Here is a 72089-nt window from a genome sequence, read left to right on the forward strand (position 1 = left end):
CCCTCCAACTCATCACTAATTAGAGTGTGGGCCCCATCACACCAGCCGACCCCCTCTTCTCTCTCTCTCTGTGGTTCCGCCCAACCCTTGGCCCGCCTTTGATACACCTAAACCGGTCTTGCATGGACCGGTTCAGCCAGCCGTCCTTGGGCCGGCCTAATAGAAGGCAAGATCAAAAAGAGAAAAAAAAATGGAGTTTCATTCAAAAATAATGGAAGAAATGAAATTCTTGTTGCCTGTTTCTTATACGATAGCCAAAAAACACTTGTATGCTAAACTCCATGATTATCACAGAGATATAAATGCTTATAATTCAGGCAAAGCAAATATCCCAAGGACGATGTGTGGTACAAAGATTAACTAATTGACCTATACATTCCTGATAAGGAAAAATGGAAGGCTCTTCCCTTGCAATAAGTATAATTATTAATCTTATTGTGAACCTCTTCAAAAGGACATAAAGTTAACAATTTTTATCCCAGTTGATTGCCAAAGTAGTCACATCTTTCAGTTCTAACCCTATAGTTGTCTGAGATTACAGATCAGTCATTGGCTATTAATGCCAGAAATTTAGCTCATAGTTTGTCCATTGACTGTAGAAATGCATTTTTGGCTATTAATGCCAAGAAATTCCAGCACTAATTTTGATGCTTTACTAGTTATAAAATTAAGTATTTCCATTTCAGGATACGTTGGTGATGAGGCGGCAAATGCGGAGACATTTGATGCCCAAGGCTGGTTGAAGACTGGAGACCTCTGCTACATTGATGAGAATGGCTACATTTACATTGTTGATAGGTTAAAGGAGCTCATAAAGTACAAAGCTTATCAGGTATTTCGTGTTTGGAAACGCACCCAAGGACTCTGTTTGGTTGGTGCTTCATCTAATATATATAACTAAACAATTATTTAAAATTTAAAATCAAAAGATTACTTATTGTTGTGTGCTAGAAATTGAAAAAACTGTACGTTCGATAAAAGCGAGAAATGAATAATAAGAAACAGAAAACCACAAGAACTTGGGCTTCGTTTGGGACGACTTTGTTATTGCTTCTTAAAGCAATTTTTTGATATAAAAATTAAAACTTTTGTATTAGAAACCTACTTTAAAAAGAAGCAGTAAGAAAGTCGTCCCTAACGAAATCTTAATTTCATGGAGTGATATTGATGGCCTTCCAGGTTCCACCTGCTGAACTGGAACAAATTCTTCAGACTTCACCGGAAATTGTTGATGCTGCTGTTATCCCGTAAGTCTTTTATTTCTTTATTGATATCAGTCATATTAATTTCTGAAATGCTTTCATTTTTGTTTTTCAATCTCTTTTGCGCAAGTATAGATATCCACAAGAAGAAGTAGGACAGATACCCATGGCATTTGTGGTGAGGCAACCAGGAAGCAAAATTAGTGAAGTGGAGGTGATGGATTATGTGGCAAAGAAGGTATATAAATTATAACAAAAACTGCAGATATCTACAAATCTTTGTTCCTATATTAGTGAGTGATGAAGGCTTCGTTTGGGACGGTTTTCTTATTGTTTTACGAAGCAGTAAGAAGCGGTCTCAAACGAAGCCTAAGATGCAAAATAGATAACATGCTATGTTTCTGTATGCTCTAAGCAGGTTGCACCATATAAGAAAATACGCAAAGTCTCTTTTGTCAATTCCATTCCAAAGTCTGCATCTGGAAAGATCTTGAGAAAGGAATTGGCTACCTATGCAATGTCTGCTCCAGTGTCCAGGCTATAATCCCACTAGGACAGTATTATTTTCCTAATGAGTGCAAAATAAGGCATTGTGATTTGTCGTTGGGTTATTATCCCACCAGGCTTGTATGGCAAAAATCAGAGGAAACCTGCTCATTTATATTGAGAAATGTTAATAACAGAAATAATGCATTTTCTGAGTAAGAAATGTAAGTCATGTTCATTTAAGAAGAATGCATTGGTTGTCCTACAAGGTCCTCTCAAAAAAATCCTAAATTCATATGGGATGGGGAAAGAGTACTTCACCAAACAAGAGCAAGTACTAATTTCAGCACAAGAACAATTACTCTAAACGGCGCTATAAATTAATTTTCCAAAAGAAATAAAAAAGATTTGATAGCCTGCATTCTTAGAAATCCATAAAATTTCTACAACATTCAATTCAGGCATCAGACATTTGTTTATGACGGTTTTTTTACTGCTTCTTAAAACAACTTTTTAGTATATAAATTTTAGTTTTTGTACTAAAAATTTGATTTTAGAAGCAGTAACAAAGCCATCATGAAGTCTAAGTTTAGAGCTTCCACCAAAATAAATACCTCAAATCTTAGGACTCAGAAGCATGCTTGTATAACCTTTTACTTAGTCAGGCCCTTTCCTTTTTCTGAAATATTAAAAGAAACAAAATGACCACAATCAACTTAGTAGACTTTGTTCCTAACCCATCACAAATATTAATGTTTAATTTAAAAGATAAAAGTTAATATAATAAAAATGCATTAAAGAATCATTAAAGCATTAGTACAACAGTAAAATAGTGAAACACAACTTTCAGGGTTCTAGAGCATACTTAACATTTTCACTTACTTGTAAATCCACTTGCATCGAGATTTCATATACTTCACATAATACTTGCTATCAAATATTTACTTGTACTTGGCTTTCATAGTTCATCAAAATTCAAATAGAGTTTTAGTAACTCCATTTATTTGAGATTATTACATGTACTTCCTAATATAAATTTAATGTCCCAATGTTCCATCTGCACTTTTGTCTTCCCCTTACCTCCCACACCCGCTTATAGCGACCGAGGTTAGAATTAGAATGAAACAATATTATATAACCTTCCACGCCTGCTTTTAGCAAGTGGGGCCAAAATACCTCTCATATATGTAGTAGGTAGATGGGGCTAGAACAGAACATATAAGTCCTTTATCATATATTAGAGAGTGTACTTTTCCCACATATTAGAAGATCTCCAATGTTATGCTATGAACAATATAAATTCAAATGCAACACTAACTGAACTATACTTTTCAATGCAATGCTTGTATAATGTATAACTTGTAAATAAAAGCATGTTATTTGTAAAACGTAAAACCCACTAAACTTATCCTAATCAATTTCAAACTTAAGAGGAATATTCACACGAGCATTTTAAAACCTTTATATAACTATTGCAATTACCGAAAAAATCTCAATCGGACTATATACTAAAAAATTTGCATAAGAAAAACCAACCAATAAAAAAATTGATTTCTTATAGTTAAAACATTCAGAGTAATGCATGTAACAACATATAAAAGTTATGTAGTGAAAACTTAATAAGTATGAGAAAAACATGTTTTAATCCATAACTTCTCATAAAACTGTTGAAATTAAAACCAAAGACAGGGGGTTCATAAGTAAATTAATCTCGTGCTTTACAATTTTTCTAATTGGCCCAATAAACGAAACTCGAGTTTTGGCAACCAAAATATATCCCTCTCTTTCTCTTTCCTCTTCTCTTCTCCCCTTCTCCTCCGTTTCTTCGGCTAGGTGAAAATGGATTTGCAAATGATTTTAGATATTTTATTATTTAAAATCCACTAGCTTAATCTAACACCACAGTGCTCACCTCTTCAGCACTGTAACGCCCCTAGAGAATCTTCCATATTCTCCCAAACTTTTCTAGTTGAGGAATGGCACCATAGCGCACCCCTAAAATCTTTTTTTTTTCTTCTCTTTTTCTTAAGAGCTCAATGCAACGACTTTGCTAATACCAACACTGCAGTGCCCGCAGAGTAAATTTCTAAACTTGCATTTTTCACTTCTTGAATGCTACCTTTGGCCACTTCAATGCCCCATTAAACGAGCTAAGACTAATAATTGCAAATTAAAGCAAATTCAAACAGACATTTAAGTGAATTAATCTTAATTACCTAATTTTTGGGACAACGGATATTACAAATGGCATGTGCAACTCATTAAAAATAAATAATAGGAGAGGATGTCCCATGAGATCTTATTAGAGAGAGGCCATGGATGGGATTGATGACATATGCAGAGTAGGAGAGGAAGTTGCAATGAGATATCATTGGGGGAAGTCATTAATGAGACTTTCATCATGTGCAACAATAATAAAACCCTCGATGAGGAAGAAGAGTTTAGAAAATCGTTGACTAAAGGAGGGCATTGGGGAAGTTAACGAGGTGGTATTTTTAATATTACTAAAAAAAATTGAGTGTGATGTGAGTACAAAGTAAGATTTAGGCTTCGTTTGGGATGGCTTTCTTACTGCTTTATAAAGCAGCTTTTTAATACAAAATTAAAATTTTTATACTATAAAGTTGTTTTAAGAAGTAGAAAGAAAGTCGTCCCAAACGAAGCCTTAGTGTTAAATGTGTAAATTAGATTATTGTAAATGTTATGTATGTAAAATCCTTAAAATTATTTTGGGAGATTTGCATACAAAACACTCAAAACTATTTTAACTACATGTTCACGTAAAACTTATTATATTTATTCATATAACACTCAAATTTTAAATAACATAAAATTTTATACCCTCCTCATCATCTCCATTACAATCTCATTGTTGAACTCCTTGCCCTTCACACACCACCGACCCCATGGCCCTTTATCAATGAGATCCCGTTGCCACTTCTTTAGCGCCTTCTTGCTCATTCACATGCTATCGGTTTAGTGGATTCCTTTCTAAGTGAAGTCTCATCTTGACTTCCTCGTCTCTTTTTTGTCCTTCACATGTCATATGCCTTGTTGATGCTCATCTGAACATAATCCCATCACAACTTCCTCGTCTCTTTTTTGGCGATGCTCATCCCAACAAGATTTTATCACAACTTCCTCATATCTTTTTTATCGTGCGGAACCACCACAACTTCCTCTTCATTGTCAAGGGTTTTGTCAAGGAAGTTAACACTTAACAAAGTATTATATTACATAACTAGTAACATTTATACATTAAATATATAAAATAAGATTATTTTGAATGTTATATATGTAAATTCCTCTAATTTAGTCATACCAAATAGGTCTAAATGCTCCAAACACATTGGGGTAGATTGTGATAATTTATATTTTTATTTTTAGTCTATTTTTATACTTTATTGTATTTATAATTTAATATAAAAAATATGTTTAGTACCCGGGTTATCTTTTGCTTCCGCGTCTTGGTCTCATCCGCAACTCTCAGTTTTATCGGCCTCGGCCATGGCATTTCTTGCGAGTCTTCGGTTCGAGATCAATATACTGGAGACCAAAGAGAAGAATCCGCTATTCTCCGCTATTGATGAAACTGACTATGGGAGGAGAACGCAGCTTGCTAAAAGTTCACACAGCAGAGTTAACTGTCGATCAAATGTCCTCGCGATAACCCAGCCTGGGAGAGTCTCAGCCGTCTCAGTTTCAAGGTATCCATTCCTTTTTCTCTTCGTAACTGTATGTAAATTCTTCTCGTTCTGTAAAAATCGAAGCTCAATGAAATGCGTAGAAGTTTAACTGGAATTTCCAAATATCGTTAGGTTTCTCCATTTTAGATTCTTCGGTTCCGCTGCTTTTGAATGCTAATTTTAGTTCCATGTCTGCTTTCCTGTTTTACGTGAATAATTTTATGAATATTTGGAGAAGATTTCTTTCCATTTTGTTTGGTAATCACTAGAGCGTGACCAGGAGGTCTAGAGAAGTGAAGGGTTAAATGTGTAGAGAAAAGTATTGGGAGATTTTTGTATATTCATATTGAAGTGTTAGTGCACTATTTACAGATACAGATTTATGTAGAAAAGGAAGATGTATCTACACCGATACTACTAAAATGTATAGAGACAAATTAAGTAAATACATAATGGGAATGCTAAGTGTCATAATCCTCTAATAAGTGGGAAAATATGGACAAGGGAGTTTTGATATCTAAATAGCTTCTATCCCTTCTAATATGTTTACAAACATCAATCTTTACCCAAAAAGAGATGAAATTTCCCATTGTTTAATATATGCAATGCGAAAGGAAGGAAAAATATGATGACTCAATTCGAATCCAATATACTTATGATGGACAACTAGTGGCAAAGCCATAAATTTTTTATGGGAGGGCCAACTTTAGCCTTGCTTGAGCTGATTTTTATATTCAGAAATTATTCCTGTTTGATTTCTAAAAAACAAAAATAATAAAAATAAAACCCAATTAAAAACTTAGGGTTGTTGCAACTGTTGACAGAGTAGGTCTGGACGTGACTTTCGTCCAAGAACAGGGAACAAGATGAGAACCAGGATAAAGAAGAAAGATAGCTTTTCATTTACATTAACTGATGGTTACAAAGGAGTATATATAGACAAATAAAGTAAAGAAAGTACAGGCTACACTTGTGTTACAAAAATGGAATTAAGCTTAAGACAGCCGTGTAACTGTGTAGCTAACAGCAACAATGGCACCAAATAAATTCGATTTGCTTATAATTTTTCACTAACAGAACCATTTCCCTGGCCCATATTATAAAGCCAAGTATTGTTACCTCCTGACCATCAAATTAGAGGAAGGCTTTTCTAAATTTCGGACAACTATAAAATTAAAAGCTTAAGATAATTGGTAGAACCACTAATGTATTATGAATTCAATGTTGTTGCAGTTTTTATGCGGGACTAATTCCCACTCTAATGTGAATCTTAATACCAAGTGCCTGATATTGCTTTTTCTATACACATGGACATATGTAAAACTATCTCTTTCCCTAGTATGTGAGTTTATCACTTGTTGAAGTAATATTTTTACTGTGAATCTTTCAGTATATAGTCAATGCATAAAAAATATAAATGATGTTCCATGGATAATTTAGCAGCCTGATTAATGTAAAATGAAAGCTTGTGATTCTAATCCATCTTCTATTATAATTGTAGGCTTGGTATGCCTGTTCTTTATGATCTTTGCACTTGTTTGTATAAGTTCCCAATTAGAAGTTCTCAAGCTTGTCTTGCCTGCAAAACAAAGACATGTAAGTACCTAAATTATTCTTAATCCATTTCTAGTAACATTTTTAACTTATCTGTATCCCAAATAGTTATAGCTTTACTGGTACGTTCTTACCTACAAGGCTCTCAACTATTTTTCGTTATGATCAGATGAATCAGGAGCTGATGATCACAGTTTTGAGGCTGTTCCCTTGAGCCTGTTGACTGCAGAGAGGGAGGAAGCAAAGGCTGTTCTATCACTATTCCTTAGAAAACAAGGTTTGAGCAATGCTGTGGCTTTAAGGATTGCCAAAAAGTCAGAACTTTTTATCAATCACCTTACGTCAAAACTCCGAAGTTTCTATAAATCTTGGTTTCTTGTAGGTTTGAACTCTAATAATTGTTTGAACATCTTCATTTTTAAATTTATTTAGAATATAACAACTAATTTTACTTGTTTTAAACTAAAGGAAGAGAGCTCACCACAATTGAAATCAGAAATGCCCTCATTCCTTACCTAGAATCCCTTCATGAAGAGAAAGGTGATCTACTAGTTGATGTTGTGGTGAGCTACCCAAATCCTCCTGGTAGGGAAAAGGCTAATCCAGTTGCTCTAACAGCAAGCTCTTGCATTGACAAGAAAGAAAGGGCTGTTGCAAGAATTTGTCAGAAGAATTCTGATGGACTCCTACCTGCTAATGTCAGATACCTCATGGACCTTGGTATGGAACTTGAAAAAATTAAGAGCATTGTAAGTAGATTCCCTGCCTTTGCTTTCTATACTTTGGACCGAAAGATCAAGCCCCTTGTAGAGTTCCTCCTTGAGCTTGGTGTGGATAAATCAGATATACCGTCCATCCTTCATAAAAGGCCTCAGTTATGTGGGATTAGCCTCTCAGAGAACTTGAAGCCCATGATGATCTTCCTCGAGAGCTATGGGGTTGACAAAAGCAGGTGGGCTAAAGTGATATGCCGCTTCCCTGCACTTCTCACCTACAGTAGGCAGAAGGTAAAGGCTTCAGTGGATTTTCTCAGCGAGCTCGGTGTTTCAGAGAAGAACATAGGGAAAATTTTGACAAGATGTCCCCAGATAACAAGCTACAGTGTGGAAGGAAAACTACGTCCTACTGCAGAATACTTCATGACACTGGGCATTGATCCTGCCTCTCTTATCTACCGATGTCCGCAGACCTTTGGTCTAAGTATTGATGGGAACCTCAGACCTGTCAATGAATTCTTCCTTGAGAGAGGTTACAGTGTGCAAGAAATAGCCACCATGGTATCAAGATACGGAGCTTTGTATACCTTTAGCTTGACTGGCAACATGATACCAAAGTGGAACTACTTCCTCACCATGGATTATCCACGATCAGAACTTGTCAAATTTCCTCATTACTTTGGCTATAGCTTAGTTGAAAGGATAAAACCTAGGCACTTCCGGATGAAAGAATGCAATGTAAGGTTAATTTTGAATCAAATGCTATCCAGCTCTGATAGTGATTTTGAGAAGGTCATGGAGAAAAAAATGTGGAAATTATCAGGTACTCTTGGCTCAACAAAAGTATGAAGATATGCATTAAATAGTTTGTTTTCCTAGGGTTAGGGCGTCTTGAATTTTGGCTGAATTTGAGATCTCTTAGACTTAGGTTTTTTTGGGCTCTAGCGGCGTCTAGAGATTTGAGAGAGATAGATCCTCCTCTCGAATAGAGGATCAATTTGTATCTTGCTATTTTCTTCCGTTTGTGTTCTTGCAATAAAATTCTTGGTTTTATCTGAAAATTTCTCTTTGTTTTTACTTGAAATCTTCAAGTGTTTCCTATCAGAGAGATCTGAAGGAAAAATAACAAGTGGGCGGCATACTTCTATTCTTGCTAGCTACTGATAGATTTCCTGGTCAACATTCCAGAAGTAAGCATCTTATTGCTAAGTGTGAACAAACGAAATCAAATCTAGAGCTTTTTTATAATTTTTCAGATTATTGTGCCTTTTGGAGCTCTGTGAACTGGGTGGGGTCGTCCTCCTGTATTGCTTTCTTATGAGTTATGAACATTTCTTTTCCAGGTCCAAAGGCCCTGTACTATCTCTCTCTTATTCTTCATAACCCAGTTTACTGAACTGATGAAGTCCTGCAAGTAGAAAATGCATTCTGTAGTTCAGATGAGGTATCTTTCTCTTATTGGAAGCTTGATTGGAAGTTTAAGCGTGGTTCCTTTCATTTGCTTCCTTTTTAGGTTTTGTTTGGGACAGCTTTCTTCATACTTCTTAAAACAGTTTTCTAAAATTTTTGTATTGAAAAACTACCTTAAGAAGTAGTAAGAAAGCTGTCCCAAGGAAAACTTCGGATTCGTTTGGGACAGTTTTCTTACCGTTTCTTAAAACAATTTTTTAGTACAAAATTTTTAATGCTTGTAATAAAAAAATATTTTAAGAAGCGGTTAAAAAACCGTCCCAAACAAAGCCTTAATTACATGCACATTCAAGTTTCATCACACGAGCTAATTTCCCATCCTAATTCATTTGCATTCCAAAATCTTTGCACTTCAGAACATCAGAGTAAGATGTATATCATTACTTCCTTTTCCTTTCAACATAATATGATTACAAAAATGTTGTAAAGATTGAAAATTTCATATTCTGAGGGTACCAAATTGCCTAACATTTTAACACGCAATCTTTAATTACCAAATAAAGCGCATGTAACAAGAAATTATAATTTTATTTAAGAAAAAATAAAGTTGGTCGCTATCATGTCAGTTTACTTAGATGGCTTCTTCAGTTAAAAAATATAATTTTATATTATCATAAATATATTTAAAACATAATTTAAATGTGAACATCCACTATTTTAAGTGATAATAAATAATCAAGCCCCACACATAAATTTTGAGCATTGTTGATATATTTAGTAAATGGGTTGGGATTGGGCCCGAAACTCTAAATTATTTAATTTGCGAATTGGATTTGGGTTGACTCATAAATCCAATTTTGACTTGATAGTGATCTACTTTATTTTTTTCTTAAATTTTTTGGCTTGTTGGTATGCTCCTCTTACTTTTGATTAATTATTCTAAAATTTATAGATTAACTTATAATTTTTTTAATTAAAATGGGTTATCGAATTGAATTGAGTCATTCGGGTTGTTAACGGGTTCCATTCGAATCCACTCTTTTATCTATTGTTAAACTGGTTGGATTTGGGTTGACACTATTCAGATCCGACATAATTCATCTTGATCTGTTGATTGGGAGCTTTGGCAAAAAATCAAGAATTTGATTTTAAGCTTGAGTATGTACTGTGTGTTTACCTTTGACTTAATTGGCTCAAATATCCCCGAACATTTTCAAGTCAACCTAAATCTCATCCGTTATCCTAATTTTGATCATTATTATGAATAAGTTGGGCAAATTATTTCTTAACTTTTAATAATTATGATTTAAGAAATTCTATCGTCGCAAAAGCGAGTCTCTCGTTCTACTATTCCTATGATCAAACGCTGCTCCAAGATTCGTGGCGTATGTCGTGGCGTATGATGAATATCAGAATATGTATTATTATGATGAAATTATTTTGTGCGGATGATGAACGCCGTCCAAAAACAACCAGAATATGCAACACTGCAGCCAACTCAATACTACGGCTCGATACTGCTGGGTATCGAACTCGGAGCCACTTATGTAATGCATCTAATTGTAATTCAGACAGTAAACTGAGTTCTATGTCCGCACGGAATTATATCTCATTATTATGCGACTGCCCGCGGAATACAACGTTTGGTGCAGCGTTGAAGCGGCGAATGACGTACTGTGCAAAGTGTCGTAGGTTTGACGCGTATCACCCGATGATAAAACATCGACGGAAAGAAACGGCGTGTGAATTCAAATTTAGCTGTCGAATGCCTTAAAAATAGTGATGTTTTAACTGAGCTTTGACGGGTCCCACCTGCTCTGGCTAATAAAGGGTATGCGTTATTAAATAGGAAATTATTGCTGCTGTATTTATCCGAAGAAGGGGAATGACAATTTTATCCTTTTGAACCATAATTGACAAAACGTTTAAGAATTCTCATTATTAAATAAAAGCGATTCATACATACCATATAATACTTAAATTTTGATATTTATTCATATAAAAATATAAAATATAATTTTTAAAATCAAATAAAAAAATATATAATTGTTGCATCCTGCACGGTGATAAAGAAAAATAAAGTTTAACGTCTTAATTTTTTATGAAGATTTGAAATATTCAACAATCTTCTTTTTACTATTTATTTATAAGATTTAGAGGGCTACAAAAAAATTACATTTAAAAATAATAAGTATTGAAAATACAATATATGATGTGACTTATTACAGACTACATCAAACATGTAACCTAACTAATTGATCTTGGCATGGATCTATGTCCTAGGACCCTTGTGTGAGTCTTTATAGGTCTTGAGGAAATCCTCGAGCTAGAGCGTATAGGGCTAGTGTATGAATGCAAATCTTCTGGACATGATGTCATTTTTATGGCATATCATGTTACTTATATTATATGTATCAATCTCATGTATCACATATATCACATATGTATTTGTATTTGATATATCATCAAAAAATTATCTTGATCGGGCATGAATCTTGACGCAAAATCAAGTTGGAAACTTCAAAAATTAAATCAGATGTCATCTGAACTCGGATTTCAACAAACTTACAATCAAATCGAACGTCTAAAAAATATGAGCCCAACGACACCAAAGTCAATTCAATTCGAGCCCAAATGGGTCCAAATCAAAGACCTGAAGCATATTTGGATGATTCAATCCATAATTTGGATTATCAAACAGTTTCCAAACATGACATGCTTATTATCGAATTAAGCGGCTCGTTAAATTAAATATACTCAATGTTAATAGGTGTAACGGTTAGATCCGTACAATGTATCTTAGGCTTCTTTGTAATTACTTGTTGCTTATTTTGTCTTTAGTCTATATATACTTCATTTTGTAACTTTAACAGATTAAGTAATACAATTCATATTTTTCCTATCTGCTCTGTCCACCTTCTTCTCCTTCTTCGTTTTCATTCTATTATGGTATCAGAGCAATTCCTACTCGATGGCTGATGAAGAATCTACCATTTCTCCAACCTCCGCCCCTCGCTCCACCTTCGACGACACTTTCGTCTACACAGCGACCGCTCCTCTCAAAATTTTAATCTCAAATCTAAAAACTCTTGTTCCCAACTCCTTGTCGTCAGACAACTATCATGTTTGGCGTATCCAAATTCTTCAGCACTTCTCTGCTAATGGTTTTGCCGGTTTTCTCACCGGAGAGACTTCTTGCCTCTCCGACACTTCGAGCGATGCTTTCTTCAAATGGAATTTGATTGACAAGAATCTTATTTCGGCTCTATTCTCCACTATATCCCCTGCCATTCTTCCTTATGTCCTGACCGCCTCCAACGCTCACGACATATGGCAGATCCTGGAACGGCGTATGCAACCAAATATTCGCTCTCGTGTCATCCAGCTCAAGAACGAGCTTCACAATATCAAGATGAACAACTCTTCAATGCAGTAATATCTAATGCAGATCAAGAATCTGGTGGATAACATCGCCGTCTCGGGTTCTCAGATCGACACTGAGGATATCTTAATTTACATTCTGAACGGACTTCCCTCCAGCTACAATTCTTTCAAGACTTCTATCCGAACGTCTCTGCATCCCATAGATCTCGACACTTTGTATTCCTTGCTATGTAGCGAGGAAATCGCTCAACAGAGGGAACATCAGAAAGACGTTGCGGCAAATCAAGATAATCCGGCTTTCTATGCTAATCGATCCGTTTCCAACAAAGGAAATGGCTCAAACCAAAACTTCAAGAACAGGAAATCCGACAACTCTAATCCACCGGATCTGTCTTACTCCCGTTCGAACCAATCTTCCAACAGATCCGACCGCCCAACGTGTCAAATTTGTGGCAAACAAGGCCACATTGCCCTGAACTGTTGGCACAGGAATAATCCCAAATACGCGCCTACATCAACTAATTCGCGTGCTCTTCTTTCGCATCAAACTCCGACTTCCACCATGGATTGGATTCTTGATTCCGGTGCAACAAGCCATCTGACTTCAGACCTCAACAATCTTCAAAACAACTCAATCTATCACGGTCCAGATACCATCTCCACAGCAAATGGAGCTTCTCTTCCCATTCAGCATGCCGGACAAGGAATTCTTCCTCTACCGGATTCGGCTCGTAAGCTTTATTTATGAAAATTACTACATGTTCCGTTACTTACTCACAATCTCCTTTCAATTTCTGCTTTAACCAGAGAGAATAATGTCTCGATCTCTTTTGACGCTAACGGCTTTGTCATTAAGGATGGACAGGATCACCGTCCTCTTCTTCATGGTCAAATGCGTAATGGACTCTATTGCGTACAGAACATCATCCCGGTGTCTCCAACTGCTCTGCTTGCCCGACAGCAATCCACCCGTCTCTGGCATGCCCGGCTTGGTCACCCGCATATTGGCGCTCTCTCCAGCCTTAGACACTTATTACCTTCATCAGATTTTGATTTTAATCTCTTTCATTGTAATTCTTGTAGTATGGAAAAATGCCATAAGCTTCCATTTAATAAAAGCTCGACTGAATTTACGCATGTTTTTCAAATAATTCACTCTGATGTTTGGGGCCCGGCTCCTACACAATCTTTAAACGATTTTTACTACTATGTTATCTTTGTTGATGATTTTTCCAAATTTACTTGGCTTTACCTTATGCGTTCTAAGAATGAAACTTTTTCAAAGTTTAGTCATTTTTTTCTATTCTTAGCCATGTTTTCAACGCCACACCAAAAATTTTCCGCTCTAACGGCGGCGGTGAGTTCAATAGCAATCAGTTTAAATCATTTCTAGCAGAACGTGGTATTCTTCATCAAACTAGCTGTCCTCATACACCCGAGCAAAACGGGCTCGCTGAACGAAAACATCGTCATTTATTAGATCTTACCTGTGCTCTTTTACATGAAGCTTATCTGCCTAAACAACTCTGGACTGAAGCTGTCACAACGACAACTTACCTAATAAATAGACTACCATCCAAAGACATTTCCAATCAAATTCCCTACAAACTCGTTTATGGTACCAATCCGACGTATGATCACCTACGAACTTTTGGTTGCCTTTGTTACCCGTGGCTTCGTCCGTATGTCTCCGACAAGCTCTCACCTCGCTCTCAACCTTGTGTTTTCCTCGGCTACTCATCTCATCAAAAAGGGTACAAATGTTTCAATACTAGCACCAATAAAATGCTAATTTCTCGTCATGTTACTTTTCAGGAACATATTTTTCCATATCAACAATCGGCGGACAACTCTTCCACTTCGCATGATACTTACGCTCAATTTGTCTCACCACTTCTGCTCACGCCCACACTACTTCCGCAAACTATGTCTCACTCCAACTCTCGGTTAACTCAACACATTCCTGACAATACTATGTCATCTTCAGCCGAGCCTACTCCAACTTCTCCAACATTGCCTGGACCATCTCTGCCCTCTCCAACTCCCCGTCCAACGCATCATATGCAGACAAGGGCAAAATCCGGCATACATAAGCCTAAACAGATTTATGACCTCTCGGCTATTCACTCAAATCTGATCACTCCCACCACATTTGCTCAAGCCTCCAAAATCCCGCATTGGATGTCAGCTATGGAAGAGGAATTCGCAGCTCTCATGCATCAAGGCACGTGGTCATTAGTTCCACCACATGACAACACTCCTATTCTTGGTTGTCGGCGGACGTTTAAAACTAAGACTCTACCCAATGGATCTATCGAACGTTATAAAGCTCGCCTGGTTGCGCAAGGCTTCAATCAAACGCTCGGTCTCAACTACACTGAAACTTTCAGCCCCGTTGCGAAAATGCCGACCATCCGGGTTCTTCTTACTCTGGCTATTCATCGGCATTGGTCTATTCTTCAACTCGACATCTCAAACGCCTTTCTCCACGGCGATCTCACAAACACGGTATACATGCAACAGCCAGCCGGCTTCATCGATACCAAACATCCGCAATATGTATGTAAGCTACACAAATCTTTATACGGTCTTAAGCAAGCGCCGAGACAGTGGTTTCATAAACTCACATCTCTTCTTCTTCAATTCGGGTTCAGGTTTAGTCGTTCCGACCCCTCTCTACTTATATTTCAGCAACATAACGTTCAATTATACTTTCTAATTTACGTTGATGACATTCTTTTAACAGGTAATGATCATGCCATGATTCAGCCACTTATCTCCTATCTCCGATCGCATTTCGCTCTTCAGCAACTTGGCAGCGTATCACTATTCCTTGGAATTCAAATTCTTAAAACTTCCTCTGGATATCTCCTCAATCAACGGCACTATGCTATCAAGAGTCTTCAAGATGCCGGTCTTCACGACTGCAGTCCTGTTCCAACCCCAATGACGCCGACTCAATCTACTCCGATCCCTGACGACGAACTCTTTGCTGATCCTCATCTCTACCGCAAAATTGCAGGAGCTCTACAGTATTTATCAATCACGCGCCCTGATATTGCATTCGCAGCAAATCGAATCTATCAATACATGCATGCTCTGACAAACTACCATTTCCAGCTGCTCAAGCGCCTGCTCCGGTACATCAAAGGCTCACTCAACTATGGTCTACCGATCTCCCCAGACAATCTCTCACTCCGTACGTATGCGGATGCCGATTGGGCTTCCGATAGCTCTGATCGCAAGTCTGTATCTGGCTTCTGTATCTATCTCAGCAATACTCTTATCTCTTGGTCTATTAAGAAGCAAACAACAGTCTCCAAATCATCTACTGAGGCAGAGTATCGCTCTCTTTCTGCTGCTGCCTCCGACGTTCTGTGGCTGCGACGTCTTGTTGAGGAACTTCAGCTACCACAGTCGTCTCCTACCACAATTTACTGTGATAATACCTCGGCGATTGCTCTGGCAAGAAATCTTGTTTTTCACGCTCGCACCAAACATATTGAACTGGATTATCACTTTCTTCGCCAACACATCGACAGCGGAGCTATTATCATCACTCACATATGTTCTGCTGATCAGCTCGCCGACATCTTCACTAAGCCTCTTGCCATCACCAGATTTCAACTCCTCCGTGACAAACTCATCCTTTCTTTACATACGGATCAGTTTGAGGGGGGATAATAGGTGTAACGGTTAGATCCGTACAATGTATCTTAGGCTTCTTTGTAATTACCTGTTGCTTATTTTGTCTTTAGTCTATATATACTTTATTTTGTAACTTTAACAGATTAAGTAATACAATTCATATTTTTCCTATCTGCTATGTCCACCTTCTTCTCCTTCTTCGTTTTCATTCTATTAAATGTATGTCATGTTGATATATTTATCAAATCTCTTCCAAACAAATCTTTTCATTCTTCAATCTAAATTGAAGATTCTAAGCGACTCTTTAATTTAAGGGAAGATGATAACATATTTCATTATTGCAACTAATGATATTTCAAAAAGCTGCTATTCTTTGTCATCTTGCAATCACTAATTATACTATGCTTATCTCTGTCGTTCATTTACAACAACACATGCATCTCAACCCTTCATCTCTTATTTATGTTATGAACAGTTGTTGCCTTTCTCATATAAGGCCATTTCATTTCACTATTGAAGGTTAGTGAAATGAATAGGGTTGATTCCTCTAATTCTTCTCCTTCTTCTTTTCTCTACTAAGTTTCGTATTGCAGGTTGAAGTGAAGTAAGTTATCAAGGATAGATGGTCTGCTGAATTATTTTTCTTAAAAAGGAGAGAATGACGACTAAGAAGATAGGTATTAGCCTCAGTAGAAAGCGAACGTCTGACAATGGTGGTGATCTTGAGCGTCGACCTAGTTTGTAAGGCCAAGCATTGACATTGGTGATGACGTCAAACACTATCTATGGTAGCAATAATGGGCTTCAGCCATCAAGCGACGATCAAGCGACGATGGTGTTATTGTTGGCGTTGGTGTTGATAATGGACATTGATATTATGGTGACGAGAAGTGTTAACCTTAACGAAGTGGCTATAGCATTGTTGTCAATGATATTGATACATCCTCTAAAATTTATTCTGATCGGGCACGAATCTCGAGGTAAAATCAAGTTGGAAACTTCCAAAATTAAAATTGGGACCGTCCGAACTCCGATTTTAGCAAACTTAAGTCAAACTAAACGTCTCATAAATACGAACCCAATGACACCAAATTCGACTCAATTCGAGCCCAAATGGGTCTGAATCGAGGGTCCGAAGAGTTATTTGAAGGTTCAAACCAATATTTAGATTACCAAACACTTTCCAAACGTGACATGCTTATAGTCTAATCAAGCAGCTCGACAAGATGAATCCAACGAGCCTAAGATTGCAGAATTCCGACATCATTAAGACCTTCAAATATCTAACGAATGGTCCACAATCAAGGGATTCAACATCGGCCATCCATCCAAATCACTCCATATTTGCCCTTGATTTTCCTCTTATTTACGGGCCATGCCACTCTAGGAAATTTATAAATAGACCCTCATCCCTCTTGAAAAGGGACCCTAAGCTAAAGGATTCAAGAGAGATATCAGAGATCACTCTTGCCTCCTTGCCTCCTCAACCACTGCCAGATCACCACTTGAGGCCCTCACTTCCGCATGACCACTACCTGAGGCACTGAGCTCCGCCGGACTACCACTTTGAGGCTCTAAGCTCCATCGGACGACCATTTGAGACCCTCACTTTCGCCAGACCACCACCCGAGGCATTCACTTTCTCCAGAACACCACCTGAGATCCTAAGCTTTGTCGGACCACCACTTGAGGCCTTGAGCTCCACCAGACCACCACCTAAAGCCCTAAGCTCCATCGGACCACTGCCTAAGGCCTGAGCTCTATCGGACCATCGTTTGATGCCCTGAGCTCCGCTTGACCACCACCCGAGGTGCTCACTTCTGCCGGACCACTACTTGACACTATGAGCTCCACTGGACCACCGCCTGAGGCCCTGAGCTCCGCAGGACCACCGCCTGAAGCCCTGACTCCGCCAGACCACCACCTGAAGCCCGGAGTTCCGTCAGACCATCAAGTGACGCCGGACTATCATCTATGTTTGTCTATATATTTCAACTTTTTAGTTGACATTTGTAATCTGATAGCCCTCAAGGATGAGTCAATCTGCTGTAATATACTTAAATTCTAGTGGAATCATTTTCAACTGGGCCAGGCCCCGTAGTTTTTCCCCTTTCTAAGATTTTTCATGTAAAAAATTTGTGTTCTCTATGTGTGAGATGGATATCCGTGCGCTAAGACGTATGATCATAACTCTATCGCCGAGTATATTCTAGCACGTAGCAGATAACATTGTTAATTATGATGGGCATTGACGTTGTTAGAGAAGATGAGGATTAACATCATTGGTGATGGTGGACGACCTTGCCATTGGTAATAATGAGATTGTTGGCAATGATATCGACAATGTCGTTATCTTTAACATCGTTAACTACTATGAGTGATAACATTGTGGGATATGATGGGCATCGACATTGCTAGAGAAGCTAGATGAGGATTAACATCATTGGTGATGGTGGATGACCATGTCATTGGTAATAATGAGGTTGTTGGCAATGACAGAAGTTGGCGTTATGACGAATATGAGCAAGGGTGGGCGCCCACGTGCATTTGATATGTTTGGATTATTTGATTTACAAATTAGCTAAAGTAATTAATTTCATATATAAAAAAATAGAAAATCAAACCAACCAAACTAAATCTAACTAAACTTTAATTTGATCAGTAAAATTTAATTTTGGATGAACCAAAATGTAATTAATTTTAACGGTTCATCTAATTATCTTTAGAATAATATCAAATAATCTTTGTTAAAATTTATAGCTTTGAGATGTGGAATAAATAATATCCAAGTTGATATTTATATCACTTATTTATTTACATGATTTTATTAATTTAATCTTAAAAAAATTAATATAATTCAATTTTTTTATTTAGTTGATCTTCGGAAGCAAAATCTAAGCTAATAACTAAAAATAAAATAAAATTAATGCTTCGTTTGGGACGGCTTTTTTATTGCTTTCTAAAACGGAATTTTAGTACAAAATTTTTTATTTTTGTATTAAAACTCCGTTTTAGAAAGCAATAAAAAAAACCGTCCCAAACGAAGTCTAAAATTGCAATCAATAACTGAACCAATTCCTTAATAATCGAACATATACTTCACTAATCGAATCAAATAAATCAAATAAGATCGATTCTATTCGATCTATTTTTTAGATAATATCTAATCAAGTAGGACCCATAAAATATAGTTGTCTTTGCTTCCAATCAAGATACATAACGTTTGCACTTTGCCGGCAGCGGCACCCAGGAATTCAAATTATTTTTAATTTAATATTTTTTTTTCATATTAAGTGCCGAAGCATATTATTTACCTACATTATTATTCGAATGCGGAAAATGGGTGTAAGGTTTTATTTGGGATAATTTTTTTATTATTTTTTCAAATAATTTTTTTTAAAAAAAATATTATTTTAAGTAATATTAAATAAGTCATGACAAACGAAGCTAAGTGAGTTCATGAGCTGGTCGGATTAGACTTCATAGATAACTCCTGAGTCAAATTTAATAAGCTATCAAGTCAAATTTAAGTCAGCCCCGACTGAATTGATTGCTGATTAGCTCGCTAGTCCGCGAGCCGAAAGTTTCCGGCCGCTCAGCCACCGTGTCCGTCTTTGCGGCTGAAGTGTAATCAACGCAGAGAAGAGTGAAGCGATTAAGCGTCGTTTAGGAGAGGGGCTATTCTGTAATTTAAAAATCCAACGCTTTGTATTTCGCGTTGCTGTAATTTTAAATGTTTTACCTCTTCTCTGTCTTCTCCCGTACGCCGCTGTTTCTTCCACCGGAAGAAGCTCTGACTCCAGACTCCAGTAGTTTGCTCACCGCAATTCCAATTATAACACCATGGCTTCTCTCCCCCGCTTCGTCATTAGAGAAGTAGAAGAAGAATAACAGGAAGAATAAAGAAAAGGTTGAACAAGCAGCCATGTTTTACTCACTATCTCTTCTGTCGAGGAAAGGACCTTTGGGCACCATTTGGATTGCCGCATACTGCTTCAAGAAGCTCAAAAGGGGGCAGATTGATTCTACTGACATTTCTTCAACTGTAGGTATTGGCAACCTTTTTCTCTCTTTCTTCTTTTATTTTTATTTTTTCAGTTGCTGCGTAGCATTTTAGAAGGATAGGAATGGATATCTTCTTCCTTTGGGTTTCGGGTATGGTTAGAATGGATATGGAGTATTAATAAATGAAGGGACAAAGAGGGACTTCTGATGAGGATGCCATTTTATTTAGCTACTTATATTTTGTGGTTGATTCGAAGTCCAGGGTTTTTTTTTTTTTCTGTTACCGGGTTTTTCATGGAGAGGCTGTAAGGTCAGATGCAATGTAGGAAACTTGGGGAGTTTCTATTGATTTTTAAATATGAAATAAGCGTTTTAGAGTCTATTGTCAATAACCCAATTGCTTGAACTGTCAATCTAATCACTCTACCCAAGAACTCATAAATTTGTAGTTTGTGATGTTTATTACATTAACTAAGCCTTGATTGACTAAGCCTTCTGATATGTGAACTTTCATCTCTGCAATCCCAGCGGGTTTGAGAAGCAGTAATCTTGTCCGGTACCTTTGCAAGAGTTCTTAGATAGTTAATTTTGATTAAAAAAGGCTGTGATTAGATGTAGAAATTAATCTTACCGAGACAAGAACATATCAGAAAGAGGATATAGCTAAAGTGTAATATTATTATCTCTACTATCGAGAATACAAAAGTACCGCCTGCTCTTATATAGAGTGGATGGTAGAACTAGTTATACATAATTACAAAGAAACCAGGAAAGTTCTGGATATATGCAGTACGCCGAATACATATATGTTTATATTCTAATATGCCCCGTCAAATTGATGGATCTTGAACTATCATCAATTTGCTCCTAAGATCTTGGAACCGAGGCGTTGAGAGTGACTTCGTAAAAATGTCAGCGATTTGATCCTTGTGCTGATCGGATGTAGAACAATGTGATTTTGTTGAATATGGTCACGTATGAATTTCTGATCAATTTCAACGTGTTTCGTCCGGGAATGAAATACTGGATTGTTGGCTAGAGCTATTGCCGACATATTGTCACAATAGAGATTTGTTGGATAGTTTTGTGAGATGCCGAAATCTGTAAGAAGCCTGCGTAGCCAGATAATATCTGACGTGAGGGCCGCCAGTGCCCTATACTCCGATTCTGTTGAAGATCGAGAAACTGTATTTTGCTTCTTTAGCGTCCAGGAAATGAGAGTGTCACCCAAGAATGAACAGAAACCAGTTGTTGATTTTCTTGTGATAGGGTCGCCGGCCCAATCCACGTCTGAAAAGGATTTTAAAACAAGATCAGTTTTAGTGATAGGTAAACCGAAGTGTAACGTACCTTTGATGTATCTGAGCAATCGTTTGAGCAAATAGAAATGTTTTTGAAGAGGTTCATGCATGTGTTGCGATAGGAGATTAACGCTAAACGAAATGTCAGGGCGAGTTAAAGTTAAATACTGTAGAGCTCCCGTAATGCTGCGATACTGTGCGGGATTTTCATTAAGGAAAACAGAGGTGTATTCAGACGGAAGCTTCGTGCACGTAGGATTTGCTAGCGGGTTGCAGAGGGTAAGATCCGCCTGCTGAAGGATCTTGAGCGCGTATTTGGCCTGAGAGAGGAAGTAAGAATTGTTAGATTTCGAAATTTTTATGCCTAAGAATTCACTTACTTGGCCAAGGCGTTTCATTGCAAATTCTGAGTCAAGTCGCGTCAGGATGTGGTTAATATGTTGTTGATTATTTCCTGTAATTAATATATCATCAACATATATAAGTAAGAAAATACTGACTTGAGCCTTGGGATAGATTAGAAGCGAAGGGTCAGCTTGACTGTGTGAGAAACCGAGCGTGAGAAGAAATGCCGTGAACCTGTTGTACCATTGGCGCGGCGCTTGTTTTAGTCCATAGATGGCTTTATTTAAGCGACATACATGTTGTGGTCTAGTGCTATCTTCAAAGCCTTTAGGTTGCTTTATATATATAGTTTCGGACAAGTTGCCATGCAAGAATGCGTTGGCTACATCCAACTGCTGCACCGGCCAGTTGAAGTATAATGCGATTGATAGCATTATACGGATGGTAGGTAGTTTAACGATCGGACTAAACGTTTCGGTATAGTCCGTGCCAAACTCTTGATTGTTACCTTGCGCAACTAGTCGTTTTTTATATTTAGCAATTGATCCATCAGTATGAAACTTTGTACGGTATGTCCAACGACTTCCGAGAATTGATGTATTTGCTGGAGGCTCTACAAGACACCATGTGCCTTGTGTTTCTGAAGGGCTAAAACTTCTTCTGACATTGCTTGACGCCAATGGATGTATTTTGCAGCCTCTGCAAACGTGGATGGATCTTGCACAATGTCTTGAGAGTTCTGCACATGAATCAGATTTAAGCGAGATGCGGGTTTAAGATATCCCGTTTTGCTTCTTGTGATCATGTGATGTTTTTGAAGCAGATGGGATTGCTGATGTTGTGAGTCGTCATTGTGAGATGCAGATAAATCCATATTAGAAATTTGTAATTCCTGAGGGACGTTCGGCTGAATATTTGACAAACTATGCTGATCACGAGACTGAGCTGAAACATTTGAAGACATACTAATAGATGCTGGTGTTAGTAATAAAGGACAAATAAAAATTTTATCAGTATTAGTAGAAGACTTGGAATTGGAGAAAGGGAACTTGTCTTCATTAAAACGAACCTGTATGGAAATCGAAATTTTGTTCGTAAGCATGTTAAGGCATTTGAATCCCTTATATACTTCGGAATAGCCAAGAAACGCACATTTTTGAGCTGACGGTTGTAGCTTGGTACGAGTTTGGGGATGAAGTAACGGATAGCATTCACAACCGAAAATTTTTAAATCATTGTAAACAGGTTTCTTGTTAAACAGAAGTTCAAGAGGGGATTTATTGTTGGTGTTAAGAGACGGTAAACGGTTAATTAAATACACTGAGGTAGTTACCGCATCGGGCCAGTAAATATGTGGCATGGAAGCTGTAAAGAGAAGTGTGCGTGTTGTTTCGATGATATGACGATGCTTCCTTTCAGCTAACCCGTTTTGTTCCGGGGTATATGGACAGGAGAGCTGATGTGTAATGCCTTGCCGTGTCAAGTAATTTTTGAATGCAGTGTTTACATATTCTGAGCCTCCGTCAGTTCGCAAGATTCTAACGCGATAATCTGTTAAGCGTTCCAGCTGGGTTTGAAAATTAACAAATGTCTGAAACACATCAGATTTATAACGTAAAGGGAAAATCCAGGTGTAACGTGAAAAGTCATCAATGAAAATGACATAAAACTTGAAACCTTGGCAAGACAACGGCGGTGCCGGGCCCCAGACATCTGAGTGAATGAGAGCTAATGGAACCGTTTGACGGTTTGCAGAACAATTAAAAACAAGCTTATGAGATTTAGATGCAATGCAAGAATCACATTGGTTTATATGAGTGTTTATTTTCAGTTTGGGGTTACAATGTGCAATAAAATCGAAAATGCGTTTGTGAGGATGGCCTAATCTATGATGCCAAGTATGAGCCGCCATCGTGGAGGCAGCAAGAGCATGATGATGATGTGCCGGAGACGCCACTGGAATCTTGTAGAGACCACTATTACATGGTCCTTGATATAAAATTTGTTGTGTCGCCAGATCCTTCAACATAAAACCAGAAGGATAAAAAATAATAGAAATGTTGTTGTCTTTTGTTAGTTGAGAAATCGACAATAAATTAAACTTAAGAGAAGGATTGTGGAGAATTTACGATAAACGCAGCTTACGAGCAGGGGTCGGGAGAATGGCCGCCCCGGTATGAGCGATGTTTACCGAGGTGCCATCACCAACTGTAATGTTATCTTGACCAAGATATGGTTGAGCGATAGACATATTGTCCATCGAGTTTGTGAGGTGAGATGAAGCACCCGAATCCAGGTACCAAGTGGAATCCGGTGGATCAGCTCCTGCTATGAGAGCTGTGGCAGAGTTCTTGCTTGAGGGAATGTATTGGGGGTTGAGCCGATGCCAATATGTTTGAGCCGAATGACCCTTTTTGTAGCAGATTTGGCAAAGAACCCCTGCATTTGAATTGGTTCGGCTTGATGTCGATGTATTTTGTTGTTCAGAGACGCGGGTTTTGTTGGCGAAGATATTTTCATTCTTGCTTCTTGATCTACGACCTCTGCCCATGTTTGTAAACAGGGCCATACTGGAATCATGAGCCGAGGAGTATCGCGCAGCATCGGAGGCGAGATTAATTTCCTCGCTGAGCAGAAGTGGATAAAGTTGATCAAGTGTCAGCGACGACGAGGTGGTTCTTATTATGGTCTTGAACGATTGTTATTGTTGTGGAAGACCATTTAGAATGTAGTGTATGATGTCTTCTTGATCCACGGTAGAACCTGCTGCGGCTATTTGATCAACAATTGCCTTGATCTCCGATAGGTAGACAGTCATGGAGTTGTTCTTGAGCGCAACATTATGTAATGCGTTTTTTAACTGGATAATCTTCGAGCGATTTGTTGCTTGAAAGCGTGTCGCAAGAGCTACCCAGATCTGTGCAGTGGAATCTAGCGAAATTACATACGGAAGAATTGAAGAGGAAATGGTAAAACAGATAGAAGCTGAGAGATTCTGATCCATTAGCACCCATTGGGTATAGCTAGGATTGATCGACGAGGAACCGTCAGGATTTTGCAGAGATTGCGAGGGAGGCGAAATGGTAGGATCAAGAAACTGAAGAAAGCCATTTGCTCTCAAAGTTTGAGAATTTGGGATTTCCAGATGAGAAAATTGTCCGGAACAAGAGGAGAAGTGACGAGGTTTCTAAGATTTAAAACCACGAATTTTAGATTAGCCGGAATCGTTGATTCATCGGACAGAGACGTCGCACTTCGATCTTGAAGGCGAGAGGAAGCTGTGTCGGTCATAGCTTAGGATCGGAAGCCTTTTCCTGATACCATGTAGAAACTAATCTTACCGAGACAAGAACATATCAGAAAGAGGATATAGCTAAAGTGTAATATTATTATCTCTACTATTGAGAATACAAAAGTACCGCCTGCTCTTATATAGAGTGGACGGTAGAACTAGTATTACATAATTACAAAGAAACCAGAAAAGTTCTGGATATATGCAGTACGCCGAATACAGATATGTTTATATTCTAATATTAGAGTTGTGTATTACTGAAATCTACCAATATCTTTGTAGGAGTCACGTCCATGTTGCTATTTTTATGATCCTGTTGTTCTATTTTCAAGCCAATTTTGAATTGAATCAACTTAATTTTATATTAGTCAAGTATAACCCTATCAATTATCAACTTAGGTTTCTTTTGGGACGGGATTTTTAATGTTTCTTGAAGCAATTTTTTAGTTAAAAAATTAAAATATTTGTACTAGAAAGCTGCTTTAAGAAGCAGTAAAAAAGCCATCCCAAACGAAGCCTTAATTAGCAGATTGTAAGAAATATCATTTTTCAATTGTTCAGAACCTAATTTGGAAGCTTTGAACTGTGGTTACTATTATTCACCTAGCTTCTCATTCTGCTAACTTACCTTCTTCCTCTGCTTAACGATTCTTACAGATAAAATTATGCCCGAAATTCAAATTTCTCATAGAGTATTGGCTCAACTTCTTCTTGGTATTGTCAAGATATTCTCAAAGAAGGTGGACTTTCTCTATGATGCGTGCAATGAGGCATTAAATCAAATGAGAAAGTCTCTTCCTTCTATACAAGGGATTGCACAGAACAAAGCTAGTGCTAGGCCAAGAAAGCGTCTCAGAGGCAATAAAGAAGTAACTTCTGCCATAGATCATGTAGCTAAGACAATGAAGGAGCATGCCAGCGAGCAACAGATAGAAACAATGCTTGCCTCATACCACGAGGTTACTGTTACTCTTCCAGATCGATTTGAACTTGATTCATTTGATTTTGGTATCTTGGATGATGGGTGAGAATGAAAAAAATCTTATAGTTCTCAAAGTTTGATTTTTTATCAATCATCTGTTCAAATTATTTTCTTTCCATGCAGAGATAATGGAGGAAGTCATCAGCATCCAACTCCTATAGGTATTTTTTTTGGAACTGCCTCTCTAATTTGTATGCTATCTTATATCTTGTATGTATGTGTCTTAACCTAGATGGTTGATAGTTGGTCTGGATGTATTTTATTCTGATAATTAGATACAAAAGGATTTCTCGCTATGTATGGGTTTCCTCAAGTAACTAGTCAATCTTATTGTTCTTTTTTTATGCCTGCTAAACGAGAGATTATTCTGTGCGGACACAAGACGGGAGAACCGTCCGGTACCAGTTTGGCACCGAGCGTCGGTACCGTGCTCGGTACCGAGCATGTTACACTTTTAGGATGACGTGGTGCATTTTTGTTGGTCTCTGGATGACGTCCAGACTCCGCACAGAATAAAGATTCCTGCTAAACAGGCAAATTTGCTTTTATTTTTATATCTGAAAGAATGGATAACATCTGAAAGTTGGGGCAATGCGCTTATGAAAAGTGAGAATGAATTGGAATTATGCCTCTCTGATTTGGATTGTTGATCTTTTTTTTACATTTTTTTAAATGCTGATATGAAATAGTTACGTTAATACCTCTTAGTTTTTTAATCCATGTTTGTGATCTAATAAAAGGCCAAATTTTCGGAACGAGCTTAACGTTTATGTAATTTAGCTGGAGTGTGATGAAGGTATAATTTAAAAAAGAGCCAATACGCACTCCTTTTTGGCGCATTCAAAGAATGCGCCGAACAAAATGGCGCATTCGCCCTTCAGAAAAGCGCATTACGTAGAAACGCGTGGAATGCACGCTTCTATCCGGCGTATTCTTTAGACTGCGCCCTTCTATCAAGCGCATTTAGTCCAGTCCACTGCCTGCCAGCGCAAAATGAGGAAAAATTGGCTTGTAGCGGGGGGCAAGATCTGCGAAATCCGCGAAAGAAGTTGGGGAGGTGCGGAAATTGATGCCGGCTGTTGAATTTGGGTGGTTGGGAGCTGATTATTGATGATGGGTTTGAAGACCGAATAGCTTTAAAAGGGGCAGTCTGCATTCGTTTTCTCCCACTCCTCCTTCAGCGAAGTTCTTTTCAAACTTTCGGTGTTAAAATTTTAAGGTATGTTTTTTTTTTAGTTTTGTATTTTCTAAGCTGTTATGTTAATGTTGTAATATTTTTGTAAGAGTTTTAGCATATGTTAGTTGAATTATTATTTATATAAGTTGTTAATGTTGAAATTTATATATCATTTTACTTTTTTTTGTTCACAGTCAGTTGAAATATAACTATAAAGTTGTAATTATATTTACAAACAAATCTACAACTTTATAGTTACATTTCAACTGACTGTGAAAAAAAAAAGTAAAATGATACATAAATTTCAACATTAACAACATACATAAATAATAATTCAACTAACCTATGCTAAAACTCTTAAAATAATATTACAACATTAACATAACAGCTTAGAAAATACAAAACTTAAAAAAAAAACATACCTTAAAAATTTAACACCGAAAGTTTGAGAAGAACTTCGCTGAAGGAGGAGTGGGAGAGTGGGAGAAAACGAATGCAGGCTGTCCCTTTTAAAGCTCTTCGGTCTTCAATCTCATCATCAATAATCATCTCCCAACCACCCAAATTCAACAGCCGACATCAATTTGCACACCTCCCCAACTGCTTTCGCGGATCTTGCCCCCCGCTACAAGCCAATTTTTCCTCATTTTGCGCTGGCAGGCAGTGGATTGGTTAAATGCGCTTGATAGAAGGGCGCAGTCTAAAGAATACGCCGGATAGAAGTGCGCATTCCACGTGTTTCTATATAATGCGCTTTTCTGAAGGGCGCATTCAAAGAATGCGCCATTTTGTTCGGCGCATTCTTTGAATGCGCCAAAAAGGAGTGCGTATTGGCTCTTTTTTAAATTATACCTTCATCGCGCTCCTTCTGCTAAATTACATAAACATTAAGCTCGTTCCGAAAATTTGGCCCTAATAAAATGTCTTTGTTGTTAAACATTTGATCTGTTCTAATTATCTTAGTTTTTGTCATAAAGCTTTTTTTTTTTGTTAGAAGTTTTATACAGCTTGGGCTCAATAGATGAACAACATGCTTAGTCTTCTTAAGTTATTTATGGGTGTGGTGTGACTCAAGTTTTCTGTGTAGCAGATGAATGGAACGACAATAGGAGTTCTAGGCCTTCATATTTGATGGAGGTATCTTACCTTGTTTTAATTAATGTTCTCATAGAAACTCATTTTTACATGCTAATGTTACTTTCTAGTTTCTATTGTATTCATTGCCAAATGATGGGAGTTTTACAAAATGCAGTGTCTCGCCAATGAGGTTGTCGGTCTTTCGGAATATAATTCTTCTTGCTTTACGCCTCTAGCTGAGTATGTAGTCCAAAGACCTTTTTTACTTTTTACTTACGAAGTACCATTGAGGATGATAACGCTTTTTCTGAATTTACTAAGTTCTGAAACTTCTATTACAGCGTTCTTCCATCCAGCATGATGGATGTTGATCTTGAGTTTAGTGATGCTCACCACAACTCAAGCAACTTTGCTAGCGTTCAGAAATCTCTGGAGAAATTGCACTATGGAGGAGAGCTTGAGAAGCCAATATGTTTATCTGGAAACCAGCCTTTACAGGATGAGATACAGGAGAGCCATGTTCCTTCAAATCATAAACAGACAGGATCTTCAATCGAAGATGAGATCCTACCTGTTGAAGAGCAAAGAAATATAACAGAGATAATCAACTTACAGGGGGAAAAGACATCAGGCATAATGAATGTTGATCCTGAGCTTAGTGAAACTCACAATCCAAGCAGCTTTACTGGATTTCAGAAATCTCTGGAGGAATTTCACCAAGGAGAAATTTTTGAGAAGCAAGCGTGTTTATCAGGAAGTGCTCATTTAGATAATGCGATCCTGGAGAGCCATATACCAGTAAATCATGAACAGGCAATGCTGCCAGATGGAGATAATATCCTATCTGTTGAAGAGCAAATAAAACTACGAGAGAAAATCAATTTACTGGAAGAGTTAACATGTAAAAGTGGGAAAGATAAATCTATCAGTGAGGAGCATCCTGATGCTTTGCCCTTAGATAAACAAAAACCAAGCATCTCAGGTATTATTCCAAAGAATTGAGCTGAAATTTGGAACGTTTGATTTTTTTTTGAATTTATTTGTTTTTTTATTACCAATTGCTGTGTTACTCAATGCAAGGTAGATTGATGACCCTTTGTTTCTTTGGTTCAGAGACAGCCTCTCCGAAATTTATGCTTCCCACTCCAGCTATTAAAGAAAGCTCTCGGGTGTTGAGGAAGAGAAAGAAGAAATATGAAGAATGCATCATTCTGTCGAATGAGTGAGTATTGCTTTTTAATGATATAAGCAAATTGTATTGTAACTGATTGGGCGTTTCACTCAGGATTCATAGCTTTGTGCCAAATTCTAATTGTCTCTCTGTTTCCCATTTTTACCATTAGATCTCTCAAATTTAATCTTTTTTTTTTTTCTTTGAATTCCTCATTGTTCTAAAAGATAAATTAATGGCTAAATGACCAAATGCCCTCCCTATCGGATCAATTTCAAATAGTAGAAAAGTATGCAGTAGAAATATCAAGTTGTTATTCCTCTGTCATATGTTCTTGAATAGTTGAACAAATTCAGGATTTGATCACTAGTATATAAAGTTAAATTTCAACACCTCTTGGTCCCACTCCTTATTAAGTAGTATTAGAGTTAATGGTTCAACTGAGTTTGAATAATTTATGTGATTTGTAGGTCTCATAAGTATTTAGTACCTTCTTTTAGGGCTGGCTTAGATTTTGCAATTGGTGACTCTCATAGTGGGGCATCATGTGGGTATGGAGAGCTCTAAGATCATCTGCAACCGAACTGCATGCCACCGTATGCCCTTGGCCATTCGGTCCATTCGAACTCCAAATGTTATGCCAAAGTTAGGCAAGTGAATAGTGCGACACCAATATTGGCGCCGAACTGTTCACCTACGCCAAATAATTGGGCTACATGATTTGCTCAAGAAGCGCACAAAAGAGTGGAAAAGCACATGAAAGATGAGAAAATGGTTACCTTTGTAGGAAATGCTTGAAAGAAGAGAGAAAATGCCGTTCGATTGGAGATGAATTACTGCATTTTAAAATTTTGCTGCATTTTGGAGTGGAAAATGAGTTTTTCCTTTGGAGATGCCCTAATGTGGAGGAGAATTTTAAGGCACATAGGCATTTGGTTTAGAATTATATAGGATGGTTGAAAAATATATTGATGTAGAAATACTAACAGTTAGTTCTCATCCATAAATTTTTGGGCTTATAGCTGGTACTAATTTATCAAGCTCAAATTCAATCCCTCATCAGACAGCATTAATTTATGCATCTTTTTGGAGCATAACTCTATTGCATAAAAAATATGTTGAAATTAGATTATGCGTTCTTTTTGGACATAGCATGTAATTTTTATTTGATGATTTTGAATTTCCCATCTTTTTCTTGCTTTTGGCAGGGTTATGAGGCAAAGCATACATGACGCAAGTGATTTACTATGTAAACGAAGGAAATTACCTCATACTTATCTTGACATTTGGAAGTTCTCGAGATTCTCAAATAGTTGCCAGAGTTTTACCGATCCTTTGATTCCTTGTATGCTTAGTCCTCTTTATCTTTTTGCTTTGGAGCACCTTAGCGCACTAGTTTTCACAATTTTCATGACTAACATTAATGAGCTAGTTTCTGTCACAGTTTCTGCTCCAGCACAAGAAAAACTGCCTCAGAAGTCATTGCAACAACTTTCAAAGAAATCTGCAGATGGCGTTATTGATTCAACCAACTTGAAAGATGGAATGCCTCATGAATCTTCAAATACGGAAATAGAAACAGAAGGCTTGATGCAAAAAATGGACAAAATGCCAGAAGCTTCGATGCCAAATCTGGACAGAATATCTCATTATCTGCCAAAGGAATCTACAGTTTGCCATATCGATCCAACCAACATGGAAGATAGCATGCCTCATATCGATCCAACCAACATAGAAACAGAAGTTTTGATGCAAAAACTAAACAGGACCTGTCTAACCCCACCGAATTCCTTAGACCACAGAGCTAATTCCCTGGAAACTGTTAGCAAAGAGTTCACTTCGCCAGAAGCTTCAGATAATCAATTGGAAATGACGGTACAGTTTGACTTTGAAGTTTCGTTTGGGATGACTTTCTTGTTGCTTCTTAAAGCAGCTTTCTAGTATAAAAATTTTAATTTGTTTACTGAAAAGCTGATTTAAGAAGCAACAAAAAAGCCGTCCCAAATGAGAAGCCTGAGTATGCATATAAATTTTCTATCTGAGGTTTACTAGGTTTCATAAAATTGCTGTGTTTGTTCAGGAGCTTTGCTTTCTTGGGGATGATATTGATAAACAAGGTATTCATTCATTTAAACAGTGTTATGCACATCAATTTCTGTTGTCCTTCAGTTCCATATTCATTCTTTCATTGTCTTGCAGATAATGGATGGTCACCAAGTACAAGGTAGGTAGACATATTAATTAAGGCTTCGTTTGAGATGGCTTTCTTGTTGTTTCTTAAAGCTATTTTTTAGTACAAAAATTAAAAAAATTGTACTAAGAAACTACTTTAAAAAGCAGTAAGAAAGCCGTCCCAAATGAAGCCTAAATGTCCTCTTAACTTGAATGTTATTGAAATTTTGGCTACATCATATTTCACAGAGCAGCAGCACAGTACCTTTATAATAGGTTTCTGAGACTAAGGGAGCAAAAACAAGATATGGCTTTGAGTTTGGCACAGATTCTTGAAGGAAAAACAAGAGCAACATGTGCCAGATTCATTTACGAGGCACTGGTATTGTTCATACTGCCTCATATTTTTTATAGTTCATACAAGAAGACCAATATTTTTCTACAGTTTCTTTGCATGTGATGATGACTCTGTTGCGCCATTTAAGTTATATAATTTGTTTTGGTTTTTTCAGACATTGAAGACATATGGATGCATAGATGTTATACAGAACATTCCTTATGGTGATGTCTCTATATCTGCAACTCCAGTACTGGAGTCTTTTCATAAAGTTTCCATGTGAGGAGGCTTTTGTTACAAAGGAAGTTTTGCAGGAATCCATTTTTGTATATCTCCATGCTTTATTTTATCTCGGACTCCTTTTTTTTTTTTATCTGTCGCTGTAAATTCAAGATTTTCTTTGGCTTTGTGAAAAAAAAAAAGTTTTTTATTGAGGAAATAGCCTTTGAAGTCTTAAATAGAAAGCTTGTTTTTAAAAAAAAATTATGTTTTAGACTTTATTTATTTATTGTGTATGTTTTAAGCTATATATGACTGTTTTTAGAGGTCTTGCTGCAATTTTCATTAGAACCTTCTTGAATGTTCTACCAGACGAGAATGATAATGGAGCGACCAAATTTCTAATGCCCTAAAATATCTTTGCTAATGCTACAAAATGACTTATATATGAGGGAAGCTTATGGTATTAATTATGTTTGAAAGGTAAAATTTGTTTGATAATCATTTACATTTTAACCGATATTCATTTTATGATGTAATAAAAAAGTTAAATTTGAATATTTTTTATAATTAATAATTTTGATTATGGATTAGGGTTTGTGACAATACAGGAAAATATATATTATATATTTTACAAGATAAAAAAAAATCAAATTCTTTTATATAATCACTAAAAAGAGATATTTATCGAAGATCTTGATTGTGTCTGTAACATTACATATGAATGAGCTCAAAGACTTAGGCTTTGTTAGTGATGATTTTTTGCTGTTTTTTAAAATAGATTTTTATGTAAAAATTAAAATTTTATACTAGAAAGTTGTTTTAAGAAGCAATAAGAAAATAATTTCAAACAAAACTTTAGGCTTCGTTTTGGGATAATTTTCTTTCTACTTCTTAGTGTAGTTTTTTAGTTAAAGAAACAAAATTTTTTAATAGAAATTTATTTTAAGAAGCAAAAAAAATGTCATTCCAAACAAATTCTTAGAACTCATTTTGAATGTATAATTCCGTCTGCATTAAAGAAAGGGAAAATTCTTAAGATCATGACATTCCAATTTAATTTGAAACATGATGAGATTAAAAGAGTTATAAATATTTAATGTCTTCAAAAATTTTACATAATCACATAAATATGAATGCATTTTTTGCGTTAGAAAATTTTAAAATTAAGTGTAAGACTACTCAAACTCTAATTTCAAACAAATTTGTAGTCAAATTGAATGTTTCGACAAGATGAACTCAACGATATCAAAATAGATTCGAATCCAACTGAATTTAAATCAAGCACTTGAAACATATTTGAAAATTTCAGATCATCAATTGAATAATTAAATGACCTTTAAATCTTTCTTGTTTATATTCAAATAGAGTAGTTCCATGAGACGAATCAAATAGACCAAAATTGCTTGATCATGAGATTTCCAAAGGAACCTAAATTGTGAATTGTTGCGGACTAGAATATACGTGGTGGTAGAATTAAGAAAATTTCGTCTCAGGGTTGTACGGATATCTAGCACACAAACAAAGGAGAAATAACACCAGAATTTTTACGTGGAAACCCTGAAAGGGAAAAAACAACGGGTCACGCCCAGTTGAAAATAATTCTACTAGTATTTGTTTGAAGTACAAAAAGGCTGACTCGTCCACCAAAGTTAGGACGATCAGATTGCAATGAATCTCTTCTGAATTGAGATTCAGTTACAAAGTTGAGCAGAGTTCTGGCGTCACCCGGGCATCCAGAAGAATTCCGGCGTTACTCAGGCGGCGGGAAGAACTCCGGCGGTGGTCGATGAGGAGTTATTCTCTCCTATCATTCTCTTCTTATCTTCTTCTCTTCTTCTTGTTTGGGTCCCCTCTCATGAGAAATGAGGGGTCTATTTATAGATTTTCTGGAGTGGCATAGCTTGTAAATAAGTGTGAGATCAGGGGAAAATAGGGAGTGGTCGAATGGACGGTTGATATTGAATCCCTTGATCGTATATTGTTCGTTAGACATTTGAAGGTTTTAATGATGTCGAAATGCACTGATCTTTGGCTCGTTAGATTTGTCTCGTCGAGCCGTTCGATTCGACTATAAGCTCGTTAAAATTGGAGATCGTTTGGTAACTCAAATTGCGGTATGAACTTTTCAACAACACTTTGGGTGCTTGATATGGGCTCATTTGGGCTCGGATTAAGTTGAATTTGGTGTCGTTAGGTTTGTATTTCTGTGACGCTCAGTTTGATTATAAGTTTGTTGAAATCAGAGTTCAGGTGGTCCCAGATTTAATTTTTGAAGTTTTTGGGTTGATTTTGCCTCGATATTCGTGCTCGATCAAGATAATTGTTTGATTATATATTAGTTGCCCCGTATTTTCGGACATCAAAGCTCCAGGAGTCCGAAAATATATGTGTCGACATTTCATACTGGCCGAATCGCAAAAAATTGAGTTCTAAAAATTAATAGCTTGCTCAAACTTGATCATAGAGGCCCCAGTTGAGCTCCGAAAGTGTCGAAATCGAGTCCGGAACGTCGAAAAAAATGTCCGGGGACCCTAAAATCGTCCGATTCGGACCGTCCAGGCCGAAAATCGGGCCTGGACACGCGTAGGCGACTAAACAGGCGCACCCCATGGGGCACGCGGTTGCAGCTCTGGCTGGCAGTTGCTGGCCGGCGGTTGGTCGAAATTCGAATTTTGAATTTTTTTATTCGTATTTTATCGTGTGGGGCACAAAAAATTCAGAAAAAATTTAAAATTCTAGTGAACTCTAGAAACTTCCCCCTTCTTTCACAAAAAACTATAAATAATACCCCTAAGGTCTATAGAAAAATTGTCAATTCTCTTCTTCTCCCTCTAGCACTCTGACAGTTGAGGCTTTTCACTATTTTTCAGTAGGTTACTTTCCCTACTTTATTTAGCGTCCCTCCTCTCGTACATAAGTTAGAATTTTCTCATCTTTCTCTCCTTCTAGCTTTCTGCTATTTTTTAGTAGGTGACTTTCCCTATTTGATTCGGCGCCCCTCCTCTTATACAGAAATTAGAATTTTATGCACTTTTTCTTCTTCTGGCTTTCTGACAGTTGAGGCTTTCCGCTATTTTTCGTAGGTGATTTTCCTTACTTAAATCGGCGCCCCTCCTTTCGTACATAAGTTAGAATTTTCTCCTCTTTCTCTCATTCTGGCTTTCTAACATTTGAGGCTTTACATTGTTTTTCGTAGGTGATTTTCCCTACTTAAAACGGTGCCCTTCCTCGTGTGTAGAAGTTAGAATTTTTTGCAGTCGTTTCTTTTCTTCTTCTCTGGTCTTCTTCTTACAGTTGAGGCATTCCACTATTTTTTATAAGTGATTTTCCCTACTTAACTTAGCTCCCCTCCTCTCGTACAGAAGTTAGAATTTTCTCCTCTTTCTCTCCTTTTCGCTTTCTGACAGTTGAGGCTTTTCGTTATTTTTCGTAGGTGATTTTCCCTACTTAAATCGGTGCCCCTACTCTCGTATAGAAGTTAAATTTTTGCAGCCTTTTTTTTTCTTTCTCCTCACTCATTCTAACTTTCTTACAGTTGAGGCATTCTCCTGATTGTTGTAGGCGTCATCCCCTACTAAAATTCAGGGCCCCTCTTTGTGCATAAAAATTAGAATTTTTAGAGTCGTTCCTTTTCTTCTTCTCTTGTCTTCTTCTTATATTGGAGGTATTCTACTGTCGGAGATAGGAGACATTCCCCTATCAAGGTTCAGTGCCCCTCTCTTGTATAGAAGAAGTCGTGATGAGAGGTATCTTCTTAATAGATATACTCGTGACAAAAAAGATCTATTGGTACTTGTATGAGAGGGCGATTTGAGAAGGTTTGGCGATAATGTTTTCCTTGAGGAGAATCAGAAGTGATGAGTTGACGGGGAGAATTTTGATGTTGTTTGAACGAAAGTTTGTCGATGATGAACGATCGAGTTGAAGCGCATTAGCAGTCAACGACCGAGTGTAAAGTTGAAGGAGAGAGTTTTAGGGTGCGCTGCTAGTAATAGTCGAGCGAGAAGTCGATGATGGTGGATATGAAGGAAAGGACCAACAACGAAGATCGGACGAAGGGCCGATGATGACGGTGGTCCTGTTGCATTCTGCTAAGGCGTTATATATATCCATATTGACATGTGCAGACATCAAAAAATTTTCCTTTCTTTGAAGAAGTTATAGGAGATGCTTGTGTGCAGCAGAGAATAAGTCAGTTAAATCCACCAAGGATTTTTTATTATTGTAAAGTTTCTTGTTGCTTGATGATAGTAGCTTATACAAATAATGTCAATGTACATTTTTAATTTCAAATTATTGCGAAAAAGAACTTGATGTACATTTTTTGCAATGTAACTCCAATTATATTATATATGAAGTTGAGAATTTGTCATTCGGAACAAACTAAATTGTGATTACATCTTTTATGCATGCTTTGATATATTGCCCCCCATATTTTCATGAGGGTATTTGAGATCACTGAAGTCTTTATATGAGTGATGAATTTATCAACCACTTGCTTTCTTGGAGTATTTATAGAGAGAACATTGTTCACTCAGAACATTGCTCGATGATGTTGACCTCTGTTGAAGAGGTCGAGAGAATACATCAATAATATATGACTTATTCGAGCTTGTATGTCAGAGCACTGCTCGATGAAAATAACTTGTGTGAAAGAGGTCGAGAGAATTTACTAAGGACGTAAGACCTATCCGAGGTTGTATGTCAAAGCCTTTGCTCGATGACGTTAAAGTGTGTGGAAAAGGTCAAGAGAATCCACCAATGATGTAAGATCTATACGAGGTTGTATGTTAGAGCCCTGCTCAATGACGTTAACCTGTATGGAAGAGGACGATGGAATCCACCAAGGATGTAAAACCTATATGAGATTGTATGTCATAGCTCTGCTCGATGACATTAATCTGTGTGGAAGAGGTCGGATCAAATCCTCTGGGATTGATCATCCGTTGATTGAGATTTAATATAAATTGTGTATTTCTCGAATCACGAAAAAAAAATTTTGAGAAATTTTTTATCTTTTATAAGAGAAAATAATATCACAACAACATGAGCATCACATTACTGTATTATATAGGACAGTACAATAATTTTTTATTATGACTTAGGGATATACAAATTACAGTATACTCAACATGTAAGATTTGCGTACGGGGACAACATAATATCTAACTTGGAAGAAGACATTAGTTATATCAAAGTGACACCCTACTCAACATAAAAGAGACATGATGAAACAAGATAAATAGTATTCCTAATACAAATGCACGAAGTGCGTGATCATTCAATCTCACCAACCATTTGAATATTATTCAATGGTTATCTTTGTTGTTGACTTTGCCCCTAGCGGGACGAGCTTCCTCTCGGGTAGGTGGATATCCAATAAATTGTCGAAGGTAACCCTGACGGATAAGTCTTTCAATCTCATCCTTGAGTTGCTTACAGGCTTCGGTAGTGTGACCACCACTACGATGAAAGTAACAATACTGATCTGTATTTTCGATGTTCGACTTCAAAGGATTTGGCCATTTCAATGTATCTTGATCTCGAACGGCCATCAATATATTTTCTCGAGATGTGTAGAGTGGGGTACTCCTTCTCTTGCCGAGGTTCTCATCGCGATAATGGAGGCCTAGGAGGTAGATTATTCTTCCTTTGCTTTTTCTGTTGTGAGGATGAATTGTCCATCCCAGGTGCACCTTTGCGCTTCCCATTGATTTGCTCAAACTACTTCCTGTGAGTATTTATAACTTCATATGTAGAAATTTGCTCCTCCACATAATGGATTAGATCAGCATAAGAATGAACAGTGTCGCGCATGAGTGCTGAATAGAATGGGCCATGACGAATACCTCCAAGAAAGCTCCCTCTTTGTAATTCAGGGTCTACTCCTGGAATCTGTCGAGCCTCGATAGAAAATTGCTGAAAATACTCCTTCAATGATTTTCCCTCATTTTGGCGGATCCCAGAGAGGTGGGAAGAATCCTTAGCAATTCTTCGATTGGTCACAAACTGTTCAACGAACAGTTTGGCTAATTTAACGAATGAAGGGATCATTCTGGACGGAAGCGAATAAAACCACGTTCGAGCCTATCCTTTAAGGGTAACAGGAAAAACCTGGCAAGGGAGTGCGTCCGATGCTCGTTGAATATGCGTGATGGTTCTATAGTAGTCAATATGCTCGTACGGGTCGGATGTCCCATGTAGGACTCGAAGCTTGGTACGTTGACTCCAACAGAAATGGGGTGCTGAAGAATGGCTTCATTTAGAGGTGATGACTCTTAGAAGCTCCAATGTCGAAGAGTTTGCCTCACATCTCCACGGGGGAACTCTTCGCAAACTAATCTCCATAGTTCATGACGTAGGGAGTTGCGAGGGATCTTAGCAACGTATTGTTGGGCTGAGTCCTCTGGGAGATCTTGAAGAATGCGAAGTTACCGAGTTGTGGGCGAAGGATGGGTAGAACTTGCTATATCGGCAAGTTCATTGCCCTGGTGTGATTGTAGATGCCTCCTTGGCGGAGGAAAGTAAATCTCACCATGAAGATGTTCGGGTTGAACATCTTCAAGCCCTGGTGGATCTCGCAGGAGAAGAATCTCTTCTTGAGGTGTTAATGTCGGTCATCGAGTCTCTCGCAGGAGTTGAAGGATCTCATTCTGAGATTCCTCCATCTTTCTAATGCAATCTTATAGGGAAGGCCCTGAAGTTCCTTCTCCAATCGCATTATGTCCCCCCCCCCAAAGGATAAAAAGAGGCAGATATGGGGCGTTTATGATTCATAAACTGATTTTTGGATTGGTGGGAGTTGGATCGAGAAGTTCCAATGATACTACTGCTTTGCTTGTTGACCGTTGTAGCAATACTTGATGTTGTGGGATAATGTTTCACACAGTCGGCACCAAACTGTTACGAACTAGAATATACATGGCGGTAGAATTAATAAATTGTTGTCTCAGCGTTGTACGGATATCTAGCACACAAACAGAGGAGAAATAACACCAGAATTTTTACATGAAAACTCTGAAAGGGAAAAAACAATGGCGCCACGCCCAATTGAAAATAATTCCACTATTATTTGTTTGAAGTACAAAAAGGCTGACTTGTCCACAAAGTTATGACGATCAGATTGCAATGAATCTCTTTTGAATTGAGATTCAGTTACAAAGTTGAGCAGAGTATCGGCGTCACCCGGGCATCCGACAGAATTTCGGCGTTACTCAGGCGGCGGGAAGAACTCCGGCGGTGGTCGAGGAGTTATTCCCTTCTATCCTTCTCTTCTCTTCTTCTTGCTTAGGTCCCCTCTCATGAAAAATGAGGGGTCTATTTATAGATTTTATGTAATTGCATAGCTTGTAAATAAGTGTGAGATCAGCGGCAAATAGGGAGTGGTCGAATGGACAGATGATATTGAATCCCTTGATTATGCACCATTCATCAGACATTTGAAGGTCTTAATGATGTCGGAATTCATAGATCTTGGGCTCGTTAGATTTGTCTCATCGAGCCGTTTGATTCGACTATAAGCTCGTTAAAATTGAAGACCATTTGGTAACTCAAATTGCAGTATGAACTTTTCAACAACACTTTGGGTGCTTGAATTGGGCTCATTTGGGCTCGGATTGAGCTGAATTTGATGTCGTTGGGTTCGTATTTCTAAGACGCTCAGTTTGTCTATAAGTTTGTCTCTGAAATCAGAGTTCAGGTGATCCTGGATTTAATTTTTGAAGTTTTTGGGTTGATTTTGCCTCGAGATTTGTGCTCGACCAAGATAATTTTTTGATGATATATCATGAATAAATAATATATAATTACAGCATTTAATATAGGTTATCTATCTATAAGTGGTTCAGATTTTCATGCGAAGTTAACATGCAAAAATCTTTCTTTGTGGTCTTTAGATGCATTACTATTTTTTATTATATTTAAATAAAATTAAAATCAACATATTTTAAATTGGTGATAAAAATAATATTTTTTTTTTGCAATAAGTTATATAATAAATAAAATATTAACATATTAAGATATTTATACATATTTGATGAAAATAATATCTATCATTTTTTAAATTATTTTGATTAGGTTAAACAATGTGAATTAAATCTTTTTGAAAACTTTTACATCAATTACAATCAAACTCATATTGTTGCGTGCTAGAATATACGCGGCAGTAGAGTTAGAAAATATTCGTCTTAGCGTTGCACGAGTATTCAGCACATAAACAGAAAAGAGAAATGAACACCAGAGTTTTTACGTGGAAAACCCAAAAAGGGAAAAAACCACGGGGCCTCGCCCAGTTGCAAAGTTCCACTAGTATTTGTTTGAAGTACAAAGGTTGATCCGTTGATCCCCTGGATTACAACGAAGCTCACGTGAAGGCTGCTAAAGATGAATGGGGCCTATCCTTGATAGGTTATTCCATTGGTAGAAGACCTTATTACGAGTCTTTGCTCTCTGCCATGCGTAAGTTATGGAAGCTCAAAGGTATGATGAAATTACTTTCGTTGAGCGATGGTTTTTTCATGCTTAAGTTTACCGCACATGAGGACTATGACATGGTTTTGTCGGGCGGTGTTTGGTTTTTTCTGGGTAAACCCTTCGTCTTGCAAAAATGGAAGCCAAATTTTAAGCCTGTTAGGGAAGAATTTTCCTCTGTCCCGGTTTGGTTTAAAATCATCGATCTTCCGCTTCCCTGTTGGACTCCAGAGGATATTTCGCGGATTGCTAGTAAAATCGGTAAGTCTTTACTTGTGGATGATCTCACAGCTGAGAAAATAAGACTCACGTACGCCAGGGTCTGTGTTACACTATTCTTCCCTCCGCGTGGAAGATCGATCCATAACAGCGTCCGTCCAACTGCTATGAACGCAGAAGCGGTGTTTTTTTACTCCTTTTAAAATTTCTGGATCGGAGATTTTTCAAATTATGAACTATCACGTTGGTTTCCGAATTTTTTTTTTTATTATTTTCGCAGCCATGATGTAATGATCTATTGTTGAGGCTGGCCGTAGTACGGCACGTGAATAACGTGTTTCTTGAATTCTTGCATTGCTTTATCTTATACTATTTGCTCTAAATATTATTAATTATTTTTTTATAAATTAATTACAATCATAAAATTATAAATTATGTTTATAAGTCGCGTGCTTCTAGAACGCAAGAGCTTCTCATCTTTAAAAATCTTGGCCGCCCAGGACTATTGATCAGTTGACTCAAATATTCATAACCGATAAATAAGTAAAATTTGTTGTCTATGTTTGATTTGTTAATTTATCTACTCGAATATATTATTTATTAATATGAAATCTATTTTAAAATAGATATTTGAGGATTTTGACAAAAAATAATCAAAATAATTAAAAAAAATAGATAGACACCTATTATACATATTAGGAGATTGGAAATTTGGGTAAGTTTAAAAATTTGAAAAATCCTAGAAATCCATGATATGACCATCATCACTTGATTGTCATCTCTCCACACCTATTTTCTTAAAAAAGAATAATATTTGTTGTCGATGAAAATATTGACAAAACAGTTGACACCCGGTGTTACATTAACCTAGATGCATATCATTATCAGCATCTCGACACCCTCCATCGCCACGGAGAATGATAAGCATTATTGACACCAACGTAAAACATGCTATAAACTATAAGCTTAATGTTTGTTACCAACCTCGACTCCAATTATAATCGATAAAATTGATGCATGTTGTTGAAACCAATGCTAACTCACACCCTTGCTCGACATAATCTTGATGTCTATTGTTACAAATAAGGCTGTTATATATATGTCATCAACAAAAAGACTAACACCCAATATTGATGTCGACCTTAATGCTCATTGTTGCACTTTTTCAAGTGAATTATTGCCAATCGGGATGTTTATCATCACCAATAAGGTCAATACATGCTGTCGATAAATATTATTGCCAATAAGATCAATATCCTCCACTAACATCAACGTCGATGCACGTTTTGTTAATAAATATGGCACCCAATAACGACATCAAAACTCCAACTCATGTTACCATTAATAAGGTCACTGCTCAAGAAAGGAGGCAATGCCAAGGCCTAGCTAGTATAGGACAAATTATTACGTCCGGTCATCGGACGTCCGGACATCCAATCCGGTGTCACCACGTCACCCAAATACACAGGGTTCTGATGAATTTTGATGACGTGACGACACCGGATTGATGTCCAGACGAATCTGGACACCGGACGTAATAATTTTCCCTAATTTAGATACCAAGGTTATTATTGATCTTCTCGGACTCTCGTCTCCCATCTAGAAAGAGGACAACCGAGCAGGCTTTCAATGAACCCTTCAATATAACTCCAACAAATCTTAAGATTTTTCTACATCCACCATAGAGGTCATCCTCCATAATTTTGTGGAAGAACATCATTTCTAGTCTAAACGATAGACAAGTGGAATAAATTCAACCAGCTTAAGTTTCATGGCTTTTCCTTTATCAAGTTTCACATTTTAAAAAAAAAATCTTGTCTTTTTTAGCAATTCTTATCTTATTTTAACATTATGTGTTGAATCTTCATATAATGATAAGAAAATATTGTTTTTCACTAGAGAGATTATTGGATTTGGACACCGGACACATCTTACCATTCGGTACTTCACAATACCGAGTAATACTGACCGAGTAATGTTGAACTCGATACTGTGAAGTACCGAGCTCATACAGAGCTCAGTACCGAGTCGGAGGTGATGTGGCTCATTTTTATTGGACTCCGGACGTCGTTCGGTGTCCAAACCCAATAATTTCCCTTTTCACTGCCACCATGAACGATCTAGCATGTAAAAATTATATAGAAATTATATAAAAAAAAAATTATGTTATTTCATATTTAACGTAAGCTATTCATCGAATTTAACATGTTCAAACGAGAAAAATGTGTGTTTTTTGTTTTTTGGCAGCTGTGGTCCTGAAATTGTGACCGACAATCATCGTTACTAATATGTCTTACGAATTTTTCTCTCGATATTTTTTTGAGAAAGCGATTGCAAAATTGAGATCCAATTGCAATTGAGTACAATTGCAAACATGTAAAATGTCCAGATTTTGTGACGACTTAGTTTTTAGGCAGTCAACTTCTGATTACTGTCTTACAGCAAAAAACATGCAGAAAATTCAACAATCACTGTTAAGGATGAGGGTGTAAATATAGAGATGAAACAAATAAAAAAAAAAGTAAAAATAATAAAAAAAAAAGGACATCAAGATTTAATGTGAAAAAATTCAAAATAGAAAAAAAAAATCACGAAGTCACATCACATTTAAAAATTTACTATAAAAATTGGGAGAAATAAGTACATATCTCTCTTCTCTCTGACTCTCTCCATACCACTCTTCTCACGTACATCATTCTCCATATCTTACACACATAAAAACAATAGAGAGCCAAGTTATTTAACACCAAGGGATGCAACCCTTCTAAAAAACAAGAAAGAAAACTGCTCATTCCATCTCGCACCGCTGCAACACCAGTTTGAAGCGCTGCAACGCTAGTTTGAAGCGTTGTGGTGCTTGAACCTCTGTTTTGATCCGTCGTGACGCCGCATTTAGACTGTTGCATCGCTCTGCTCTCTGTCATTCAATAATGGGGCGCTCGAGAACACAGTACTAAGGTGCTTGGATACATAGCGCCGGCGCATTGCATGGAAAAAAAAAATTTGAACCCAAGCAAGGGGTAAACCTCTCGCACTCCCAACGAGTACAAAAAACATAAGATCCGAGACAACAAAAAAAACCTGTTGATCAACACAATCAGATTCCATATACCATTTCTACAAATGGGCTTGAATTAGTTTTAAATTTTCTGAACGTTTTAACGTCTTACCTATATGTCCGTTCAGCTTATTAATTTATTAATTGTTATTTAATTATTTTATTAAATAAATAAGGAGTTATTAATTCTTCTAAGGATTAATAAATTATTTTCCCTTAGTGCCGTCCGTTAACTTATTTAATTTATTAATTCTTCTGAGTTCTGAACGTTTTATTAATTCATGTATTAATGTTTCGTGCAATTCTAAACCTATCCGCCTTCGTCTCTTTGTCTTGGTGCCATCGTCCCTATATATCGCCTTCGCCTCTTCGTCTGTCGTCCTAATATTCAGATTGCCCTAGCTGACTCCACTCGCCGTCATGTAGGTTTCTCTCCAAAATGGATGTTTTCGGCTTCTTATAATTCTTTAATGTTTGTTCTTCCCGGCAATCAATCACCCGCATTTTTATTTCGGTGTTTCAACTTCTTAAACGTTTCAGTATCCTATATCCAATTAATTCGTTCTTTCAAAATTCCTCAATGTCTAGCTACTTCCGCTCGCCGTCATCTCCTATGGTAGGTTTATTGGCCTGAATTTCTTTAGCGTTAGTTTTTTCCCGGCATTTACTCGCCCGCATTTTTATTTCGGTGTTTTCAACTTCTTAAGCGTTTGAGGATCCTATCTCCAATTAATTTGGTATTTTGAAATTCCTCAATGTCTAGCTGCTTCCGCTCGCCGTCATCCCCTCCGATAGGTTTATTGGCCTAAATTTCTTTAACGTTAGTTTTTCCTGGCATTTACTCACCTGCATTTTTATTTCGGTGTTTTCAACTTCTTAAGCGTTTGAGGATCCTTTCTCCAGTTAATTCGGTCCCCTGGAATTCTTCAACGTTTTTTCACTATTTGGATGCATGAAGATGAATTCAACGATTGAAATGTTTCAACCTCTGACCGTTCGGTTCCTGTACGATGATTGTCGCATGTTCTCTTTCTCCCTTATATATATAATTGGCAAATTTATTCTCACATGTTTTTCTTTTATCATTTTTGTGATTTGGATTTTGTTTCTGGATCTCTACTCTTTTTGCTTTAGAGAATCTCTACTATTTTGACTTCAAATTTACGTAATTAATTTTACGAAGGAAATCGTTTATTAAGTTCGTCTTTTTAATTATTGATTTTATGCTATATGCTTAAGCTTTGTGCTTTAGCTTTTATGTTCATGTCTTCAATTGGGCCTTAACCTAGGAAAAGTTTTAGGCCTTCGTATTAGTTTACGGCATTAAATGTTTGTCAATATTTGGTGTTTTTTAAGAGACTGTCCTACTTTATTTTTATAAGATGAAGGCACAGAAAGTTACATAAGTAGCAGCATATTGATGGATATTTGTTTCAAATTTATGCCACTGTTTTAAGTTCTCAAGCCTTGGAAAATTCAGAACTTGCCTATTTTAATAGAAAAATATTTCAACATCCTTTTTTACTTTAGACACTGAGGTGTGAATCAGAAATCTATAAATATTATCACTTTTTCATCTTCCTAATTTTCTGAAACTTTTTTTTTTTTGGTCTAATAAGTACAACTTCTATCTGTCTTACATTTCTAGCATATAAGCCTATTCATATTCAATAAATGTCACTCCAACCATTCATTTAATATAATCATTCCTTAATTTATTCTTTTTATATTTGTCATACAACTATCTTAACATATTCTTTTTTTTTTTTTTCTTAGCTAACTTAGCTATTAACGACCCATTAATTGCTTAATATTTGGATCCATATATCCTGTTAAACAAAGTTTTATACATAAGTGACTACTTTTGAGTGTTAAATGCACTAACAATATATTTCATTGATACAATCACTACAATGTTGATATTTCATGCTTTATTAGTTCGCACATTTGTATTCGTGCTATGATGATGCTTGTGAATGGACAAACAAATTCTTCATGCAATAAACCATTTACCTGCTTACATATTGTGTATACAACATTAGTCCAGATCAAATTTGAATATCAAAACTTCAGTTTGTCGAACACAAATTACAATAAGCCTTCTACCACATTTTTTGAATTAAAAAAATATTTGGCAAAAAAAACCTTCTTATTCTTAGACTTAATAGGCTTAATTGCTTCTTTAAACTTGGAACATGTTTGATTGGGGGCTTCAGATGGCAAATTAAGTGTTAAATAGAGTTGAACAATTTGGCTGATGAAAAAAAAAAAAATTAATGCAAGTTGACATTAAACTAATAAAAGTATTTAATTATAGTTTAGCTTTAGCTCATTTTTTAAATTAGCATGGTGTTTTAATATTAAAGATAAAATTTTTAAAGCTTGTCTTTTGTGACGACTTAGTTTTTAGGCAGTCAACTTCTGATTACTGTCTTACAGCAAAAAACATGCAGAAAATTCAACAATCACTGTTAAGGATGAGGGTGTAAATATAGAGATGAAACAAATAAAAAAAAAAGTAAAAATAACCAAAAAAAAAAAAGACATCAAGATTTAATGTGAAAAAATTCAAAATAGAAAAAAAAATCACGAAGTCACATCACATTTAAAAATTTACTATAAAAATTGGGAGAAATAAGTACATATTTCTCTTCTCTCTGACTCTCTTCATACCACTCTTCTCACGTACATCATTCTCCATATCTTACACACATAAAAACAAGAGAGAGCCAAGTTATTTAACACCAAGGGATGCAACCCTTCTAAAAAACAAGAAAGAAAACTGCTCATTCCATCTCGCACCGCTGCAACACCAGTTTGAAGCGCTGCAACGCTAGTTTGAAGCGTTGTGGTGCATGAACCTCTGTCTTGATCTGTCGTGACGCCGCATTTAGACTGTTGCATCGCTCTGCTCTCTGTCATTCAATAATGGGGCGCTCGAGAACACAGTACTAAGGTGCTTGGATACATAGATAGCGCCGGAGCATTGCATGAAAAAAAAAATTGAACCCAATTGCAAGAAAAATTTTTAATTATTGATTTTATGCTATGTGCTTAAGCTTTGTGCTCTGGCTTTTATGTTCATGTCTTCAATTGGGCCTTAACCTAGGAAAAGTTTTAGGCCTTCGTATTAGTTTACGGCATTAAATGTTTGTCAATATTTGGTGTTTCCTAGCTAAGAGACTGTCCTACTTTATTTTTATAAGATGAAGGCACAGAAAGTTGCATAAGTAGCAGCATATTGATGGATATTTGTTTCAAATTTATGCCACAGTTTTTAGTTCTCAAGCCTTGAAAAATTCAGAACTTGCCTATTTTAATAGAAAAATATTTCAACATCCTTTTTTACTTTAGACATTGAGGTGTGAATCAGGAATCTATTGTGCTCTTAGCTTCTCAATAGCCTTACAGAATACCCATTATTACTATAATTCATATAAATTACCGCTTATACAAAACTATGTAAAAATATGTAAACATAAGCTAAGAGTTCTAATATAATCAAGGCTATCTCTTTTTTAGTTGATAAGAAACATTTTGCTATACAGCCATCCTAAACTTTGAACACTCTTAAAACAATTATAGGTTTGCCATTTGACATGCATTTGTGTCATTAAATATGTTCCTAAGTTCTTTTTTTTTTTATTATTATTATCATTGATTCAACTTGAAACACTTTTGTGATTTGGATCAAAATGTGAATTCTGCAACTTGGACAGAACATAAGCCATTTGTTTGCTCATAATATCAAATCAAAAAAAATTTCTCCTTCTCCCGCTCTAACTTTTTTGTAATATAATTTTTACTTGATTTATTCTTAACTTTTGTGCTTGAATGTCTCATTCATCATCACATTAGCCTTATCATAACTATTAAGGATCATCTTTATGTATTCTTATTTCCCTTTAATTCATATTGAGCTTTGTACAACAACACAACGCAACAACATTGAGTTTTACATATTGAGTTTGTTGTTGTTTTTGTTGTCGTATTGAGTTTTGTGTAAGGTATTACGTTCATTATTCTCAAATCATTTTGAACAAATTCTATAAATATTATCACTTTTTCATCTTCCTAATTTTCTGACACTATTTTTTTTTTTGTCTAATAAGTACAACTTCTATCTGTCTTACATTTCTACAAGCCTATTCATATTACACAACTCTCCTTGGCCTATTGGTTGAGAGCTTAGGCTTCCAACTAAGAGGTCCAAGGTTCGAGTCTTTGTGTATGCGTTGTGTGTGTGAGTTTGCCTTAATTGGCCTAAATGTCCCAAAAAAAAAGCCTATTCATATTCAATAAATGTCACTCCAACCATTCATTTAATATAATCATTCCTTAATTTATTCTTTTTATATTTGTCATACAACTATCTTAACCTATTCTTTTTTTTTTTCTTAGCTAACTTAGCTATTAACGACCCATTAATTGCTTAATATTTGGATCCATATATCCTGTTAAACAAAGTTTTATACATAAGTGACTACTTTTGAGTGTTAAATGCACTAACAATATATTTCATTGATACAATCACTACAATGTTGATATTTCATGCTTTATTAGTTCGCACATTTGTATTCGTGCTATGATGATGCTTGTGAATGGACAAACAAATTCTTCATGCAATAAACCATTTACCTGCTTACATATTGTGTATACAACATTAGTCCAGATCAAATTTGAATATCAAAGCTTCAGTTTGTCGAGCACAAATTACAATAAGCCTTCTACCACATTTTTTAAATTAAAAAAATATTTGGCAAAAAAAACCTTCTTATTCTTAGACTTAATAGGCTTTAGATGGCAAATTAAGTGTTAAGTAGAGTTGAACAATTTGGTTGATGAAAAAAAAAAAATTAATGCAAGTTGACATTAAACTAATAAAAGTATTTAATTATAGTTTAGCTTTAGCTCATTTTTTAAATTAACCATGGTGTTTTAATATTAAAGATAAAATTTTTAAAACTTGTCTCATATAAAGAGAATAATGTGACTTATTGATTACAATCATGATAAAAAAATCACAAATGAAGTTTAATCTTATCAAATATATTATATTACGAACTTTTCCATTGATAATTTGATTTTAAAATTTTTTGTAGCAATAATTTTATAAAATGAAATATAACGAGTAAAAAAGTAATTTTTTCTTAAATTTATTATGTTAATTTTTTTATTTATTATTAATGTTTAAAATTTTTCTAACATGCAATTAAAAAAAGAACTTATATCTTTCAAGAAAATCCAACTTTAAACAAGCAATTAAAAAAAGAACTTATAACTTTCAAGAAAATTCAACTTAAAAAATAAATAATCTATTTATTGCCTAATGAACAAAATTTAATACCAAAATAATTCATGAATGATAGAAAATTCATATCATATTAAACTATTTATCTAATCATATAAAACTTAACATAATTATTATAATAATTTTTTTATCTTAATAATGATAATATAATTAAAATATTTATAATATAAATTTAACTTTTAGATTTTTAGTCATCACGTGCATTTAATGCACGGATATTTATATAGTATATATCAATCACAGTTGAGACTGGGACAAACAAAGACTCATGATTACATAAAAATAAAGTACGTAGCTTAGGCAAAAATTTGATAGAGAAAAAAATTTGAATTTAAAATGTTGAAAATGCTTTATTAATTAAACTATGAGCACCGACTACTAAAATATTTTAGCGATCTACAACAAGTCAAGTTAGCATTTATGACAATGGAGATATAAATTTTTCTTAACAAATGCTTATAAATTAATTTTATTATTTTAGAGTAGCATAAATTAAATATTTGTTATTAAAAATATCAAATATCGTCACAAGATTATTATCCTATTTGAATTAAAAATATATTGTGTAATTTATAAATTGATATCTGATAAGATAAAATATTCAAAAATAAGAAGGTATTTTCATTTTTTTAAGGGACTCTTTGGTTGGAAGTAAAGAGAGTAATAAAGTGAATGTATGGGTTTTAAAAATTTTAATTTTTGGTTGGATGAAAAGTAAATCCAAAGTAGAGTAAAGTAAATGCAATGTATTTTATTCTAGTTCATTTATAAGATAAATCATTCTCGCTCGGTTTTGAGCAAAAACCATTTAAATAGCTCAAAAGCTTGCTTGACCACCATCAATGGCCTCGTCACCCTACTGTCAGCCGCCACCATAAATTGATATCTGATAAGATAAAATATTCAAAAATAAGAAGATATTTTAAATTTTTTTTTAAGGGGCTCTTTGGTTTGAAGTAAAGAGAGTGTAATAAAGTGAATGTATGTGTTTTAAAAATTTTGATTTTTGGTTGGATGAAAAGTAAATCCAAAGTAAAGTAAAGTAAATGCAATGTATTTTATTCTAGTTCATTTATAAGATAAATCATTCTCGTTCGGTTTTGAGTGAGAACCATTTAAATAGCTCTAAAGCTTGCATGACCACCATCAATGATTCAATGGCCTCGTCACCCTACTGTCAACCGCCACCCTCCATCATAGCCCTCCATTTCCAGTAGCCGGTCACCGTTGCCACCCAAACATAACATTTTTATAATTTACATTGCATTCACTTTACTTCAAAATCAAATAAAAAAAATAAAGTCATGAATTTCTCTACACTCATCCAAATAATTTCAAAATATTACTTTTAAAATGCATTCACACCACATTCTTTTTTCATGTACTAAAATGCCCCTCAGATAAAATTAATTTAATTTTTAATTTATATTTAAAATTAAAAGTGCTTACTAAGATTTTATTTGAGATTACTTTCTTACTGTTTCTTAAATCAAATTTATAATAAAAAAATTTTATTTTGTACTAAAAAAAATACTTTAAAAAATAATAAAAAAATCATCCCAAATCAAATCTAAATCAGCCCCACCTTCCCCACCTTCCCCACCCATTCCTTATAATATTTACAAGATTGTCAAAACTAAGCTGTTTTAGCAAAAAAGTCAAAGTAACGTTCCAAACCGCACCAACTCTGACGCGTTAAAAGACGGAACAATATGTATCTCGTTTTTTTTTTCGGCCAGCAACTGCTGCAAATAAAATAAAGCTAAAATACTACCGTTATTTGTATCCGGCAGCCTAATAAATCCCTTCTCTCTTTGCCCGCTAACGCATTTCCTCTTCACAGAAGGCAAACATGGCCGGCCCTGCATCAAAACTCGCCGTTATCTCTCCCTTCCTTATCGTCCTCCTCCTTTCTCCGCTGTCAAACGGCCAGCTGGAAGTTGGTAAGCAAGTTCTCTTTTTTACTCTCCCTTTTAAAGGCTCATTTGCAATGATAAGATTTGTTAGATCACATCAGCTTTATTGCTAAACGGAGATATTGAAAACAACTTCACACGATCACAAATAAATTAACTAAAAATGAATTTTTTTACCATTTTGTAAAACCCCTTTACAGAGGATGAGAAGGAGTTCAGCTACGAGGTGGGGAGCGAGAACGGGCCGGATAACTGGGGGCAAATCCATGAAGACTGGGCGGCTTGCGGGGTCGGAAAGCTTCAGTCGCCCATTGATCTTAAAGACGAGCGGGTCGAGGTGGTGGATGGGCTCGGCCTTCTCCGGCGAACTTACCGGCCAGCTCCTGCCGTTATGAAGAACAGAGGGCATGATATCATGGTAACGCTTTACTGCTTTTGATCTAATTTTTCAGTAAAGTTGGAATATTTTTTTGTTTCTATGTAGATTTTGGCCGGAATCAATTTGGTGAATATTGATTTGTGTTGTGCAGTTGAAATGGGAGGGGGATGCAGGAGGTTTGTGGATTAATGGCACCGAGTATAAGCTTAAGCAACTCCATTGGCATTCTTCTTCGGAGCACACCATCAATGAACACAGGTAAGAGTTCTTTTCTCTGTTTGGTTAAATCTTTTGCACGATGTAGTTAGGCGATTAGATCATCTCTTTCATCGATTTGTTTTGGGGCAGTTACTCGTGAAAAGAATATTGATTTTATTTATATTTGTAGAATTAACAGTTTATCATTCAGAACATTAAAGTTCCAATAAATTATCACCTTCGGAGTGTTAAATTTGCTTCTTTTTTAATGATGTTTTTAATTTGGGGGTTATTTTTTGAATGAAAATGGTTTTATTTAGACTAATGCAGTACTACAAAAAATTCACAATTGATAACCATTAACTGCTCATAGGATAGTTGATGTTGACCCTCTTAAAATAATTAAAATCAGGTGGGATTGATCTGATTCAATGTTTCTTTCATACAACTATATTTTTTTTTCTTGAAAATAAGCAATCAAATCAATAGTATAAAAGTTTAATTACAGGTGATGCAATTTATTTGTTATAAACTAACATAGATAGTAATACTAAAACTTTTTCCCAAAAAAAAAAACTAAAACATCTTTTTATTAAAGATAAAATAGCTCATATATAAACTTGATGTGTGTCGCATAGCAACATGCGAAATGATTGAATTTAATAATGTTAATATTATTATTCATTACTTAGTGGTTTTTAGTACACATGATGAAAGAGATGAGGATTTTACATTGAAAGGAATCCAATGGTAGAAAAAGAGATTGGCGCCTGTTTGGATGTTGGTACAAATTTATGTTTGGATTTTCAGTGGTACTTTTTTATGTTCTTATGTAGCTTTTGTGTTTGCATTACAGTCTATAAATAAGTGTTATAGTCTGTAATAAAGGAAGTCAATAAGCCAAACAATAATCATTAATTTTGATTTCATCTCTCTCTTCCCTCCCTCTCTCACTCTACATTCAAGAAAGGGTATATCTTTCTTCAAGATCCAACAAGTGATATCAGAGATAGGTAGAGCTGAAGAAAGTTTCTCATATAAGAAAATGAATAAGAAGAGAGGAGGCGGTTGTGAGGTCAGACGGAGGAACACTGGAGTTCGCTTGTGTGGAGTGTGGACGCGGGCATGGTCGCGGAACAACCTGGTGCCACAATTAGGGTGGTCGCTCGGGATTGGGCGTTGCGCTTGAGCGGAAGTGAGCATGCTATCTAACGGAGTGCGTGTGGCATGGAGACACAAGGTCGGGCTCGGAAGTTTGGAGGCTAGACACAACCACGGGAGGTTCCGTTTGGGATCAGACACAGCACGGAGGTTCAACCAGGCTCGAACACATGAGGCGAGCGGGAGACGACTTCGTGGCCTGTAGTTCCCACAGGTGCCATGATCGGGAGATGTGACTTCGATCACTCATGAGGAAGACGGCGCATTTCATGCGATACGCAGGAAGGCGGGCGTGTGTGCGATGCAGCATGTGGTCACCTAGGTTAAAATCATATCGCATGCGGGAGTTTGAGTGATTGCACATGAACATGTGCTATCGTGTAAGGTCGGATTCATCCACAGGATCGAGAGAAGTGGAGGATTGGAACGGAAGAGTGGCTTCGGGTTGGAGGTGCAGGCTCATTCATAGAAGACCGATAGAAAGAAGAGAAAATCATGTAAGTACGAAGATTTGAGATCAACATAATCACTGTAGAAAACGATTTCAGTATGTGGAGGATCAAGATAAAGGTAGTGTTAGTTATTAGGGGTTGTCCGAGGCGATATCCAAAAATGGATTTGCGGCATTGAAGGATCGGGTGTAGGTAAGGGAAATGCAATTGAAGGCTCACAGTACAATCTTGCTTTCTCTTTGTGACGAGGTGTTACGAGAGGTTGCCGAGGAAAAAACACCCATCGAAGAATAGGAGAAACTAGAATCATTGTTCTTTGCAAATTGTGTGATCTTGAAGAAGTAGATATATACCGTCTAAATGGCAGAATCAAAGGATCTTCGAAAGCACATGGATGACTTCAGCAAGATAATTCTTGATCTTATGAATGTTGACGTGCGAATTGATAAAAAAGATCAGAGCATCATCTTGCTTAGGTCGCTGCCAAAAGCCTGTGAGCACATCATAGATAATGTTGTATGGGAAGAAGACTTTGACAATGATAGAAGTTAAGGCCATTTTAATGTTAAAGGATGTTAAGAGAAAATCTAAATAGAAAGAAGAAAACATTGTCAATATTTTGATTACAAGAGGAAGACCAAAGTTCAAAGGAATCAAGTCTAACAAGAAGTGCTTATACTACCATAAAGAGGGGCACTTTAAGAGAAATTGCCCGGATTTGTTGAAACTGCAAGGAATTGGGCTCAAAGCAGACTCCAGCTTAGCAGTGGTGATAAATTTGGGAGATGGTTGGATTTATTCAAATGTTTTGTAAAATATGAACTAATGTGGAGATTGTTAGGACATTGATCCAAATTTATGTTTGTATTTTCAGTTGTACTTTATTTAAATATTTGTATAACTTTTGTGTTACCATTAGAGTCTATAAATAGGTGTTATTAACCCATTTGTAAAGATGTGCTATTTGTAGAATAGTAATACAAAGAAGTACATTGGGATTAGTCTCTCAAGGACTTCTCTGCTAATCCTTCTTTTGTTTTTACTCAACCAAGAGATGGTGTGACAACTTTATACAAAACTTAAAGTCGCATCAATTCTTTTGGGTCTACTTTGTAATTAGCTTTTATAATTTGCACCTTGCAACACATATAGTTCATATAGCCAAAGAACCCATCTAAACTTTGAGGATCTTCACATTTACATCAATTAAGACAAATTTAAAAATACATCATATATATAAAACTCGAATTTAAAATATCTTAGTGCAAGCTTACTTCCAACTATAATAGTTGGAGAGGAGATGAGCCTCGTAATAATTTCTATTCAACAGATAGAGCTTTTTTTGGAACCATCTGTATTAATTCCATATTATATCGTGATAAATGTAGGTATCATTTGGAGCTGCACATGGTCCACGAGAGCGCTTATAAAAAGATCGCTGTGGTGGGCATCTTGTACCAACTGGGACGTCCTGATCGGTTCCTGGCAAAGGTAATTATATTCCTTTTTATATTCCTCACAATAAATAGCTATTCAATCATACTTTCACAGTGAACAAAGGAATGGGTGCTTTTATTATTTTGCTATTTTTGGCCTTAGCTTGTAATTATAAATTGAGGAAATTTTCTCAACAGTACAATAAGAAAATTAAAGAAGAATGAAAAATAAAATAATGATAATAATAATAACAGATAGTGCGGAATCTGAACATATTTGGAGGCTAATCCGGGCATGCCACATCACCGGGATCCAGTGCATCCGGTGATGTGGCGCGTTCGTATTCATCTCCGAATACATTCTATTTATGTACAGAATAATCTCTCGTCTGAGTGGCACTGACTATATATTGATTTGTGTTGAACAAAGGTGGCTAGTTATATTAAAAAACTGACGGATTTGGAGGAAGGAGCGGAAGAGAAGTTGGGTTGGGTGAATCCGTGGAGAGTGAGGTGGGGTAGCAAAAAGTATTACAGGTACATGGGCTCGCTTACAACTCCACCTTGCACCGAAGGCGTTACATGGACGATCATAAAAAAGGTTTTTTCTCTAAATTATTTACTACTTAACCTGCATTCTCTCTCTTTCTCTTTCTTCTGCATATTTGATTATTAGAAAGTTTTAGTTATTTAATTTGCTGAAACTTTATATAAAAAATGTTTAGATAGTCTAATGACATCTATTTTATGTTTCAAAAATTGTGATTTAAAATTGTAACTATAATTTTAGAAAAATATTAATGAATAGTTATCACCCTTAAGTTCATTTAGTTCAATTTTGATGTTTTTTTTTAAATTGTTAGATTTGAGTGATTTTCAAATACTCTATAAATCTCTATCATTATTATCGGAATCCTCATTAGTTGCACCCTATCTCCACCTGCCGTGGCGATCTCTGTTGCATGAAACTGATCACCAATGATTGCTGCTCGCCGCCAATTGCCATTGCCCTCGCTGGCCAATGGTCACCACCATTGTTGCGTTTTATATTATATTCATATGAATAATACAATTATCATAAATTTCATTTGAGACGGTTTTTTTACTTTTTTTCAAAAATAAATTTTTAGTACAAATTTTTTTTAAACTAAAAATTTTTGTACTACATTTAAAAAAAACAGTAAAAAAAATGCCTTAAATATTATTAAACACCCTTCTACTAACGAATTGGGTGTAAAAAGGTTGAGCTAATTTTTCCTGCCGAGCCGTTCCCTAAGTGACAAAGATTTAGCAACAAAATTAGCTTCAATCGATAAAAAAAAAAAAAAAAAAAAAAAAAAAACTTCCTAACGTTGAACCACAAATCGAACCAATTTACAGCAATGCCTAATTTCAGGTCTAGCATGAGTAGTTTTAAAAGAATTAAGAAAATAATTCTTATGATGCTTTTTTTTTTTTTGGTAAATTAGCTTCATTTGGAATAGTTTTCTTATTGTTTTCTAAAATAATTTATAGTATACAAATTTCTAATTCAAATAAATTTTGTACTAAAAATTTACTTTAGAAAATAATAAGAAAGCTATCTCAAACGAAACTTATCTCAAAGGAGTATATGTGATTCACATCTGACCCATTCAACTATTTTTGGCATCCAGATTCGAACTGTTTCAAGAGAACAGGTGAGGCTACTACGAGAGGCTGTCCATGATGTAAGTATAAAATTACATTATAATATTTATTTATTAGAGAATAATGATCTATTTGAGATGGCTGAATTATTTTGTAAGGATGATTGTGAAGCTTTTGTGAAGAAAATAAATTGTTTTAAAAGTCATTATGAATGTTATAAATATTTTCTTTTTAAAAAAATTCAAATTAATGTTTTTTTTTAAGGTATAACATATTAACAATTCTGATTGCTTTTCATCAAATAAAATTTTAAAAACTTTGAGAAAGTAATAAAAAAAGTTATAGTCAAATGAAATTATAGTTGTAATTTAAAAAGTTAAATGGGAAAGATTTCTCAAATAATTGAGATCTATTTGGGACAGCTTTCTCATTATTTTATTTTTCACACCGTAACAATAATTTCGTTTGACTATTTATATTTTACTATTTTCATCATTTCTTAGAAATTTTTGTCACATAAAACTGTTTTTTGCAATCGACATATCAAAATTATTTTTTCTAAAATAATTTTACAATCAACTTTATGAAACACTGCAGCTATCTCAAAAAGACTCTAAAGCTACCACAATATACGTTTACGAAATAATGATTTTATTAAAACATGATAAAATTAGCGAAGTGGTAGCTAGGAATTTTTATTAGGTCCGATGTCCTGACGTAGCTCTACATCCAAACACCAATAATATGTCGCCACGTGCTCTTACTCTTTACCGCGTGGCCCGACGACCCGACCCGAACCGGAACCCAATATTGCTATGTTCGGGTATTGCTAGGTATTGTTCGATATGGCTAGGTATTGCTTGGAAATAACGAGAAATACCGCTCCATCAAGATCAATACCTAGCGATACCGAGCAATACCTAGCAGTACCGAGCAAAAAATTGGGTATTGCTCGGTATTGCTAGGTATTGGTCTTAACAGAATGGTATTTCTCGTTACCAAGCAATACCTAGCAATATCCCGGTTTGCACAAATCAGCCTACATAGCAATACATTGGGTCGGGTCGTCGGGTCGCGTGATAAAAAGTAAGAGCAGGTGGCATCATTTTACTGGTGTCCAAACATAGAGATATGTCAGGACACCGGACCTAATAAAAATTCAAGTGATAGGCTGGTAGCTTCCTGATTCCTAAGAAAGTAATCTAGTTCTCATGTAAAAAAGCCTAATAATTCTAATAAATAATCTGGTTGTTTGGCTTGCAGGAATTCGAAGACAATGCTAGACCTACACAACCAATAAACGAAAGGGACGTTTTTATGTACCGTCCAAAGTATAATTGGCATTAATTATTTCGATTTATGCCTGTTCTTGTTTTAAACTATGATATATAAACAGTTTTATTTGTATTTATAACATAATTTTATGTCAATTTACATTTCTGCATGTAAGCATCTTTCTTTGATCTATTAATTGGGAGCTTTGGCTGTCAATTAAGACTTCGTTTGAGACAGTTTTTTTATTGCTTCTTAAAGCAACTTTTTAGTACAAATATTTTAACTTTTGTACAAAAAAGTTATTTTAAGAAGTAGGAAGAAAGCCGTTCCAAACGTGGCCTAAGAGGTCTTGAATTCGAGTCTTCTGTATGTGATGTGTGTGAGTTTATTTTAACGGACTTAAATGTCATAAATAAAAGCATCGTTGTGTGCTTTTTATGATTAAATTAAACTTGTAGGCAGTGGTGGAGCCAGAAACTTTTTATAGAGGGGGCCTTAAGCTTTTTTTTTTTTTTTTAAATCCCTCAACTTTTTTCATCCGGGCTTTGGACCGGCATTGACAGTTTTAAAATTTTTTTATTTAAACAATAAATTGTTAATTATAATATGCAGTACACTTACAATTTATACCTTATGTTCTTCATATTTTGAAAAAGCTGAATAATAACATCATTGTCAATACAATCTAAGAATTCTTTTTCAATATAAGCGAGTAAAACGTTCATTCGCTGATCTCCAATTCGATTGCATAGTCAAATTTTTATGATAATCATAACAGAAAATGTTCTTTCAACTTATGTTGTTGCAACGGGTAATACTAATGCCAACTTCAATAGCCTAAAAACAAGAGGATAAAGTATTGCCTTTCTGACATGAATCATTTTTTCAGCAAGACTTCATATATCTTTTAACATTAAAAATTGAATATCAAATTGCATATTCATAATATAAGCTTCCAATTGATTATCAAGAATCATCAAATCGGAAGGAGTAAAATCGCTTGGATATAGGTTTATCATTTTAATTAACTGCTCTTTATTGAATGCATGGAACAAATTTGATGGATTCAAACGAGCAACACACAAAAGTAACTCTGTATTAGCCTCTGTGAAACGATTATTCAATTTTTAAAGTTGCATATCAAATACTGTGTAGAATATACCAACTTGATAATGATGTAAATTTGTCGTTTCTTGAAGTCCACGTCGTGGTCGTCCACGGGTAATCATTGCGGAGAAGAGCATATTTATATATGTACAATTATCATTTCAATTTAGTCTAATCCCATGTTTTCTACCTTTCATGGGTTTACATGTAAAAAATTATAGTTTCTCATAAAATTTCTACCTATATATACTAAATTTTTTTGCATATCTAAGATATTAAAATCTCTCTTTCTCTCTCTCTCTCTCTCTCTCTCTCTCTCTCTCTCTCTCTCTCTCTCTCTCTCTCTCTCTATATATATATATATATATATATAATCTACTATTATTTATATTTAATTAAAATCATGGGCCTTGCCCAGTTTGAATCAATAATCTAATATTGGTTATAGTTAATTACAAATGATGTCATTCCTCATGGGAAGGCATTGGCTCCATATACCTAATACACATCATGTAAAATACTTTACATGGCATGAGACCAGAGAACCTAATGTCATGAGAGTTATTCTCAAGAGAGTAATGATATGTTCTTTTGGATGGAAGGATTGTGTTTAGGCTACAGTGGCCATAAGAATCATAGTCGAACAAAAGTGGTTGGAATGACAGTAGTCTAAGGGCAATGGAAGTTGAAAGGATAGTAATCGAACGATAGTGGTTGGAAGACCATTGTTGATGAGAAGAAAGTCGAAAGGATCGTAGTAGGACGACAGTGGTCATAACGACTGTAATCGAGCAACAGTGGTCAGAGGGACACTAGTCGGCAAGCGATGGTGATTGGAAGAATCATAATCGGATGACAGTGGTCGAAAAAATTATAGTTGGGCAATGGCAGTCGAAGGGACCATAGTTGGGGGGGGGGGGCAGAGGGGGATGGAGGGGCTAGAGTGGTATGAAGGATAGTAATCAGACAACAATGGTTTGAAGGACCATAATCAGTGGGCGATAGAGGTTGAAGGGATTATAGTCGGTAAGCGACTGTGGTCGAAGAGATCATAGTGATTAGAGGAAGGCCCGATAAAGGCTACCAAATGAAGATCCAATGGTGATGGTTGAGCAGGGGTCCCGTAGCGACAGTTTGGTGGTGCAGATTCATCGGCAATGGTGCCGGGTTCGAAGTCCAAGATTCTTCAAGCCTTAAAGCTTTTATCTTTTTCCTCCTTTCTTTCCTCTCCACTTTATGTGAATAATGGAAGACTATTTATAATTTTTTGGGTGTGACATGCTGAGTAAATATGGAGAAGATTTAGGGTAAATTTAGAATGTTATATCGGACGGCTAATATCAATTTTCTTGATCATAGAGAATTCTTTAAATAATTATATATCGTAATGATGTCAGAATTCAATGATATTGAGCTCGTTAGATTCTTCTCGTTGAGCTGATCAATTTGACTATAAGTATGTCATATTTGAATATCATTTGGTCATCTAATTGATGTTCTGAAGTTTCCAAAAATATTTTGATCCTTTGATTCGAGCTCATTTGGGCTTGGATTGGATTTACTCTCATTGGGTTTATCTCGTTGAGATATTCAATTTGACTATAAGATTAAGGAAATTGAAATTTGGATGGTTCTTAATATAATTTGGAAGTACACAATTCAAACTTGCATCGAGATTCATGCCAGATCAAGAAGATTTTTGGTGATGTATCAAGTGTAAAACCCCAAAAGAAACAAAAGAAGAATCTCCTCGATTGCCAAGGTGTTAATATGTGTAGAATCTGATTTCATCAATCAATTGGGTTGTACTATTACGTCGAACCTCAATTCAATTTGTCATGCTCGCTGGGAGGTGTGAGGGTCCTCCCCCTGCTTAGGTTCAAGTGCAAAGCTTTGGTGCTATGCACTCGAGTGCCCTAAGAATTATATTCCAGAGCACCCCGATGCTCTAAAGTTTACTGGGAGAAAGACATAGAGCTTAGCGCTGCATTGCTTTAAATTAGACACTGCAGTACTGCTAGATGGACCAATGATAGAGGTTTGAGCACCGCAACGTTGCAAACTAGCGCCGCAATGCTTCAAGGTGGATTGGATAGCTTTCTTTCTCGTTTTTTTCTTAAGGGTGACATCATTTAATGTTATTTAATTGACTTTCTCTCTTGTTTTGAGTGAGAAAACGATGCAAGAGTGGTAAAAAGTAAAGAGAGATGAGAGATATCTACAAATTTCTCCTAATTTTTATAGTATTTGTATTAGTGTGATGTGGATCGGTCTTTTTTTTTTTCAAATTTTGTTATATTAAATCTTGACATTCTTTTATTTTTTGTAGTTTTCTATTTTTCTTATTTTGTATTTTTTTTTTTTTGGGGGAATTTCTTATTTTGTATTCATTATACAGTTTACTTCCAGGCCCCACAAATTATATATATATAAGATAGACCGGCACATCCCGTACATCATGAAATTTTATTTATTGCAACAGACAAAGAGCCCGTCAATGCCGTAAATATAAATAAATAAATCTAATATGTCTGCATGTTGATTATTTAATTGTGCGCGAAGATCAGTGGGCTTGTTTTGTTTTGTTTAATTTGAATCCCTACTTCTGCGATTGACTAGCTTTTCAACGCTCATAAATGATAAGAACCATTCAATCGGTAACACTAAAATCATAACAACTATAAATTACTGTTTTGTAAAAGTTATAATTCTAAAATATATTTAATGTACTTGAAAGTTTTAACCTTATAACTTTATTAATGTAATTTAGGGGTGTTAATATTTGACCCGATCTGAAAATCCGACCTGAATCCGTCCCAAAATTTTTGGGTTCAGGTCAAGAATTTCGACCTGTTTGCAAAACCGAGTCGGGTTCGGATTGACCCGGAAATCCGAAATCAACCCAATTTGACCCTTTTTTAATTAATTTTGGAGAATTTTAAAATATTTTTATGAAATAAATAAATGATATTTCTAAAAAATAATAAACATGATTGCCCAAATTAAAATAAGCTTGATTTATTTTAAATTGATTGAAGCAAATCTTACCTTAATTTGATTTCGATTTAAATAAATTGAATTAAATAACAAATTTTTTAGTAAAACATATTCGAAGCAGGTCGGGTTCGGGTTGACCCAGACCCAAAGTGGGTCGGATTCGTGTTCAAGATATCGACCCATTTGCAAAAACGGGTCAGGTTTGGGTCGGGTCGAATAGTGTCGGAACAGTTTAAGATTGGACTCGAACCCGATTCGTGGCCCGATTTTAACATCCCTAGTGTAGTCCATTGAAAATAAGTCTTTTTTTTAACAAGAGTATCCACCCGCTGTCACACCACTTAGGAGGTGTTTGGTATTCCCTCGGCGACGAGCCTATCAACAACCAACTCCGCAGGTGCAAGACCTACAATTATTTTCTCTCTACTTAAAGGGTCTCGCCGCATAAGAGAGGATTCGAATATAGGTTGGGGAATTCCCAATCATGCTCACCCATTAACCCAACTAAGCCCGATAGGATTATATATGTGTTTTTTTTTTTGTTAATGTTAAAATTCAAACATCGGCACGCTCATTAATTTTAGCATTTAGCAAATTTATTTTTTTAATTAAATATCAAAGACCAAAAAAGGACAATTGAGAATTGTGCAGTTCTTTGAATCCGAACTCCCGCCAAAGACGCTGAGGCTATTATCCAATTGGCTTATACGCTGAGCCACTGCTTGATTGGTAATTAATGAGCAGAGTGCTGATTTTTAAATTTTAAATATGGTCTTAATTATAAAAGTCAAATCTTTGTCTTGTGGCGGGGAAGATATTAGCAAATATAAGCAGCCAGATTGATAAGTTGCTCCACGTGCTGAACACAAATTAATGTTTATGTCTTGAGAGTTTAATTTCAAATTTTTCATAATTGTTTCAATAATTTATAACTTTACACTCATTTTATTTTCATCCAAGCCCCAAAGTGAAGTTTGTACTATTTTTCTATGGTAATTATTTTGGCAATAAAGATATATTTAAGATGCAAGTTAGGATTATTTTTACTTTTATTTTATTTATATTTAATATGAAATTAAACATATCTTATATCCTAAAAATATATTTTTATTTAGGGTTTTTTACATACATAACACCTATAATTATTGTAATTATATATCTAACACCTAAACTATAACATTTACTTTTCTACCACCTAAATATCATTCCACTAATATAAAATACAACTCCGTTAAGAAACCAACCCCAACCTTTTTCGTGGACGTGTGATTCATCTTCAACAAATGAGAGAAAAAAGATTGCACGCTCAAATGGATCGCACGTAGGCTCCAAAGCTAGCTTTGCCCGTCCGTTCCTTTCTCCAGCTCTCTAGTTTCACTTATTTGTTGAAATGAATAGCATGAAATTTCTGGTTCACCTGCTCTCTAGATCGTACGAGCAGGAAGAAATCGCAGGTCCCCCGCTCTCTTGTTTGATTAGAATACATGGATAGAACTCATGAAAACTTGATACCTCCACCTCTTTCTCCCATGTGATGAATGGATCGCACATAGGCTCCAAAGCTTCGCCCGTCCATTCCTTTCTCCGGCTCTTTGATTTCGCTCGTTTGCAATCTCCTACCCTCTCTCTGATGTAGCGAATATGCTGAAGAAATAGAAGCTTAAAGCTTCAAAAATATATAATATTCATCAATATTTATTCTATACTACAACATTATATATATAAGCTAACATGATAACTTTTTAGAAATATGTATAAAACTAGATCTACTATTTCTAAAGATTACTATAACTAAAATGCTTCACATTATTCTCTTGTTTAATTAGAATGCATATATAGAACTCATGAAGACCTGATACCATCCACCTCTCTCTCTTGTTTGTTGAAGATGAATCACACGTTCATGGGAAAGGACAGGGTAGGATTTTGGCAGGAATTAACCTGAGTGATATTTTAGATGAGTGGAATGATATTTAGGTGGTAGAAATGTATATAGTATAATTTAGATATTATATATATATAATTACAAAAAATTAAGATGTTTATATATCGAAAGGTGATGACATTGCTTATGTTACTTTGACTTGCGCACCTTACTGAATCCCAATCGATTATCTTCTAAGAACTTATGATATTATTATTATTATTATTTAGCACTAACGGATGTGATTTGTTCTACTTCTTCAGCAACTTTTTGGAAAAAAAAAAACTTTTAGTAGTTTCTCAAACCACTTGCATTAATCAGACAACCTCCACGTGGCATTTCATCATTATGTCCCATCTTGCCATCTCAACCGCCATAGCATGTTGGATCACATTCATCATATTTTTCTGTGATCAAATGCAATCGAATGTCAAATGGGAATTTATAGTCACCGCGAGTTACAATGAAACGATCGATTCAACAAGAAATTATTTTTTCTGGACATCAAATGGTCCGGAGGTGAATCAGAATGCGTCACATCACCCGATACACTGTAGTGGTACACAAAAAATGGGTGACGTGGCCCGTTATGATTCTCCTCTTGACGGTGTTCGTATCCGCACAGAATAATTTCACCGATTCAACGACAATTTTTTGTGAAATGATCATTATGACGTCAATATTGATATCATGCTGCTCACAAACACCATTTTTTTAATTGGTTGGAAAAAGAATATACTCAGAATATTCTTTTTGATGTTATGAGATGAAATTCTATTGGAGATTAATAAATACATTTTGAAGCGTAAAATGAGTTTTTCCGTTGGAAATGCCCTAATAGATGTTATTTTTTATAAAATTATGGTGAAAAAGTTATCTTTTGAAAAGTTATTGTAACGGAAAAGAAATAGAATAAAAAAGTAGTGACTAAAATTAATTATAATTGCATTCTGAAAAATAAATAATTGAAAATTATTCCAAACTAAATCTCAATCAGATTTTGATGTTCTTGTAATATTTTTCAGAAGGAGAATGATGATTGTTTTTGTGATTAACATTAGTTAAATGCCTTTGAAAAATATGACTAGCCAGAAGTCATGATCGTTAATATTAGTAACACATCATTCAAAATTATAGTAAAAAAAAATGTATGGCTTAAGATTAATATTACTACTTATACAAATAATTTTAGAAAGTACGGTTTTTTTTCTTTTTTTTTTTTAAACAAAAACAATTTTATTAATAAAAAGAAACGGTTACAACATCAAGATGGCAAACCAGAAAAGAAAAAGGTAAAATACATTGAGAATTGGGCTCAGTATTTGGCCGAGGCTTCCAGCGCCCCATACGCCTCGCACGGACCATCCAGTAAGGTGATAAAAGCGCCTAGTATTCGACCAACTACGAAAAGCACCAAAGGTTGCCACCAGCTAAACGATGAGGACACGAGCCTCAGCCGCATCATAGCCCCAAACATAGTGGAACACCACGGCGATAAAACAGAAAGAAGCATAACTCGAAAAGCACATCAAAGATAACAAAAAAACAACAAGCAATCAACGTCTTCGACGGCCCCTCCCTCGAGAAACCATCGAATAACCTGGTCTAACACGAACCAGAGAGAAGTCATTCCCAGGGCTGGCTTTCTTATTTAGGTTATAGATACATATTTAGGCTTCATTTGGGTTGGCTTTCTTATTGTTTTTTTTTTAAGCAAAATTTTAATAAAAATTAAAAATTTTGATACTAGAAACATTAAGAAGTAGTAAAAAAGCCTTCCCAAACCAAGCCTTAGAGGCTTCTTTTAGGATAGCTTTCTTACTATGTTCTAATGCTGTTTTTATAGTAGTACAAATTTTTTTATTTCTAAAAATTTTTGTGCTTGAAAGCAGTTTTAAAAAATAATATGAAAGCTATCTCAAATGAAGTCTTATGACGGCTTTCTTTCTGCTTCCTAAAGCAACTTTTAAATGTAAAAAATTAATTTTTATATTAGAAAGCCGCTTCAAAAGCAGTAAGAAAGTCATCCCAAATAAAATTTTAATGTAAAATTATGAATCAACCTAATATAAATGACCATATATTAATTGGTGATACGGTTTTGCAAATTTTATCTATCTAAGTTGCAATTTCATATGAATACGGAGGCTTTCAGATTAAAGATGACTTTACGATATATGACATTGGATAATTTGATAAATTCTAGAACTTAGATAGCTTCAATATACTTAAGTATAACCTTTTATAATTGAATCCGCGAGATGTGTCCTTAGGCAACTTGAAGCTTGGTGAAATGATTCAAAGATATTTATAGTAGAACTTTCGCAAACTTACATGAACATTGTTTGGAACAATTTTCTATTATTTCTAAAGCAGCTTTTTAGTGTAAATTTTTTATTTTAAAAAAATTTTGTACTAAGAGACTGCTTTAAGAAGCAATAAGAAAGTCATTTCAAACAAAGCCTTAATTAATCTGACCAATGCAAATATAAGTGTACACATCTTGACAACAATTTCAACAAATTTCTACTTAAGACCACACATTTTGATGACACAAACTAAAGAGAATAAAATCATCTAAATCAAAGTCAAAATGAGCCTGAATTAAGCACCAAAAATATTATTAGAAGAGCATCTCTTTATGAGATTATTTGAGTGGTCAAATGTTCTCTAAAACTTACATAATCATTGTCGAAATGAGCATCTTGATGAGATAAATCCTATGAGTTCAAGATCACATAATTTTGAGTATATTATAAGCTCAACGTAGACAGTGTTTGAGACCCTCAAAGGGCTTTTAACTTTTAAATCCTTATAATCAAAATAAGCAGCTTGATGAGAATAGATTGCACAATTTTAAGTTTATTAAGGCCTTTAAATGTCCAAAAAGTTATGAAAGATTCAAAAGGTGTTATGTAGCTCATCTGATGAAGTATTCACGATTTCTAGTATCTATAAGTAGAACGCCCACCCTTGATATTTAGAAATAAGCCTTATTTCTATGTATTCATGTGAGAATTTTTTATAGTGACAAATATGAGATTTATAAAAGTTTTGTCTATTATTGGTCAGTACCCAACCTTAGTCATTGACTAGCACTAATCCCTATTATAGTAACCATTTATAAATGTTGATGCTCATTATTTTTGTCATATGATGCTAAGCAATATATAATTTTCGTCATACATTGATTTTTAATGCATGTTCCAGTTGCTCGACCTCCCCTCATTTTATAAGAATGATAAGGTTGATCGGCCAACACACTTGACTTTCAATATTTTATTGATGTCACTTGATATTTTCCAACACCTACGAACATTCTGGCATCCCAACTAATCATTGCTTGACAAGATACTAACGAATGAAATCCATCATCCCCAACATCCGTGATCCTTTTCTCGGTTGTATAGTCTCCTTACTATCATGAGAATGACCAAGCCAATCACTTATTATTGTCTTTTTAATGTTTTCATCAATCATTAATATTTGATTTCTTACAACTTGTTCGGCTACATGAATTATTGTCATGATGACCATAGCTATTGCTGCTTTTTTTTTTTTTTTTTTTTTTTTTTTTTATTATTTTGAGATCTGGCTTTTAGGGAATAACTTGAATGGGGGTGGTTGGTATTGGATGTTTCACAATGAGGTTTTGTTTGTCTAATGGATGGTTTTTGTTAATGGTGCTAGTTTGGGGAGTTTTCATTGTTGTTTGCTTATGAGGTTCAAATTTTAATTATAGTGGTGGTTGAAGTTTCTATGCATATTCTGAGAATTTGTTCTCTTGTTGATTATGCTCTGGTTGGTGTTGCCTTTTTTTTTTCTTTTGAAAGTTTTTTTTATTGTTCTTTTGTAGGGTACTCTACCTTGGAGCTTATTGATATATACAAATTATTGGCAGATCTTTTTGCTAATTTTTTGGGCTTGATGTTCTGTCAACCTTTCGTTTTATTTTTGTTATTAGTCGGGGACCTTCACTCAGTGTGGCTTTATTCTTCTCTTTGTTGTAGCTCTTCTAGCAGTAGTGAGTTTAGGTCCTCTTGGAAAACCTCTGGCCTTTTGGTATTTTGATTTATTTTTCGGAATCCTTTTGTGTATTAGTGGGCTGTATTTTTCTTTTAAGTTTGTACTTCTGTTTTTGATTTAACAAGTAAGCCCACATCGTCTCATTTGTTCAATTTCCTCTAATATGAGGAGAAAAATTAACATAAATGTCCACTATTGCCCAAACTATGACCTTCATTGCTAATAGCCACTGCATTAGAAAAAAGGTTTAATGTAAGCAACAAATGACCTTCATTGCCAACTATGATTTTCCCCCTTTAAAATACATTGTCAAAATTTTATTTGTATGATTGAAGTTATAACGTTTCCGAGCGTAAAATTTGACATTATCAAAGTTTGATCTTAGGAATTTAGTAATATTTTTTTATCTTTTTACTAATTAAACTGCACGAAACCCAATGCTTTAAGAACTTCAAACATCCGGCAAACATCAAAGTGAATAAAACGATCACTTTAATCGCTTTTTTTGTAACGAGGAAACACTGTCCATAGGGCAGTGAAATTCCCGATCGACCTAGCAAGCAACCTACACCAATTTACACGGGCCAACACTTAAGACTTTCACTGCTGCCAAGAGATTCGAACCAGTGACCTAAATTTTACCTAGCTAGCTCTTCACCACCCTGATTTATCGCTTTTTCTCTTTTAATATTCTCTCCAGCGAGCAGTTCTAACAGAATGAAATTCTGTAGAAAAGGTCAAGCAAGGCCAGCCTTTGCCCCTCCCCACTTCAACTACCATGTGGTAAAGCACTGTATGCCCTATCTTGTTGAGGAGAAAGAAGCCAATCCCAATCCAGGATAAGTGAACAATTTACTCTTTTTTTTCTTTTTTATTTATGCTCTTAATTTGTATTCATGATTCTTTTAATAATAAGTGATAAATCTTAAAATGTACGCATGTAACTCAAAAAATAATATTTTTTAACCAATAAGTTTAATATTCATTTTAGATTCTTTGGAGGCAGCTTTCTGCTTTCTGAAATAGTTTTATAATATAAAATTTGTAGTTGAAAAATGTTTATACTAAAAACAGCTTAGAAAGCAGTGAGCTGTTCCAAACAAAATTATAAGCTTCATTAAAACTAGTTTCTTTTTTTATATAACTCAATTATAATTTATATTTGATTTTTTTTTTCTGTTCTCAATAAATTTTTATAGCTAAAAATTATTTAGAACAAATAAAAAATGTGTAATATTCAGAGAAATAAAAAAAAAAATGTGGGAAATAGAACTTGTCGGGTTGGACAGAGAGTTCAGGGAATCTTATCTCCATGATCTTTTTATTTTTGGGTTGCATGCATTTTTAATATTTTGGCTTAAACTTTAGTGAATATTTAATACGCATATGTGCGTATATATTTAAAGAAACATATATATGTATATAATTTATGATTAAATTCATTCAAATTTCAGAATAAAAAACAAAAAGAATGAGTTGGCTCAAAATCAGACTTTTTTAGCTCAAAGGTGTTGAAGTTGTTGAGATCGGCTACCTGCATAGCTGTAAAATAGAGGAAAACTGAAGCATACAGCAAGGAAGAAGGAGAATAGTGTGATAGAATACTGTTCATCTTCACCGCTCTTTCTCAATCATTACAGAGAGTATATAATGAGCTAGTTAGATAAAGACCAACGGCTCTGATTAAGAGCAAAAATTAAATGGTAATAATAAGCCAGGTACATGGAATAAACAGAGGAAGTTGAGCAGCAAATGGGTAGTGGCGTCGACTTATCAGGTCTCCTTATCAGCCTCCCATAAGGTAACAATTGGTGTTTGCATTGTTAACTTGTTAGTAAGATAATAGTGTCGAGTTGCACTTAAGGCTTTTGTGAAGATGTCAGCTGGTTGATCCTTGGAGCAGATATGATGTACCTTGATATATTGTGATCTAATGCAATCACGAATAAAATGGAAATATATTTTGACATGTTTAGTTATTGCATGGAAAATTGGATTATTAGCTAGTACAAGAGCTGAAACATTATCACAATATAATTTAGTGGGTTTAGGTAGCTGAATTTGAAATTCAGATAATAATTTGCAAAGCCAAATGATGTCACAAGCAACAGTAGAAATAACTTTGTACTCAGCTTTCATGGAGGATCTAGCAACAGATGACTACTTCTTAACAATCCACGAGATGAGAGTGGAACCAAGAAATGCATAATATCCCGTTATCGAGCCACAATTAACTGGATCAGTGGCCCAGTCCAAATCTGCGATGCCTTTTAGCACTAGAGGGGATTTGATGATAGGTAAACCAAGAGAAATGGTACCTTTGACATAACGCACAACTCATTTGAGAAGCTGATAATGTGCTATGAGAGGGCTATGCATATGCTGGCAAAAGATAGTTAACCGCATGTTAACCGCATATGAAATATCTCGATGGGTAATCATCAAGTATTGAAGTGCTCCAGTTATTTGTCTACAATGATCTAGACGATCATAAGAAATTTCGGATGAGGAAGCCGTTGCAAATTTGGTAGGGAGAGGTGTGAGTACAGGCTTACAATCTGTCATTGTCGCCTTATGCAGAATCTCATTGGCATATGTTGATTGAGCTAAGTGAAGGTCATCCAAGGTGTAAGTTACTTGCAAGCCAAGAAAATGATGTACTTCCGAGATTCCTCATAGAAAATCTGGATTGTAAAGCAAGCATTATTTTATCCAACTCAAGTGAGGAGTTTCCCGTAAGTAAAATATCATCTACATATACCAAAATGTAGAGTTGAATAGACTCTTTATGTAGCAATAAAAGTGAGGGATCGACAGTGCTAGACCGAAACCCATACTGAAGAAGATATGAGGAGAATGTGGAAAACCACTGCCGTGGCTCTTGCTTGAGACCATATATAGCTTTTTTTAATAGACACACATGAGTTGGATATTGCTTGTCTATGAAGCCAGGAGGTTGTTTCATATAGACCGTCTGTTGAAGTGGTCCATGGAAAAACGCATTAGAGACATCCAATTGTAAGATAGGCCAGTTATTTGTGATAACAACAGTCAAGAGGATTCAAATTGTGGGAAATTTTGCAACTTGACTAAAGGTTTCATTATAATATATCTCAAGTTCTTGTTTGAAACCTTGGGCAACCAGCCGGGCTTTATATATTGCAATAAAACCATTTGCATTTGCAGGATATTTGGTTTTGAAGAGCCATTTGCTTCCCAACACAATAGTATTAGAAGGCAATGATACAAGTGTCCATGTACCTTGATGTTGAAGCGCTTCAAGTTCTTGGCTCATGGTATCTCTCCAAACTAAACAGTAAAATGCTTGCTTAAACCCAGTGGGTGCAATAGGGATAATAGAGTGTTCCAGGTCAAAAATATTTATTGGCTTACGGTTGCCTGTTTGTGCCCTTGTGACCATGGTATGCCTTGGTACAATGGGTGCAGTTGACTTAGAATAAGTGGAGGGATTTGAATAGGATAGAGCATCATGCGTTTGGGAATCATTCATAATAGCCTCATCCAAAGGAGGTGTAATATTGGGTTGGAGAGGAGAAACATCAATGGGAGGAGTATGAGAAGTATGCCGGATAGTTGAAACTGAAATAAGTGTGGCTGAAGTATAAGATGATGTTGTTGTTGTAGTTGTTGGTGAAGTCATAGATGAAGGAGATTTAAAGGGGAATATTGATTTATGGAAATGTACATGTTTAGAAATATAGACTTTAGATGAGTGAACATCAATGCACTTATATCCTTTAACATTAGGAGCATAGCCAAGAAAAATGCACGGAGTTGAGCGAGGAGCCATTTTGTGTGATAAGTGTGAAGTAGAGAATGGATAACATAAGCAATCAAACATACGAAGATGATCATAGGTGGGTGGTTGATTATATAGAAGCTCATATGGAGATATATTGTGAGTTGTGAAAGAAGGCATGCGATTAACCAGATAACCCGCAGTGAATAGATTATCCAATCAGAATTTGGAGGGAAGGTTGGCATTGAAAAGCAAGGCACGAACCGTCTCAAGTAGATGACGATGTTTTCGCTCCGCAATGCTGTTTTGTTGAGGAGTATATGGGCAGGATAAATGGTGAACTATGCCAAAATTGAGTAGGTGAGTTTGAAAAGCTTTATTTGCATATTCACCGCCACCATCAGTTTGTAGCGTTTTAATAGATTATTGAAATTGAATTTCCACAAGGGATTTAAATTGTAAGAATATTAAGCAAACATCTAATTTGTTATGTAATGAATAGATCCAAGAATAACGACTAAAATCATCAACAAATATAACATAGTAATGATACGATTACATTGATAGCATTGGGGAGGGACCCCATACATCACTATGAATAAGTT

The 72089-nt window shown here is 35.6% G+C and overlaps 5 protein-coding genes across 9 annotated transcripts in view; 4 read left to right on the plus strand and 1 right to left on the minus strand.

The window, feature by feature from the left end:
- The window catches only part of LOC110109032 (4-coumarate--CoA ligase-like 7), a gene marked incomplete at its 5' end in the record, with an annotated part of 13628 nt that extends 11778 nt beyond the window's left edge, over window positions 1-1850 (plus strand). Inside the window, 4 exon segments of the mRNA XM_020839928.2 lie at window positions 687-832; window positions 1180-1247; window positions 1338-1440; window positions 1621-1850. Of these exon segments, the coding sequence (XP_020695587.2) occupies window positions 687-832; window positions 1180-1247; window positions 1338-1440; window positions 1621-1746 (443 nt within the window).
- A 3295-nt stretch (window positions 1851-5145) lies between these two features.
- On the plus strand, window positions 5146-8721 carry LOC110109039 (transcription termination factor MTERF5, chloroplastic). 4 transcript variants are annotated; one of them, XM_028691960.1, is made up of 4 exons: window positions 5146-5395; window positions 6876-6970; window positions 7098-7310; window positions 7397-8721. In XM_028691960.1, exons 1-4 carry the CDS (start codon window positions 5196-5198, stop codon window positions 8491-8493), a joined length of 1605 nt encoding a protein of 534 aa, XP_028547793.1. In that variant the 5' UTR covers window positions 5146-5195; the 3' UTR covers window positions 8494-8721. The 4 variants fall into 4 exon arrangements, with proteins under 4 accessions (XP_028547793.1, XP_028547795.1, XP_028547794.1 ...); XM_028691962.1 differs by having other exon boundaries at window positions 7098-7205; XM_028691961.1 differs by having other exon boundaries at window positions 6909-6970.
- Window positions 8722-20947: 12226 nt separating this feature from the next.
- LOC114578618 (uncharacterized mitochondrial protein AtMg00810-like) lies at window positions 20948-22171 on the minus strand. The gene has a single exon (XM_028691978.1). The coding sequence runs from the start codon at window positions 22169-22171 to the stop codon at window positions 20948-20950; it is 1224 nt and encodes a 407-aa protein (XP_028547811.1).
- Window positions 22172-25694: 3523 nt separating this feature from the next.
- Window positions 25695-31387, plus strand: LOC110108997 (sister chromatid cohesion 1 protein 2). Its single transcript, XM_028691979.1, has 6 exons — window positions 25695-26053; window positions 26808-27068; window positions 28607-29247; window positions 29346-29487; window positions 30645-30781; window positions 30881-31387. Exons 1-6 carry the CDS (start codon window positions 25695-25697, stop codon window positions 31375-31377), a joined length of 2037 nt encoding a protein of 678 aa, XP_028547812.1. The 3' UTR covers window positions 31378-31387.
- Window positions 31388-50966: 19579 nt separating this feature from the next.
- On the plus strand, window positions 50967-57839 carry LOC110108991 (alpha carbonic anhydrase 7). 2 transcript variants are annotated; one of them, XM_020839872.2, is made up of 7 exons: window positions 50969-51167; window positions 51341-51558; window positions 51671-51777; window positions 54719-54821; window positions 55197-55367; window positions 56422-56475; window positions 57659-57839. In XM_020839872.2, exons 1-7 carry the CDS (start codon window positions 51077-51079, stop codon window positions 57740-57742), a joined length of 828 nt encoding a protein of 275 aa, XP_020695531.1. In that variant the 5' UTR covers window positions 50969-51076; the 3' UTR covers window positions 57743-57839. The 2 variants fall into 2 exon arrangements, with proteins under 2 accessions (XP_028547796.1, XP_020695531.1); XM_028691963.1 differs by lacking the exon at window positions 55197-55367 and having other exon boundaries at window positions 50967-51167.
- The last annotated feature ends 14250 nt before the right edge of the window (window positions 57840-72089 follow it).

Source organism: Dendrobium catenatum, unplaced genomic scaffold, assembly GCF_001605985.2.
Source record: "Dendrobium catenatum unplaced genomic scaffold, ASM160598v2 original_scaffold_96786, whole genome shotgun sequence".
NCBI classification, from domain to species: Eukaryota; Viridiplantae; Streptophyta; class Magnoliopsida; order Asparagales; family Orchidaceae; genus Dendrobium; species Dendrobium catenatum.

What these genes read in the sequence shown, in the direction of transcription:
- LOC110108991 (XM_020839872.2), top strand. Translation starts at nt 51,077, where the DNA reads ATGGCCGGCCCTGCATCAAAACTCGCCGTTATCTCTCCCTTCCTTATC. An exon ending in CACACCATCAATGAACACAG is followed by an intron (nt 51,778 to 54,718) that starts GTAAGAGTTCTT and finishes TGATAAATGTAG; the next exon opens with GTATCATTTGGAGCTGCACA. An exon ending in CATGGACGATCATAAAAAAG is followed by an intron (nt 55,368 to 56,421) that starts GTTTTTTCTCTA and finishes TTTGGCATCCAG; the next exon opens with ATTCGAACTGTTTCAAGAGA.
- LOC110108997 (XM_028691979.1), top strand. Translation starts at nt 25,695, where the DNA reads ATGCCCGAAATTCAAATTTCTCATAGAGTATTGGCTCAACTTCTTCTT. An exon ending in CCGCGAAAGAAGTTGGGGAG is followed by an intron (nt 27,069 to 28,606) that starts GTGCGGAAATTG and finishes CTTCTATTACAG; the next exon opens with CGTTCTTCCATCCAGCATGA. An exon ending in ACAAAAACCAAGCATCTCAG is followed by an intron (nt 29,248 to 29,345) that starts GTATTATTCCAA and finishes ACTCAATGCAAG; the next exon opens with GTAGATTGATGACCCTTTGT.
- LOC114578618 (XM_028691978.1), bottom strand. Translation starts at nt 22,171, where the DNA reads ATGCTATCAATCGCATTATACTTCAACTGGCCGGTGCAGCAGTTGGAT.
- LOC110109039 (XM_028691960.1), top strand. Translation starts at nt 5,196, where the DNA reads ATGGCATTTCTTGCGAGTCTTCGGTTCGAGATCAATATACTGGAGACC. An exon ending in TGCCTGCAAAACAAAGACAT is followed by an intron (nt 6,971 to 7,097) that starts GTAAGTACCTAA and finishes CGTTATGATCAG; the next exon opens with ATGAATCAGGAGCTGATGAT. An exon ending in TAAATCTTGGTTTCTTGTAG is followed by an intron (nt 7,311 to 7,396) that starts GTTTGAACTCTA and finishes TTTAAACTAAAG; the next exon opens with GAAGAGAGCTCACCACAATT.